At 31.6% G+C, this 50,501-nt stretch overlaps 3 protein-coding genes across 3 annotated transcripts; 1 reads left to right on the forward strand and 2 right to left on the reverse strand.

The window, feature by feature from the left end:
* The first annotated feature begins 2,493 nt into the window (after nucleotides 1-2,493).
* Nucleotides 2,494-4,544, forward strand: LOC132754420 (uncharacterized protein K02A2.6-like). Its single transcript, XM_060745048.1, has 2 exons — nucleotides 2,494-2,902; nucleotides 3,160-4,544. The coding sequence occupies exons 1-2, from the start codon at nucleotides 2,494-2,496 to the stop codon at nucleotides 4,542-4,544; spliced, it is 1,794 nt and encodes a 597-aa protein (XP_060601031.1).
* Nucleotides 4,545-17,544: 13,000 nt separating this feature from the next.
* LOC132754417 (protein HGH1 homolog) lies at nucleotides 17,545-28,252 on the reverse strand. The gene is made up of 5 exons (XM_060745044.1): nucleotides 28,133-28,252; nucleotides 22,972-23,649; nucleotides 22,057-22,247; nucleotides 19,894-20,032; nucleotides 17,545-18,554 (listed from the first exon to the last, which is right to left on the reverse strand). Exons 2-5 carry the CDS (start codon nucleotides 23,624-23,626, stop codon nucleotides 18,403-18,405), a joined length of 1,137 nt encoding a protein of 378 aa, XP_060601027.1. The 5' UTR covers nucleotides 23,627-23,649; nucleotides 28,133-28,252; the 3' UTR covers nucleotides 17,545-18,402.
* A 991-nt stretch (nucleotides 28,253-29,243) lies between these two features.
* Nucleotides 29,244-45,417, reverse strand: LOC132754418 (corepressor interacting with RBPJ 1-like). The gene is made up of 10 exons (XM_060745045.1): nucleotides 45,246-45,417; nucleotides 42,476-42,570; nucleotides 41,621-41,705; nucleotides 40,832-40,896; nucleotides 40,239-40,390; nucleotides 37,741-37,844; nucleotides 37,245-37,330; nucleotides 35,857-35,978; nucleotides 33,888-33,965; nucleotides 29,244-30,201 (listed from the first exon to the last, which is right to left on the reverse strand). The coding sequence occupies exons 1-10, from the start codon at nucleotides 45,315-45,317 to the stop codon at nucleotides 29,384-29,386; spliced, it is 1,677 nt and encodes a 558-aa protein (XP_060601028.1). The 5' UTR covers nucleotides 45,318-45,417; the 3' UTR covers nucleotides 29,244-29,383.
* Between the last annotated feature and the right edge of the window lie 5,084 nt (nucleotides 45,418-50,501).

Genomic DNA, 50,501 nt, shown 5'->3' on the forward strand with positions numbered 1-50,501 from the left:
TTAAACCAGCAACGACAGAAAACTGAACCAATTAACACAATGTCCGAAATTTTAATTGTTCATTGAGAAAATAACGCATGGCTGACATGATTGATTCAGATGTTGAAAACAACATTACAAAATATTGCCTATGAATAATTATGTGTTGAGGTACATGCTAAATGCTGGTTGAATCACACAATTATTCGATTTAATTGCATGTTGCACTTTCAATTATAATCATATAATCATGTTTTACTTAAAAACACCGATTCGGAAGATTTTTAAGACGATATGGTCGTACTTGATAAAAATCGATATGCAAAAATTGAGTCTTTATCAATCTTGAGATAACCTAGTTTTAAATGATAATCCCATGATTACAGATGAACATGATTTGATTTTTGACGACAATGGTATTTGATTTTGAATTGAAGGACACAATACTTATATTTTAAAGTATTAGAGAAAACAATGATGAGATAAACACGAAATAATGTGGCAAAACTACAAAGTTTATGAGTTTTACATTAAAAAAATTAATTCATCGCCATGAGAGTAATGTAAAGTAAAGACCGAATGCGATATCTTATAATAATCTTACACTGGCTGCCTGTACATACCGGAATACATGTATCAAGCTTGATGCTAACTGTTTACGGCGGTAACGAGGCTGTGCCGAGTTTCCGCTAAACAGTTTCACGAGAGCTAGATATTTCCGTCTGTACCGACAACCAGTATTTGATTCTTTTTTCTTGCATATAACATATCAATTATTTTCAGAACAGAAATTACGAAAACTGATATTCGTTCCTAACGTGTTATCTTGACTTCATCCAACGAGTATGAATTATACTCCTCATTATGGGTTTTGGGTTGATATTTTGTAGAAACTAAACAAAGGTGCTGCCTAACTTTATACTTTCATAAATATCAAGCATTCATTAAAGATCACAAAATGCGGTATTATTTATCTATGAGTGTAATAATATGATATTGATATATGTCATTTGTAGCGAATTGTAGAGTCATTTTATAAATAGGGAAAAAGAAGGAAATGTAAATGATCGTCATTGACCAGCGATAACATAAATACAACTTTAAAAAAATCCTGACATTTTGTCAGGAATAACGAGAGATACATAACAAATTTAATATTTGTAATGGGGTTGGAAATGCATAAAGCAAGGAAATAAATAAAGAATATGTCAATAAAGATAAAACAAGGGAAAGCAACATCCATGGCACGCTGTCACCAACCACAAAACAAATTAGTTAATTAATAAAAATCTAGCAGTATTTAAGAAATGTAAATCGCGGAATTTACTTTCATATGAAATAGTATCATCCGAAAGAGATCAACTCTCAATTAGAACAAAATGTCAGTGTAAACGGTTCAAACTTGAAGAGAGTTAGCCAAATAGACCAATACCTTAAGTAGCCCAGTGTGGGGACAACAATTAACATAAGAACTCAAGGTGAAGGGTACTTTGTAGGAAACTAAAAGTTTCCACTTCATTAACAGAAATTACAAGGAAAAATGAAAACTGATTATCATATTAATTCTTAAATGATTATATGAAGAAAATCAATGATAATAAATTGAACTAAAATGATTTTTTTCATGGCATTATTTCGCTTATCTACATGGCTCATTTTACTAATATCTGACATTATATTGTGTATAACAATCTTTTCCGTTTCCTGTAAATACATATGTAGTTTCCTAATGCACACAATTATTCTGCTTTTGAAGGATTTTTTCTAGCTCGCTAGAAGAAACAATATGGTGACCGATAAGTTATAACAATAAGAAGACCATGGACGCAGAAAGCAAACGTGTTTACTTTATATCCAATACTAACACATGTAAATTTTTCTAAAGCAACGAATTCTGGGGCTTGGAGAGAGGCTTGTCCTGTCTTCAACCTGTTTAAACTCTACACAGTCTCTGTCCTTTAAAATGTTTCACGTGTTTGTCTTGATTATTGTTACATTGTTTGTGTGTTGTATATACAATGTATGCCCTATCCAGTAAAGCGCTGTTAGCTGTTAATCCCCTCCCCCCGCACCTCATTTCCAATTTTGTGTCAAACCCGGGGAAACGGTCATCCAAAGGAGTTACCAAACATGACCTAATAGAAAAGTGGTCTTTTTTTGACGGACAGTTTATTCCATTTAATCAATGAGGCAAAAACTTCTTTTACGTATAAAGAATGCTTAGATCCCTAAATGGCAATTATTTGTCTAATTCTAAAACTTTATGGTTCACAATAATAATTTCTCCACAAAGTTGGTTGTAGTGTCATTGTAGATGACATTCTTGTTTATGGTTCAACTCGAGAAGAGCATGACATAAACCTAAGAAACTTACTTGATAGGTGCCGCCAAAAGGGCATTAGGTTAAACGAAGACAAACTTGTTGTTTGTGTCTCGGAGGTTAAGTATTTTGGTCACATCCTCTCAGCTGATGGATTGAAACCAGACCCCGAAAAATGTAGGGCTATCCAAGAGATGGAAGCGCCTAAAGACAAGTCTGAGCTTAAGACAATACTTGGCATGATAGCTTATCTATCTAGATATGCCCCAAACTTGTCCGAGATCATTCATCCACTCTTTGAAATATTGAAGAAAGATGTCATTTTTCACTGGGATGCTCCACAAGTTCAAGCATTTCAGAAAGTCAAAGACATACTTACTGAGTGTCCAGGCCCAGTGTTATCTTATTTTGATCCAAATAAGGCAGTAGTACTTCAGTCTGACAGTTCTCAGCATGGCTGTGCTTCTACTTTAATGCAAGATGGAAAACCTATAGCCTTTGCAAGCAAATCCTTGACCAACTCAGAAAGGTCATGGGCCATGATTGAGAAAGAACTTCTTGCCATAGTATTTGGCATGACAAAGTTCAGACAATATATTTACGGTAGGCACATAACTGTAGAAACAGATCATTTACCCTTGATCAGTTTTGTTAAGAAATCCCTATACAGTGCCCCGGCAAGATTACAAAGGCTCTTATTAGCGTTACATGGTTATGATTTTGAGTTGCAGCACAAGCAGGCACTCAAATACCCGTTGCTGACACATTGTCTCGGAAATATTTGCCAGATACTTATCCAGAAATTTCCGAAAATACCAATATGCATGTTCACTTCATAACAAAAAACTTGCCATACACAGATCAAAAACTTAGTGAAGTAAGGTCAAAAACTGAGTCAGATCCAACACTCATGACCTTGAAACAAATCATTCTTCAAGGCTGGCCTGAAAAACGCAAAGATTGCAATTCTCAAGTTCTAGAATACTGGAATTATAGAGATGAACTCACTGTTGTAGATAATATCATCTACAAAGGTCAAAGATTGATTATTCCTAAGTGTCTAAGATCTGAAATGTTAAATTTGCTACATAAAGGTCACCCAGGTCAGGAACGTAGCTTCCGCAGGGCACAAATGTTTATGTTTTGGCCTAACATTAGCAAAGACATAGTGCAGAAAGTGCAACAGTGTTCTGTATGTGCAGAGCATCAAAGGTCAAATTCAAAGGAACCCTTGGTTTCACATGAAATCCCTAAGTACCCATGGCAGGTAATAGGTACTGATGTATTTACATTAGATAACCAAGACTACTTGTTAGTATGCGACTACATGAGCAACTATTTTGAAGTTGACATGATTAAAAATACAAACAGTGGCACTATCATTAAGTTAATGAGAACATGGTTTTCAAAACATGGTATTCCCCAGAAAATAGTTTCAGATGGTGCTAGTTATTACACATCACAAGAATTTAAAGAATTCACAACTAAATGGGACATAAAGCATGTAAAGTCATCACCTCAATATCCCCAAAGTAATGGCCTTAGTGAATCATGCGTGAAGAAAGTAAAAACATTGCTTAAAAAATGCAAGCAAGATGGGACAGACCCTTTGATAGCAATTTTAGAATTACGTGCTACCCCGCTAAGCATAGGTTATTCTCCCACTGAAATCGTAATGGGAAGGAAAATAAGGACATTTATACCTATGTCTGAAAAGAACTTAACACCCAAAACAACAGATTTAAAGAGAATAAGGTCACTTCTTGAAAAACAAAAGTGCATTCAAAAGAAAAATTATGATAAACATTCAAGGCCCCTTAAACCATTTAACATAGGAGAAAATGTTAGAATTCAGCAGGGAAAATCTTGGAATCTCGCTGTCATTCAAGAAAAATTAGACAATCGCTCCTATTCCGTAGAAACACCTGATGGTGGTCAATATATCAGAAACAGGCAACATCTAATGAAGGATTATACCTGCCAAGATAATTACCCTCCATTAAACACTGATAACAATCAAATTACACAGGCCATTTGTAGTAATCAAGACACAGCAGATTCCCATGATAAACTTTCACACCAGTTAACCTCACAGCATGCCAGTGTCAAGAGTGATAATCTGACCTTAAATCACTCAAAGTCGCCTGCATCAACAAATACTCTCAAACTGCCAAACATTTATCCAGAAGCTTATGTAACTCGTTCTGGGAGGCAGGTTAAACCAAAGATAATTCAGTCGGTGTAAAATAAGTGTATATATAAACATTGAACAAATAGGCATAAATTGCAGTAGTGTTTATTGTGCTTTAAACAGAAAAAGTACAAAGTTTATATTGACAGTATGAAAGCATTTTCTAGGACAAATTTATCATAATAATTAAATGTGTTTACCTCAAATTCATTAATTGATGTCAGTCTTGACATGGACATTATTTTATTGCTTAATGCTTTCTCAGAATAAATTGACATTTATAGCGGACAAATGTTTATGAGCTTCTCAATTTCAAACAAAGGGAGATGTTATGATATCAAGATTAGATAACTCTTTACATGTTTAGTTGTATAGTTAATGGGATTACTTCCCTTTACTTGATATTCATTAATGCTATGTTATATATATGATCATGCCTCTCTGATACCTGAGTCATTCTCACTTGAGCTCTGGTCTTAACAACATGTATTAAATGGTTATAATAAATTGTAGAATAGTTTGAATCTTGTTATCATCCATACAACATAACAATAATGTAAAAATTTACAGTGGTTAAGGATTAGATGCTTCCAAAAATCTTTTATAAAGCACATTTTTTATACTTTCAGATTTAAACGGTTTGATTTTACATTACAGATACCCCTGCCCTTTTTATTTTACTATTAAAAACCGTTATTTATCTTGTAAAATGCAGTTTAATCAGCCATTGTAAACATGATGGAACTTGTTTTATAAATTCCTGAATTCCTCTCTACCAGTAACACTAGAAAATTGCCTTTAAAGTTTAGGTGCGACGAAAACCCAACAAACCGAGCATCTTATTGATGTTATAGGTTTGTTATTGAATGTAAAAAAAAACAATTATTTAGAAAATTCAAGTTCAATTTTATCACTTGAATATTTTCATTATAATAGTATAACTATTTGACAGTTCAATAGTTCCTGTGGTTAACAAATTGTACCTAGGACGTTATTTGGAAAAACATCAAACATTGTGGAATCTACAACACTTATTAGGCGTTCACAATGTTAACTTCAATTAAATTTGACATAATATCAAAATTCTCTTCAAGTTAACATTTTGTTGCAAAATAGATCTTTCAGACGATTAACCAATAATGTACAAATGACCCTATGATATTGAAATAATGGAATGTAATTGCCGATTTCCTTGCAAATAACCGACTCCTATTCCAACATAATTTCTGAATAAACGGCGGGAGACAAATGACCATCAATCCCAATGTAAAAGATGTATTGTAACGGAGAAATATTGCCTCGTCTGAGGATTGAACAAGGACCCCTTGATAACCATTTCGAAACTCTCTTCTCCAAATAGCCAATATTTCTATTCATTAAGTTTAGCATTAGCTTCTGGGTCTCCTGTGTTTTTTTTAATTACAGAAAATTAAAAATAAATTTTGAAATTTAAAACTATTAAAGTAAACGTTTTTAACAATAGAAATTACCTTCAAGTATTTGTAATCCAAAGTACAAAATTTGACTTGATAATACACGTTTTCCCGGACAAAACACTCAATAAGGAAACCTAAAGTATGACAGAGAATAACATGTTGTACACAACTTAAAAGATAAACCTTTTTGAAAGACGGATTCCGGTTTATCTCTTTTTTGTATTGACAGTGTTACGTACATACACTGAGTAACTTTAAAAACGCATATAAAAATACAAAAAGAAACAACTAAAAAGTAAACGAAAACAGCAAAGTTTACTAGATGTTTCCTGACACTAAAATGAGTGCAGTTATCAATCACAATAACGGCTGTTTAAACTTGTCACGTTAAAGTATTTTGCACGACATTAAACACAAACAAATCTGCTTCATGCAATATAAATGTGATTCAGAGATATCATTTCCATTAGCATATTAGAAAAATCAATGAAGCTCATAAACATTTAACTGGTCTGTCGAATGTTGACGAACATTAACTCTCCGAGGATTCTTGCAAACTTAGAACCCTAACGTCGTATGTCAGTACTATTGTTTTTAACAAACTATTGCCTTTCTTTCATGAACGAGACCACGTGACAAATAATGTGAGGGTTTGTCCTTAGAAAATATGTCAAACAATAGTGTCACAGTGGTTATATTAAAACACGACTTCTATTAGGTTGTCTGGTTTATATTACATTGACGTTTGACGGCTCATCGCCACTTTTGTACCAAAACAAACTACAATGAGTTTTCAAAAACCTTTTTTTCTGACGTGGATCACAAATTTCTGAATTATTGCATATGAATTATTATTTGTTGAGATAAAAACATTGCTAAATGATGTGAAATCATATAATGCTTGATTTGTTTAATTTGAGTTTGTTGCACTTTCGTTCTTAATAATTGGCTGTCAGTAATATTGAAAATGTTTAAGAAAATAAGATTAGAATTGTTTTCTTGCTTTATATTTATCACGTCTGTTTCATCATTTCAATATCGATGCGTTTTTAAAGTGCTTCAGTGTACAATTCTGACGATCAAATTATTGGATTTGAAAATGAAACTACTACTTTGAAATCTGATCAAATATTTACGCAGAACTTTAGTCTCCATGAATAAGAATTCATAATTTATATAGTATTGCATTTCTGCATCGAAGCACTATTTAGATTGTATGCCATAATTATCACAAAGTAAAATAATGTTATCTTAACAAAAGGCCCATCATGCACAAAAGAAATGATTTAATATTACACAAAAGGTTTTGTCGTTGATGCCCTGTTTCCAAAAATAAACCAAATTAGCTAATACCTGAGCCAACACTTTGTTCTGTTGCCTTTTTACAAACTGTACAGTTACTTAGTATTCTATATGGAAGTCAGTGTACATTTTGCCTTTTTTATTTATGACAAATAATTTCAGATTTACGGTAAATTTATGACAAATAATTTCAGATTTACTGTAAATTCGTGAGATGACAAGTATCTTAACCGCTCTTAAATCATTATTAAACATTGTTAAAACCAAATTTGCCATTATTTCAAAATTAGAAAAAAATATTTCCCATTAAAAATGTTAATACGCATATAATTTACATATTTTTCTATTTTTTATTTTTTTTTTATTGTTTATTTATATTTTTAATAATCAAATAATAATGGTGAGGAACACAAGTACAACACCAGGTCAAGTTTCAAGATTTCATTTGCTACTAGTTTCGAGTAATACAATACTCTTTATCAGGCATAAATATATATGAAATTGTAACTACTTTATTTTTTTAATTGTTTATATCACAATTTTTGTTCATGTCACGATTTCCTTCTTTGTCATATTAAATGGGAGAATTTATTTTCTCCCAGTTTAAATATACGCTATATAACTTATCGGTCCTAATCGTTATGTGAATAATACATAAAAGTGCGAATACACATCATCTAACGTGAACTTTAATGGCAAGTGAAAATGGTTTGATGTTTATCTTCAATGGCATTGAATTTTAAATTTATGACATCATCATCTGTATAACCAATATCTCACGATAAAATATTGAGATAAACAACTTGAAGTCAAACACGTGATGAAATTAGAGTCTATAGTTTTTGTTATTCAAATAAAAAGTGTTTTCAAAGCCCTTGAAAAGATGCAAATGAAAGGATATTGATTTTGAACTTGGCTTTTCATAGAAAAGATGTTTTAATATTGGAATACAAACTGAAAGTATAGACCGACCTTTATAGATTTCACCTTGAATATCTCGTTACAATTGAGTTTGAAAATTCAGAAAATTTAATCTAAAATTTGCATATTATATTTTACATGAGAGATAGTGCAAAATCATCCACTAGATTTATCATCAAAAGAAAATACTAGTCCTTTTAGTCTGCAAAATTCTTATGTGCATCAAAATTTGTGTTTTATGGTACACTTGATCAATTGGCTTTTAAACATGGATAAAAAAAATGAAGCGCAATATAAGCTCAGATGTCAGGTTCACAAATTAAAACAATCATATATGTTTACTCTTATTGACATCAATGGATTAAATTTGTGTTTGGTTGGTCTAAATATTTTGATCTTATATAACTGTAACGTGTGCAACACAAACCAAGATGATATTCTGACTATACTTTTGGTTACATAATTTGCATAGTCTATTTTTCCTTTCAATGTTATAATATCTTTCTATTTCTAAAACCCTTTCATTTTAGACCGGATTCAAGTTGTCACCCTTTGATGACGCCATTTGGACACTAAGAACATTATTAAAGAGATATGAAAATCTAAATCATTCCTCTTATAGGATGGGCAGATTGAAATTGCCGAACTTTTGTATTATTTAATAAGATATTACATAAAAGGATGTAGGGGGCGTCCGTGGCTGAGTTGTTAAGGTCGTTGACTTCAAACCACTTGTCCCTCACCGCTGTGGGTTCGATTCCCGACAGGGACTAAGGATTCTTTCATGTGAGGAAGCTATCTTGACGTGGCTGAGTTGTTAAGGTCGTTGAATTCAACCACTTGTCCCTCACCAATGTGGGTTCGATTCCTGACAAGGACTAAGGATTCTTTCATGTGAGGAAGCTATCTTGCTAGCTTATGGAACGTCGGTGGTTCTATTCTGGTGCTTGAAATAATGCACGGAAGGGCACCTGAGGTCTTCCTCCACCAGTAAAGCTGGAAAGTCGTCATATGACCTAAACTGTGTCGGTGTGACGTAAAACCCAATAAAAACAAAAAGTAACATAAAAGGATGTTCCAATTAATAAAAGAGTCTACCACAATAAGTTTATAATGATATTTTCAATACTTAAACATATATGGGTAACTGTTCGTGGTTACCATTTTCGTTAAAATCTAACCTGGGACCAAAATAAAATGTCCATGATCTAAATAATGGAAACTATCACACTGTTTACCACACAGTTTAGTCGTATTTACTTGCTAATTTGCACGTACCCGATGTCTACTTATTATGCGTAGTTCCTAGGTTAGATGTTAATGCATTAATACAACAATGCTTTGGAATGTATACTTAATTTATTTGTGTCGGCAAAAGAGGCACTGTCATGAAATCATACGTCAATTTAATGCACCGCATGTTTTATTAAAGCTACAATTAAATATATAGTGTTACTTTTAACTTGATTTTTTACATTCATATTCTGCTTGATTAATATTTTAAAGAAAAAAGTTATTTCACTAAACGTACAAACATGGTGTGAAAAAACCGTTCACAGAAATAACTGAAATATAATTATACATGTATAAGTGACATTTATATTAATGTCGTTGGTAGTCATTCAAGGGTATCAAATCAGTAAGCCATGACCAATAAATTTAGCTGCTGGGATGATCCTTAACTAAATCAGGGTCTAACACGAAGACGTTATCTGATGTAATGTTATAACTCTTACATATGCACCCTGGTGATCTACGATATAACGGTCCAGTGCCCCTTGCTTATACAACATAATCAAACTGTTGATTCCTCATCTTATCTGTCTCGTATGTTATCTATTTTTTCATAAAAATATAAACGATAAAATATTGATTTTGTATCTTAAGACCTTTATTGAATATTATATGTTCTGTATTGCAAACTTAATGCGCATTTATTTACTTAAACAAAAGCAAATTTGATGAAAGGTTTGGTTTGTATTTATTCAGGGGAAAATATCATTTCCTATTGAACATCTTTAAAACACAGACATCTTATGAGGTGCTTGTTAATATTTACAACATCAAAAGGCTTTTTTCTATTATTTTCATCTTAATCAAACTGGTTCACCCTAACCATACTATGTTATATAGCTTTTATTACACCTTGGTAATTTCAAATAGAGTGTACATGCGTGAGAAATGATGGCCTCATGACAAATTATCAATTTGAATAAGAATTATATATTAAAAACCCTGCCACCTATAATCATAAGAATTATGTTGTTCTTTTCTTCTGGTAAATTGTTTCCCTGTATTACGTAGAATGTTTATTGGAAAACCTTTTAGAGCTTCATTTTCCATTACATTCGGGTCGGTAAAGATGAAAGCGAGCAGAAATTGAAAACCGTGAACCGATATTTTTTTCGTGTTTAGTTCGGTAGCTTCATTACAAAATGTTCGGTTTTTGTCCGGTAGATGTTCCGAATCCAGTAAAGATTTTCAAAGTTACCTTGTTAAACAGTTTTGTTACAATATCCTCTATTTGATTTGACAAATTTCCAGGAAGATATCAAAATTCATAAAATATACTTCTAAAGTTTAGAGTTTATTGTAAAATACTCACCCTAGTGGTGATTTATAGCATTTTAATTTCGAAATGAAAGAACATCTTAATAAATTTTTAAATTTCAGTCTTGATTTCACAGTCATATTCAATGAATAGTGTGGTTGGTAGTTTTTGTACGAAAAGTATGGAATAGATGTATTACTAATATATAATTACATTCATCTAGGTATATGTTTTGATTATACTTCAAAAAAGAATTGCATATTTAGGAAACGCCGCTAAATATCATTAGATTTATCATTAAAAATAAAGACCGGAACATGTGTTAGTTGGTATTTTGAATGTGAATAAACATGATAAATAAACCGCAAATAAGCTTCAGGCTGATGTTTATTACTAAATGTAAGTAAAACTGTACTAAGTGATGAAGTTTAGTGTGACTGAAGTAATATTATTTTCATCTGTTCTATTGCACCGGCATTTTAACAAAACAGATTCATTACTACCAAAATAAATTGTCCAATGTATAATAAGTATCTTTTAAAAGTCGTTTTTCTAGATTATAGAAAAACATATCAAAAATAAAGTTGAGTTATGTAAAATGCAACGTATAACAGGTTTAAATAGATACGAAGCAAAAGCTATCATAAGTCGTGCTTTTTAATGAATTAAATATTATTTCGTGTTAGGTTATATCTAAATGTGCTACATGTATATGAAAAAGTTCATATAAAATGTAATGTTTTAAACCGCGTATAAAATGTTTCCATTGCTCTATTACTTTAAACATAAATAATAATTTAACCTTTATTAACGTACACGATACTGAAAAGGGGTTAGGTCCGAAAGCTAAACTTATAAAGGCCTTCTCTTTGTAGATCCAAAATATGGCAGTATACGTCAATTTATAGAAATATAATTATATATTTGATTTTATGAACTGAACCGGAGTAAAGATTGTTTCTTACAATGAGTTTTAATCTAGTCCAATAATTATAACAAACGAGGAAAGTATGAAGAAGAATACGAAACCGAATCACTGTGTTCAAAAGAAATGTAATACTATGTGTATAGAGAAATAAAATGATTTTAAACAGAAAGTAATATAATAGTTAAAAAGAAACTTTCATAAATATAGACATGAAAGAACTAAATTAAATGTCGATTAATTCGTATAGTATGACAGTTTGGATAGGATTCCTGCTTGCTCGGGTGTAGACACGAACGGTTTCAAACAGTCTGTAATTAGCGCCATTGCTAAAATTTGGGTCTCCATCAAACAAAGTTTAGAGGGTTACTGACCAAATGGCAGATATAATGTTAAAGACATGCTCTACTGTCAACGTGGCGCTGGCACGCAAAGATGCAGTGGTGCCTTTCCACTGTGCCGTAATGACGAAAGGAATATGAATAACTATTTTACTTGGATATATGCTGAATTGAATTGAATTGCATTCAGTGTGGTTGTTCTGTCTCTTCAAATCACGTTCTGAGGAAAAGAGCTGTTACCTCTCAAATGATATTTGAAAGAGGGCAGTGATCGTAAATTTAAACTGAAACAGGAAGTGCGTTCTACTGTATCAGGGAAGATTACACGACAGTGTTTTATTATACAGATGTTCGTGTTTACATAGACTAGATATCCGTAATATTGTGTAGATTGTATCTCGAAGTTTCACTCCCAGTAGATAGAAGTAAATAAAAGTAGTATTGATCTAACTAGTAAGTCATTTTATGAAGTAAGATAGGCATATATAGAGGATATTGAATGGGTGTAGTTTAATACTAAACTTATTGAACGAGTTGAATAAAATCATAATTATGCGAGCCTCTGGCGAGCATAATATTGTTTTATTCAACGAGTTCAATAAATTTAGTATTGAATCTACACGAATATAATATTCTATTTATCACATATTAAAAATAAGAACAGTTAACTGTTAAAATGAGTAATTTTTCAATGACGCGCCCGTAGTGTAACCCTAACATTAGCGCGCTTTAACGCTATGTTTCTATATAGCGCAAATGACGTCACGTCAAAGTGTTATTACACTAGTGTAATATCGTTTTTATTAAATAGAGGATATTTGTTTATTATATACTTATAAATGAAATATTGAGAAATATTGATGAAATAAAATGCGTATTTTCATTTTCCGTATTTTCACTGTAAAAATTTATTTTTCACTGCAGTGAAACATATTTTCCGTATTTTCACTGGTGTCTTGCCGGACTACTTTCTTTTAAATTCTACCAGTACACAAAATTTAAGGGAAAGTTTTTCAAATTTTATCGCAAAAAAGAGAAAAATGTACATAATAAACAGAAAATTCAAGTTTTTTCTATAAATACATGATTTATTTTCATCTTGTGGCATGAAAATTACCATATTTCACTCGTGGCTACCGCCACTCATGAAATATTTATTTTCATACCACTCGATGAAAATAAATCATGTATTTATAGAAAAAACTTGAATATCCTCTATTTAGTTCAGTTTGCACCGAGTGAGCACCAAAAGGTATATTTCACGAGTGGCGCAGCCACGAGTGAAATATGAACTTTTGGTGTTCACAAGGTGAAATATATTTCGATCTTACACTAAACTAAACAAATTTTCTTTTGTGACGTCATTTACGACGTCACGTCATTAAGTTGCTACCCAGTACTGTGCACGCTGGTATTTCACTGGAACAACGTAAGGGGCTTAAATTCAAAACAGTGAAATAATCAAAGTGGTAATTTCACCGTTTCAAACAGTGAAATTACCAGTTTTATATCACTGATATATTTCTATAAACCACCGAAAAGCATGTAAGAAATGGCTTTATTACACTCCTGCGCCGCGGTTTATGTGAAAATGTTATATCAAGTATTATATATTTTTGCTGTATTAACAATGATAGCAAAGAACAACAATATACCGCTAGAGAAGATCATTGAAGATTATTTGAAAACGGTATACTACCAATTAAATGTATTGTCGAATGATACACATTTATAATTTGTGGTTACACGTAAAACATAGAAAATAAACGACAAGGAAAATACAATTAAAATCGTATTCAATAATGAATGAATAATAAAAGTAAGTTCTCAATATGCAAATTTGAAAAAAAAAAAAAGATAAACAGGGTACAAGTTAACCTATAGCTAGATAGGTTAATGTGTTTCGATGCAGAAGTGTAAATCATTTTGATGCTATTTATTTTGACCTAAAGTGCTTAATATGTGAACTGTTGCATGCAGGCCTATGCATGTATAAAGATTTTCTTCACAGTTATCATACACTTATATATATATAAAAAAAAGTTCGATTCCTTGTGTGGATCTTATGTATAAAAAAAGTATGTTTTGGGAAATGCAGAGTAAAAAGTTCGTTACTTTTTATACGTTTATTTCTGTTAGCGCTTTCAAATGTTTTCACATATCTTAAGACAGTAACGTATAATATAAACATAACAAACATAACAATGACGTAACGTTATAAAAGTGCGGGAAACGTAAAAATACGCAGCGCAACGTCGTATCTTAACTGATTTACTTTCGTACCTAACGAATGTAAACAAGAGAAAAGGGGTAGTCTGTCGAAGACACTTTTTTGTAATTAATATCAAGCATTGGCGAGGCCATTTTTGTTTTCAATACTGATGAGAATATTCATCATTACTTTCTTTTGGTAAATATTTTTCATTTGACATTTAAAAAGAGCTTGTATATCGGAATTTACACCGCGTAAAATCGAATCGTACGCGCATCGCCACAACGCATGTTGTATACAACGTGGGGTACCAAACGGGTATATTTAGTGCGTATATTACCCGTCTGGCTCGGTAATATCAATTTCTTTCGACGGATCAATATCCAATCAAAAAGGTGGAAAAAATCTGGAAGGGTAATAAATATATATATTTCAAAAACAATTCTATGTATTTTTTAAGAAAAATCGGCTACATTTAATTGATCCTACAAGTCTTAAAACTGGACTATTCAACTCTTTTAAAATAGTTACCCTATCGTACATTATTTTATACATGAAAATTGCAACTTGAAATAAGTTTGATTTCTAATACGCGTAACAATGTGTATGAAATCAAATAATTATCTTTCTACTATCCATACAATTTGATAACAGTTACTTTAGTTACTCTGAAAACAGTTCTAACATTCTACAAAAATGTATCACTGAACTTAGGACTTAAAGGAAAATAGAAAACTATAACTTTTCTGCTTCAAATAAACGTAAAAGAACTCTTCAAGTATATATTAAATAGAAACGTATGGATTACTTGATAAAACAATTTATGCACACTCTTTTTGAAATTTGGCAAGGGTCTAAACTGTAACCGAAATCTGGGTATACTAGTAAACTAATTAATTCTTACTTTGTGAAATTTACCCCGCTCTATACTGTAACATTGTTCATTTTTTTCAAAATCGTTTGACGAACAGGAAAATAGGCTTAAAGTTCTAGTCATTTTCTTTTATAAACGTTTCTAAACACAAAGGACTTATGTTTTGCATGTTTAAATTTTATAGGAATGCTTAAATAATGTCAGAACGGGAGAAAAAAGTGTTCGTCTCTCGATTCGAATTTTTAAACTGTGAAATCTGCACATTTATGAGCCAATATAGAGATAATACTGTGATGCAGGGTCTAAGGAAATAATGGACTAGATACCGGATATTGTTCTTTACAAGCGAAACACAAAAACATCTTTAAATCAAAGCACAGAAGGCGCTGAATTTGTTTGGATCTCAAAATGTCAGAAAGATGAAGGTTGTGAGATTATAAACCAATTTGTTTGTTTATAGTGCCACCAATTATGTTTCCAGTGTTATAAATGTAGTAAATTGGCTATAAGGCTAATTGCAACACTGATATTTAATTCAATGTTTATTTGGCTTAACAATTAAAAAAAATAATAATAAATAAAAAAAAAAACATGAGTCGCCTTATCTGGGATTGGAACTCCAGACCTCTCGCTTTCTAAACGAGCGTGTATCCCCTCGATCACGGGGAAGTTATAAGATAACAGCCTGAAGAAAACAACATTATTAACCATTATTAATTTTCAGATATTTTGTTCACGGTAAACCTGTTGTTTAACACTGATGTAAATAATCATGGAGCTTAATATAAGCATGTATATCTTATAAAGGATTACACAGTATTAGAAATCTACTACTTTTTCTTCCCCCGAGAAGGCTTGAAAATTAATGCGCCTGTCATTTGACAATCTTTACGCAGTGATTTCCCCTAATTTTTCAGCGTTAGTGTACTTATAAAGGGAAGTAACCGCTTCGAAAGTTCGGACAATTTTCGGTCTTTGCAAATAATCATATCAGAGTCTGAAATTTCGCTACCATTTATTGTTTGGTCTGATGACCCAAACAAACAAGAGCACGGTTCACCGAGTTATGCTCCCCGAATAGGTTTTTTGACACAGGAAAGTTCACCTCTTGTAGTTTCAGAGTTATGTCCCTGGACAATGTTCAAAGTGCAATAATTCCAGAATAAGGCAAGGCAGAGTAACTGTTCTTGGCACTGGACTTGTAATAAATGACATCTAACAACCCACAAAGTTTCTTGTTGATACCTGTTATGGTTTTCGAGTTGTGTCCCTGACAAAGTTTAAAATTTTAAAAATGAACAAAGGGCAATAACTCCAAAATAAGGCATGGCAGAGTTACGTTTCTTGTGCAATGCACATCTACCTATTGAGACCTATCTACCTACAATGTTTCATGTTGAAATCTCTTATAATTATAGAGTTAAGTCTCGGACAAGATTTTTCTAAAAGAGGAGATAATTCAATTACAGGGCTAACCAGAGTAATGGTTCTTTTGCAATGCACTTTTACCCAATGAGATCTATCGACCTACAAAGTTTCATGTTGATATCTCTGATAATTTTAGAGTAATATCCTGGAAAAAGTTAAAAGTGTAATAATAATTAAAGGGCAATAACTCCAAAATTAGGCATGGCAGAGTTACGGTTCTTGTGCACTGCACAGCTACTTATTGAGATCTATCTACCTACAAAGTGTCATGTTGAAATCTCTTATTATTATACAGTTATGTCTCGGACAAGATTTTCTAAAAGAGGATATAATTCAATTACTAAAAACTGGTTCTTTTCTAAAATGTAAAAAAACATGATGCAAAACAAGCTACAAGAGCCATGTATAGTCTCATAAAAGTCTCATCAAAATCTAATCGTCTCAATCTCCCAACAGATTTTCAAAATTGAGTTATTTAACAGAACAATTAAGCTGATTTTACAGTATAGTGTTGAAATTTGGGAATTTGGTAATCTTAATATTATTAAGCTAGTACAATTAAGGTTTTTAAAACTTATTCTAAAGTTAAAGAAGTCAACACCAAATTATTTTGTATATGGAGAAACTGGTTGTATGCCTCTATCTTGACATCGAAGAAAGGATAACATCATTCCAGTCAAAATAATGTTATAACGATGGTGTTAACATTACTAATAATCTGTCAATTCTTGTCTGTAATAACAAACTACAACACCTAGTTTAAGTGATAATTTGCTTAAAAAGAAATGTCCATGGTTTTTAAAGTCAAATCAATTTTAATCAAATGTGGTCAATTGCAAGTGTGGCTTGACAACACATTTACAAACTCTGAGTGGCTCAAACTTTCTGTTAAAACAAATTAAAAGAGCTTTCCTTAAGCAAGTGGTATTCTTTAATTGAAAATTCAAATGGCATTTGGATTCAAATTGTACTTGGAAAATTTATATAATTCACGATTGCACTTTCTTTATTAAACTCAATAGAAAAAAATCATTAATTTCCAATAGAAACGGGTAATTGGTCTAGTACTCCAATTAACAATAGATTTAGTGCTATAATATAGTGCTTATTGTCAAAATAAAATTGAATTTGAATATTGTCAATTTAATGAAGAAAGAAAACGCTTTTTGAAAAACGTTTATCATCAACAACCAACCTGTTTTAAACTAAAAAAATATTATGTGTATAAAAACAAGTCTGAATTTCTCAAGTTGCATAAATATATATTGTAAATTCCTCATATATGAATGCTTACATGTATTGAGAGAAATAAAGATTGTTATGTTACTGGATAAATGTCTCCCTGAATATAATTTTCCAAGAAAAGCCAGCACCTGGGTAAAACCACTTGCCTTTTACTTCTTTATAATTACCTACATATACTGTAGCTTACTCACTCAAACCTGTAAGGGGCAAGTTACTCAAATCAATCAATGACTATAGCTATTTGGTCACTGATTCTTTAAATTCGGTAAAATTATATTTTTTACTAGAATTGACAAAATAGCCACATGTAAGTTAAGGACAAACTAATAATCTATATTCCTTGCAATGATATTAAATATACAAAATAAGATGAAGGAATTGCTGAATGTAGCATGGGACTCCGTATTATTGGCATCTTTTACTTTTTCCTATATGTCTGCATTGAATTTCAATAATGAATTTAATAATCAATATTATGTGTGAAGCAGTACAAATAATGAAATTAAATAATAATTACATTTTTAATGAATGTGGTCAAATATTTCTCACCGTATGCATGATGGCATATGACAAAATACTGAGAGCATGTCGGTATTAGAGTTGTGATGATAATACAGAGTTAAAAATATAAATAAAAGATAGTTAGATTGTCCAAATTCTTGAAACAATAAGGAATTTCACGTTGCCGGATTCTCAACTAATTGTTCTAATCTTTCCTTTTCTGCAAGTTCAATATCTTTCTCGTCTTGTTTTATAAAGTCCTCTTTGATATCCTCTGGTATATCTACTTCCTTAAGATTCTCTCCAAAGTCTCCCGTTGGCTCATCACCTATTTGTGTATACAATATCATTTATTTTACATATCTTATCCATGAAACTACTTGAAAAATTATTGAAATATACAATAGTCTCGGGCCAGTTCTCTAACTTGTGTTCTGACCCGGGCCTTTTGCTTTTTGTGAACAAGTACATCATCCATGTAAATACTGTAAATTTATTCCATATTTTCTTGGTCTTATACTTGCATGTGAAATTGTATCGATTTTGTATAGACAAAAAATAAAGCAATTGAATATGATCAAACTAGAAGTATATTAGAACAAGTGTACCTGGAATAAGGTGACTAAAAATCTACACTTAAAAGTACAGGATGTGCCAAAGATTATATATTTTATCATGATTGTAAAAGATTTTAATACTTACATGTGAAGATGGTTAATATCAAATTCACTGACTTAGTTCAATGAATCTGTATGAAACTTTTTTTTTCATTGAAGAATGAATTTTGCTTAAGCAAGTGTTATGGGACATGAGAGACGTTGCACTTTTTATTGCATTTTATTCACAGACTTAGTCTACCATTTATATATGTGTCACAGTTCAGAACTGTTCACTATTTAGGCGAGATGGTTATAAGTGGCCCGACACATCAGTTGGTAGAACTGCGGAAGGGTATTCCAAGGAAACCCGGGTTCGAGTCCTGGTCAGGCTGCACATTTTTCTCACCCTGTGACATATATTGTCTTTGTTTTCATTGGTCTTAATTGATCATTCTTTTTAAGCATTTCTTTTTTAAACAGGTTCTTCGTTCCAGCTATTTCACACAATATATATATATTTGATAAACTTTATACAAAACAAGAGTGCCAATGACAAACTATGCCAGTCACAGATGCCCAGTATCATAATATTGAATATTTACATTAAAATCCCACAGTTTATGATAACTAAATAATCAAAACGTATTCATTTTCTTATTTGACCTTAGATCTCTGCATGTGATCTTGACCTTAGTCATAGGGGCCTGATTTTTTTGCCTGACACTTTGCCTCATTGTGTAATGTTACATTAAAATTATTAAATGCCTGTAGAAGTTCTGCACTTGACACACATTTTCCTCTGACCTCTTGACATACAAGCTAGAAAACTAAGTGAGGTAACTCCAGTCTCACGACTAAGAATATTTTACATACAATGACTATCCATACACACATATATTTTTATTGTATCATTATAGCCAAAGTAGAACCACCATCCCTTCCCTTTAAGAAGTTAGTTGGTGAACTTTCTTACTTATATTTCTGACATCCTTGTCAGCATTTCAACTCACAGCTGCAGCAGTACAAACTAGGCTGATAACAAATATAGATTATACAGTGTAAATTTACCTATTAATATATCAATCAAATTCATTGCAGCTATTTCATTTAATGGGTCTATTTTCCTCTCCCAGGCATAGTACTCCCTCATAATCACATACGTGTTTTTGTCCTTCACAAACTTCTTCCCATTTTTTGTAGCACACAACTGTAATTATTTACAAAGACATGGTTTGAGATATATGCCTTATGGTAACATGTATTGTTCAGTAATTATCAAATATTTTCATTTAGTATTTACTTTGCTTCATTCATGAAACAGGGCAATCCAAACTGGGCGATTTAGGTAATAGATTTATCCTACAATGCATTTTGATCCCTAATCTACCCATTACTTCTCCCCTAACCTGTTATAACTGAAAATGATTGCTGTCTTACCAGGCTCTATACTATCTGCTGCCCATCTTCAATTTTCATCTTGATATCAACATATTTGATAATGAACAATTTAAAACAAGAGGGCCATGATGGCCCTGAGGTCGCTCACCTGTATATAGCCCCCCCCCCCCCCGGGCCAATTTTTACCCAAGGGCTTTTATTTGTTTATTTGAACAGACTTGGTAGACACCCATAAGAAAATGTTTCATGCTAAACATCTAAGTTCTAGCTCATTGGGTTTTTTAAAAGAAGATTTTTTAAGTTTTTACTATACACATATAGTTAAAAACAATGACACCCCTGGGGCAGGGCCAGTTTTGACCCCGGGCTTTTATTTTGAACAAACTTTGTAGAAATTTACTAAAAGATGTTTCATGCTTAATATCTAAACTCTAGCTATATGGGTTTTTTCAAAGAAGATTTTTAAGTTTTTGCTATACACAAAAAAGGAAAATCAATGACCCCCCGGGCAGGGCCAATTTTGACCCCGGGGCTTTTATTTGAACAAACTTTGTAGACACTGATTAGAAGATGTTTCATGCTTAATATCTAAACTCTAGCTATATGGGTTTTTTCAAACAAGATTTTTAAGTTTTTGCCATACACATATAAGGAAAATCAATGACCTCTGGGGCGGGGCCAATTTTGACCCCAGGGCTTTTATTTGAACAAATTTGGTAGACACCCATTAGAACATGTTTCATGCTAAATATCTTAGCTCTAGCTCTTTGTGTTCTTTAAAAGAAGATTTTTTAAAGTTTTTACTATATGCATATAGGGAAAATCAATGACCCCCTGGGGCGGGGCCAATTTTGACCCCAGGGCTTTTATTTGAACAAACTTGGTAGACACTCACTAGAAGATGTTTCATGCCAAATATCTTAGAACTAGCTCTTTGTGTTCTTTAAAAGAAGATTTTTTAAGTTTTTACTATATGCATATAGGGAAAATCAATGACCCCCTGGGGCGGGGCCAATTTTGACCCCAGGGCTTTTATTTGAACAAACTTGGTAGACACTCACTAGAAGATGTTTCATGCCAAAAATCTAAGCTCTAGCTCTTAGGGTTGTTTAAAAGAAGATATTTAAAGATTTTTCTTTCGGTTGCCATGGCAACCAGAGTTCTGCATGGAATTAAATTCTTTGAACAATTTTTAAAGGTGACCACCAAAGGAACATTCCTGTGAAGTTTGGATGAAATTGGCTCAGTGGTTTATGAGGAGATGTCATTTAAAGCAAAAGTTTACGGACGGACGGACGGACGACGGACGGACGGACGGACGGACGCCGGACGAAAAGCGATAACAAAAGCTCACCCTGTCACTTTGTGACAGGTGAGCTAAAAATGCTGGACAAGCCCATTTAAGTAATTCAGCAGATTAAAGGTTAAGAATTCCAATTTCAATAGTCGGCAGTATAGGTCTGCCCACTTAGGACAGATTAACAGGTTGTCCTCGCTTTAAACAGTTATCATTAGTCATCATAATCTAACATCTACAGAAGAAATCATTACTAAATAATAAAATTGTCAAAATTACACAGCTCACTGCTGTTAACAAATGAATGCTTTATATTTCTGTTGTATTATCATAACAGAGTATAGTATAGTACAAAATATTGGTAGATGAACAAACCCAATGTAGCTCTCTTGCTTATTTACTGATATATTGTTTACTGAAGAAATTTGGAGCATAAGAAAACAATATACATCCATTTTTGTTAAAAATCTGTCAAAGCAGCATGTGAAACTCTAATTGTAAGAGAAATATCATTATGAACAAAATTATGAAATTACTTGTAAAATGGCCTCTGACAACATTTTCCGGATATGAGCTTCTGGTTCCCTTGTTTTATCTGACGGTAAATACTGGAGCTCGTCTGGTAACCGGTCCATATCATCATCATCAAATTCCTCTGGTCCAGCCAGGGGCAACAACAACCGTGGCAATATATCTACTTGGTCACCTAGCAACCATTCATGGCACTCTGTAAAAAATAATTATGTTAAATCTAAATCAGCTTTTTAGACGAATAAAATTTATATTTAAAGTTTGATACCTGATGGTTAATCTTAAATGAAGGAGCATTTTTCAAAGATATTACAAAGAAACAATTAATTTAGAAACACTACATTAAAAGGTTTAAAAATGCAATTACCTATTAGTAACATATATTTCATTGACATTCAGTTAAAAGCAAAATGCCTCCAGATTCATGCTAATTTTCATGAAAATTTTAAAAACAATTTTAATAAGTTAACAAAGAAAGCTATAAACACATTGCAAACGGCACTTACAATCTACTAGGTCAGTAGAAATATGGTGATAAATACTGCAAAATCAGTTATTTATCATAGATAACATGAAAATTATCTATTGAAAACTTTTCTTAAAATCTTAGCACTAAATTATTTTTCTCAAGTTTGATTTTCTTGAAATATTTTCGCTCATCTAATTCATAATCAGATTGTTTTTTTTACTTGTAGTGTGTGAAAAACAGTGAATGTATATAAACAAATAAGATCGCAATCCACGATCTCTGGACTGACGAATATTCATACTCGATTTTTCTTTTTGAATCGTGATTATCTGAGTACTCGGATACTCGCCACAGCCCTAGTACTTTGACATATTTTTTGAACGATAGGAAAAAAGACCTGTAAATGTTAATAGTCAGAATTAGCACATAGACACATTAAATAAACATTTACCTGTATCAAAGCAGCAATTTTTTAAAGTTCCAATTACACCTCCTCTTCTAATAGAAGACTGTTTGAATTCTGTAAAGGGCAGTAACCTCTGTATAATACATTGCTCTTTATCCATTATTTTAGTTCTTACCTCCCTTACCTGGGATAAATTTGACAAGACAGCACCCAAATAGTGCAAATCTGCGTTGTCATTATGAACTATATTACACAAAACTCGCACAATCTTTTCAATTCCAATGTCTTCATTCTCTAGAACCTGTTTTGATACAAAATTTGCACATTTCTCTGGCCGTGTCAAATTTGATAACAACTTACAAATATTATCCGCATATTTACAAGAAGGGTTTAAAGCACTTTTTATCCACTCAATAACCTTATTTTCATACTTTTCTAAATTCAGAATCTTCAAACATGTGGATTCCTCACTAGCTAGATTTATTAATGCCTTAAACACACTTTCCCGAATGTCTGTTCTTTTGTCCTCTGTCAATGACACAAGTCCTTCAAGAAGTCTCTCGCTACCCTTCAAAAATTCACGCCCCTCATCTGTTCCAGTTAAACCAACCACATTCTCTACAGCTATTGTCTTTAGCTCCTCTTTCGTATTTGGACTTAGAAAAGGGGCAAGTTCTTTTTCTAAAAGTTCTTTATCCATTGTATAATTCAAAGCTTTAATCTCTGCAAAAAAAATTACTTGTTATAATATATATAATTTTTTTTATAGATCTCTAAATTCTATCATTTCCAGATGTGATATAAACCCACATGAGCACTACCTGAAACAGAAAACAAGAGCGATCAGTAGTACAGTGTGCTCTACAATTCTCAGTGCTTGATAGTAAAACATGAGCTAGGATAATGTAGAATTTTCTAAGTTTAAAAAAGGCCATAACTCTGTCAGTCAATGTTATAGATATGTGCCTTGAAAAAATAACCTTCTAAAATGCTCTCAAATAAGTGTGTGAAGTTTCAACCCATTCCCTAAAGTAGTTTTTGAAATACCAACTTGCTAGTAAAACATAAAGTGTGATGCTGATACCTCTGTGAGTATATTCAGTCGGCCCTGACGTTTAGGAGCTACGCAAAACCTGATATGATGTAATTTGCAGGAACAGATTAGACTCGTGTACTATATTTAGAACATCTTTGTTGACATGATTTCAATACTTATAATTCAAGATAATGTTTTTATTTATTTTCTTAAATTTTTCAGTACTTAAACAAAATTTTATTGAATATATATGTTGGTAAATCATCTTTTTCAATATCTTTACAAAAAAGTTATTCATAAAAAGGTTTGGCGCACATGGGTTCTGTTTTCTTAATTGTCAGCGCAAATTAACCTGTAAACGTCAATCTCGTAATCACATAGTCAAACATTTTGGCAATATCGGCCGCCAAGTGCTGAATTTTCTACCTGTCGGAAACTGTAATGTTTGTATAAATGAGTTTTTTGTATGTCCATCCTAAGGGCTTACATTGAATATAGCAATATTGATATATCATCGATATTCATCATTGAATACAATATAGATACACACTTCCAAATATCAATACAAGCTAAAATTTATTTATGTAAGTGAATATACCTCTATATTTTGTCTTAAAGAGAAGTCATTTTTTCCAGTTTTTTTGGCTAACTTTAAACTCTGTTTTCAAATGTCAGTGAGAAAAATAACAAATTTTCTTTTAGTTTATACTATTTGTAATGTCTTATACAAGCATGCATAACACCATGATCCCAATTAATGACACATTTTTAAATGCTTTTCACTGTATCTACTGTCAAAAGTCGATATAGATATTTGTCTCTTGATATATCAATACAAAATTTTTCATCAATGACAACCCTAGTCCATCCTTGGCTAATCAACTGATTATACGTAGTTTTATCGGGGTAATGCTTCACTTTACTTCATGGCTGTATCGGTCACTAGCTGGAAATCATCACAGAAACGTATGCTTACGGGCAAAGTGTGTGTGGACACACTCGTGTAAATGAACTTCATTTTGGACAATTTTGGGAAAGGTAAACATTTATAAAACACTACCGGTTTGCATGAATTATTTGAAGTTGTATTTATAATGATCAGCATGGTATTACATTGTGATAAGCAGAGAAATGAAAATGTTACAGTGATATTTGCTTAAATTGTGGACTGTTTTCCACAGACTGTCAGTGATAGGGTAATGTTAGAGTTAAATCCCTTGTCTCTATATAAAATACTTGTCCCAATATTTTTTTCTCAAATTGCTTGTGTAAGTTAATACACCCATAAACACTTTTCATATGAACTACGTAAATAACCGAGGTATATCAAGTGAAAAAATACGAGTTGTTTCCCTTATCTTCGAGTAAAATCGATATCTCTTATGCTAAAACAATACAAATTAAGCCATTTTTAAACTGCTAGTTTGTTGTAAAAATTACATCTACATTATACTGCTTAACAATCAATTCTGATTATGACTAGCAGGCGCGTTGTCAGGGAACTGTTAATAAAAGAAATTATTTATATGCAAATTAAAAAGTTAAAAGAAGACTAGAACTCCGCGAGTCGGATGTGTCGCCTTGTGAACAATATAGTTTAGGAGAAATGGCCAGGACAAAAATGAAATATGAAAACTAACAAAGGGTAATAACTAAAAAAAAAATAAGTGCAGAGCAGCAGTTTCTATGCAATGCACTTCTTATCAATAAGATCTATCATTCTATGAAGTTTCAAGTCCATATCTTTTATAATTTATGAGAAATAGCCTGGACAAAAATAAAGTATGAAAATTAATAAAGGGTAATAACTCAAAAACAAGAAATGCAGAGTACTGGTTCTTGTACACTGCACTTTTTCTTAATGAGATTTATCATCCTATGAAGTTTCATGTCTAAAGCTTTCATACTTGAGGAGAAATGACCTGGACAAAAATAAAGTATGAAAATTAACAAAGGGCAATAACTCAAAAAATAAGAAATGCAGAGTACCTGTTCTTGTGCACTGCACTTCTTCTTAATGAGATCTATCATCCTATGAAGTTTCAAGTCCATAGCTTTTATACATTAGGAGAAATGGCCCGGACAAAAAGTTAAGTATGAAAATAACAAAGGGAAAAACTCAAAAATTAGGAAGTGCAAAGTACTGATTCTTGTGAACTGCACTTCTTCTTAATGAGATCTATCATCCTATGAAGTTTCAAGTCCATAGCTTTTATAGATAATAGTTGAAGAGAAATGGCCCGGACAAAAAGTTAAGTATGAAAATTTACAAAGCAGGGTTCCCGCTGTCGCTCGCCAATGGCGCCAAATGCGACAATATATTAATTCTGGCGCATAAAATCTTAAATTGGCGAATTTAACTGGCGCCAACGTAAGATAAAAAGCATCCGACAACTAGTACACTTAAATGTCATAAGCGGCCGCGTCAATTACATAAGCGGCCCAAATGTGAAATGTCACGCGCTGTTAGTTTGTTTATCAAACTGTATAATCGGGTACCGTATAATCAATTATGTCATCAATTATGTGACACTTCGGGAACATGTGAAGATGAAAGTGTCAATGTGTTAAATGGAACAATTTACGTCTTTCAATTATTGACATGTGTGGTCAACAGGTGTTAGTAGCGAACAGAGAAATTGAACTTTCGGTAAGTTGACTCGTCAACTGATTAAAAATAATTACATTTTGAATATTAAATCGGATGACAATTAAAAGAATAATTTCACCAATGATTGATCTAAAGTCACTGTACTGCAATGTTAATATTTTCATATCTGAATGTAAAGTGCTGAAGTGTCTATTCATATGCAAACCCTATTAAAATAAACAATATTTTTCATTGTTAAAAATACTTAGTATCTATTTCATTTTTTGTTCTTGATTTTTAGATGAAGTCAATTTATAGTAATGTTGTTTTTTTAAATTTTGTATCTGTAGATCACCAGATTGTTGGGTAGAGGCTGGGAAAGATCTTGGCTCAGTCCAGCCTGTGAGAAGAACTGCTATACTGGCAAAATGGTGGAAAACAGGACCTCCAATGACTAACTTAACATGATGTTTTTGATTACATTTATGCCGTCATGTGTATTTATTTAAATGGAATTTGAAAACCACATAATAGTATGTCTATATTTTAGATAATAAACATGTGCAGCTGTAATTAAATGAAATATTATAAATATGTGTTTGTAATCATAATGATATATAACTGCTAGCATATCTTAGCAAAGATAGGCATGTCTCCCTTGCAGAATTATTGGCTCCAACTTTGGAGCCATTGGCTCCAACTTTTTCTGATTGGCGAATTTGGTGGCGCAAACTAATTTTGACCCAGAGGGAACCCTGCAAAGGGCAATAACTCAAAAATTAAGAAGTACAGAGTACCGGTCCTTGAGCACTGCACTTCGTGTTATTGAAAGAAGCATGCATACCAAGTTTGAAGTCAATCCGACTTATAGTGACTGAGTTATGCTCCAGACAAGCTTTAGGGGACGCCGACAACGACACCACCGACTCTGACAAAAGTATAACCCCTATATGTAGCCTTTTAATTATTACATCAATGGAAAGCTTGGGATCTTAGCTTTGCCACAGTATATAATTTTACATATTTTTTGTCACCAAAGTATTTAAATTAACTGTTAAACTTACCATATGTCAGATCATTTTACATACTATGTCATACCATTTTACATACAATTTATACAATGAGATACGCAACCAGTTATCTTTACTCGAAAACCTACTGATAAGAATAGCCTGTCGTCTGCTAGTTGGGGAAAGTGTTTATTGGTGTATTACACTATATATGACCCCTTTGGCATGCGCATGTACAAAAGCAATCAGTTCCTCATGAAAGTGAAGGCTGCTAATACTGGTAAACTGTTTGACATCCTGCTAAGGAACGATACGGTGGATGAACTGTACTCTGGTAAATTCAATGTGGCTGAATGCCGTGATCCGGAGTGAAAACTACCAACACCAAAGCTACGTAAGCTTACGTATGGCTAGCGCCTGACCTGCCTCTCTATCTGATATTGTATCTTTTTACGTTGTGTCACGGGTCAACTCCCCCATATTTTGTCAGTTTACCGTGTTTTCTCGTAATATAATGTGTAACTGTAAAACTGGCAGTCTTTGAAAGCACACCATAGTATAAATACTTACAAAATTATGTAGCACAACGTGTTTTTGTGTTGTTGTTGTTGTTTTTATTAAATTATATCCAAAGAAATTTAACGACCAGAAACATAAGAAACCACAGTAAAGTTTCCTTATAGATTGAACACCACTAAATTATTGTGCCAGTACCAGTACCAGTTTAAAAGTATTGTTGTTATTTTAGATTGTATGTATATAGATTTAAGTTTTATTTTACCATATTTTAATGTATTGAATTCTGCTATATAAATAACGTGTTTAGTTGTTTGCATTAATCACTGCAATCAGATAACAGACACCATCATACTATGCCTCTACAACAAATTTTTACAGTTTTTTGTCTGCCCCTTTTAACTACTTTCAAGTATCATGTTTTCTAGAAACCAACATTATATATACCAAACTAACATTGGAAATGTGGACAAATCTACATCAGAACCTAAGCTTGTATGCAACATTTTCCATAAACATTCTGCTAAAAAATTTAATGGTTATCAGTTATGAAAATTAAGTCTTTCACTGCCTGAAATATTGAAAAATATACGTCAACCTTGGTAAATGAGTTTTATTTACTGGTTGCCATTACCAAGGGTGTTGCTACTAAGTTACTTGTACCTCTTTGTCAAATACTTTATATGAACCAGTCAGGGATATAACCCCACAAATGAAATAGACATCCCGACAGCTTGCCTGAATCGTATATTTCAAAAAATGTATTAACAGTGAACCTTTAAATGTAAGATGGAAAATAAGACAACAAAAAATTTTTCCCTCTAAATTCTACCTGGTTTAGACTATTGTACGATCACTTTCTGAATATTTTGACAAACTGTCTTATATGTAGTTTATGTGGACGCTAGGCTTTCACTTACCTTGTACACTTGTAACTGAAGGCATGCTGCTCTAAGTAAGAATATTAAAATGTACGACTATTTAGGAGTTAGGGTTCATTACCTACAAATAAACTTTTCTGACCTATACTTTCTACTAAGATGGGTGTTAAATTTTTTTACCAGTAAACAAACTGGTTCTTAGAATCTGTAGCAGTGAATACCTTTTATATAAGCTATGAGAAAGAAGTAGTAGATGAGTAATGTAGATGATAATAAAGAATACATGTAATTAAATAATGACTTTAATGACAATATATCAGTGTCAAACAAATTTTATTATTTAAAAAACTATTTACACATATTTTTTTTTAAAGAGATAATTCATTCTATTTGGAACATTTTTTTATTCTTTTAACTGTAATTATCAATCTGAACTGTAGTTTCCAGATTCAGAACTGCTACGATTTCTTCTCCTTTCTGAGGAGTGTCGACGTCTGTCCTTTTTGTATTTTTCAGATTTTCCTTGTGACCGGTTCTTCTCAAATTCCTTGTCATTACGCTGATTATTTTCTTTCTTTACTACCCTCTGTTTAGGTGAGTCTGACCTTTTATTATGGCGTTTAGACTTTCTTTCAACAGAACTGTCACTTTCAGAAGATTGAGAGGAACTCTCATTTCTCCTTGACCTAGATTTAACTTCTTTTTGGTTTTCTCTATCATATTGATTTATTCTTCTTCCATCTGATGAATCTGATCTGTCTCTATATCTATGCTTATCTTCATCTTTTTTTCTACCATCTCTGTTTCTCCTTTCTCTAGATCTACTTCTTTCTCTAGATCCATTTTGCCTTCTTTCATCCAACTCTGCTTTTTCTCTTTTAATTTTTCTATTTCTACTATCATATTCTGACCTTTCTCTTTTTATATGTCTGTTACTTTCTGGACTTTCCCCTCTTCTATACCTATTTCTATCAGGACTTTCCCCCCTTCTATGTCTATTTCTATCAGGACTTTCCCCCCTTCTATTTCTATCAGGACTTTCCCCCCTTCTGTCTCTCTGTCTGCCATTAAAATGATCTCTACTTTGCTGCTTTTCCATATAATAGTCTCTTTCTCTACTGTCAGCTCGTTGCTTTTGTCTACCACTATTTCTATGCAGGTGTTCTGGTGAAGGTAAATTTCTCATAGTGGATGTATGATTTCCATTATTGCTGTGCTTTTTCTTTCTGGTCCTTTCATCATCTAAAATGACATAGTACATATGGTTATTAAATTTGTTGAAATTTCATTAAGATGGCCAAATAATTTAATTTTCTTCCACATAAGAAGTACAGATCTAATCAAATACCTTTATGAGTTCAACTCAATTGGTGAAGAATAAAAATAGGATTGTCATGATATGCCACAATTGTACCATGATTTACTGCGATATTCTAGTACCATAATGCAATTCAGACCACAATACATGTATATACCTTCAAGAACAAAAGATATGGCTGCATTTTATGTCTAACTTCAAACATTTAAATTTCATTTTGCTGAAGGGCAGAAATCTAAATACAAGAAATGGAAAATGGATACAATTATTAGTAGATTAATTTAATATCTGCAAGCCAATACTGTTTGGTTGTATATTGCTACAACTAGTTATAAAGTTTTTTGACAGGTTATATGGTCCTATATAAATGGTTCTTTGCATATATAACCCAAATCACAGTCACATCTTTATAATGAATTGGTTATACAGCAAACCTCTTTTGAGAAAAAAAAGTCCTTCATAAATGGACAGCAGCCGTGTATATGGTTTATAAAAAGTCATGATTATCCAATGAAACAGTGTTACAAATAAAATCAATATGCACTATTTGAAATATCAGGTTATCATGACCCCTGTAGGATAAAGCAAAATCAACAGTTCAACATATTTCTTGTCTTCCTTTATTCAGCTAAGTGGATTAAAGGGAGACACAGGCAAAATTTTAATTTCTTAGTTTTGAATTTTTCATTCATTATTCTGTAAATGTCTTCAAAATGAATACACTAAACAGTCAAAGGAACAAATCTTTTCTCCATATAAAGAATAAAATGGTGTTTTCCTAACTTGACCCGCATGGGTCAGGTTAGAGTGCTAAGAATTCACAAAAGTTGTCACTGTTTACTCTGGAAACATTAAAAAGCATGTCAAATCCATTACTTAGACTTGTTTCAATCATACAATATCCACAATACTTGTTATTGTAACTTCCAGGGTTTGTTCAAATCACAGGACTTGTTTTTAAACTATTCGGTGATTCTGTTGGCGTCTAAATTTCGTTCAACATATATAGATATATTTAAGCTGCAAACCCAAAATATATAGAATTTATACAGAAATTCATGCTGGGACTTAAAGAAATGTCATTTTAGGGTGAGTACAGAAGATCATTTTTATATTTTTGTCATTATTTTGCCTGAGTATCCCTTTAAAACAATTATAATAACCCTTAGATTAAGTGTAGTTTTGAAGTGCCATAAACATAATTTAGGTCGCATTGCAAACTTCAATTCTGCTTATAAATGGAATACACTTCATACATGCATCATTTCAAGAAAATGCATAACTTAACTGAATTTTCAAGCTGTGTATCTGCTTGATATGTCTATAATTTCCATTCCTTAAACTCAAAGAAATAACTCAGCTAAAGAGGTATAAGCATTTTTGTTTTCCAAGTGTAAGTTTAGTTTGAAACAATTTACAATTTAACTAAAATTGGTTATTTTCCTGTTAGATAATAACATAGTGGTCAGTGACCATTAACCAGAATGTTTTTCCAAACAGATTTCACAATCAATATAAAAGCTATATTCACAGTACAGCTAGGTTCTTTTCACAACATCTGAAGAGCTAGCTTTTCTTTTTTTATTTCCCTTTATGCTGACACTTGTGTTTACAGTCTGTACATGGGGGTATCAATATTGCCAAAATTCACCTTACTACAGTACCAGGTGTCCAGACAGGTATGTGTGACATAAATTTAATTTAGGTAATAACTTGTGTTTTAAATTATTATCCTTCAATTTTAACATAAAACACAATATTCTAACAGTATGTGCAGCATATGCATACTCAAATTTTGAGTGTTCTTTTGTTTACTCTGCAAATGATTATAGCTAGAGAAAGAGGTCAGTGCATTTGTTACATCAGAATTTTCAACAGCAATGTTCTTGTAATACACAAAAGTATTAACATTTAAGAAATTCCAGATTTGGTGTTCCCCAACCAGTACATTTCTATTAAAAAATATGTTAAACTGAAATATTTCTATTTTCCAGCATGTTACAAATGATATTTCTCTAGTAAGTACAGTACGCTCACCGCAGGTTTTGCTTTTTCCGCGATACCACCGTGGACGATTTTTTTTTATCGCGGACAAACGCGGGGGTTCGTCCGCGATGAGAAGCCTAATTTCCCCGCGATCCCCGGTGTTCAGTTGTTTCCACCGCGGACAAAATTCTGACGATCGTTCTTCATTTATCGATAAAATCAGTCACCCGTTTCCCGCGGGGGAACGCCATGGTCAGTTGGTCAGTATAAATTAACCTCCAAAAATAATAGACGTTTTATTATTTTTAACGTCATCTTTTTTACACAATGACTTGAAAAATTGACCACAATTGTCTCCTTAAATGTTATTATATGTTAAATTATTTGAACGGAATTTGAAATAAAAACAATTACAGCTGTACCTGTTTTTGTTGTTGTTTTTGATATTTTTGTTATAAACGTCCACAAAACTATTCATCCACATACCAATATTTTTACAACTGAAATCGTCATTTATAACTGTCATCTTTACTTGTTCATTCCTTGTGGTTCTATAAGTATTATTGCTGTTAAACTATATGGGAGCCATAAATATGATACTTAGTAAAAAAAGGACATTTGTGCTGATTACTCAATGATGACTGACGCTACAGTACATGTCCTGTAAGAGGTCGATGAGTGTGAATACAAGTTTAACAAAATTCTGCAAAAAATATCTATAAAAAAATAAAAAAGAACAAGCAAACAAACTACTAAAACAAAAATGAAAATAAACTTCAACAGTTGATACAAACTTCAAAACATATACATTACGCTCACACCTGTAATTAGATAAATCAAGAATATCATTTAATGTATATTTTGGTGAAATAAACGCTTTCTTTTAATGTTCCAAATAAAATATAAGACTTTATGATCAACATGCAAATAAAAAGAAACAGTAAAACGCATCTAACAATTGAAAGAGACGTCCTGGAATATTGCCTGAATAAAATTGTTGAGGGTCACGTTTTCAAAGTTTTTAAATAAGAAACAAAAGCTGGCATATAAATTGTTGTAGTATCTTTTTCATAAATGTCATATGCCGAATTTTTCATTATTTGACTTCAAGTTTCTCACTACCATGAAGTTGCGACGACAATGATTTATCTTGATGTCGAAGACATATTATACATTACCCAACACGAACAAGAAAAACACTGCATTTGTACATGTACTTTTATTACAACAAAAAAGAAAGAAAACAAACACATTTTACATATAGTTACATATATATGTACAGTACATGTTACAGTACATGTACGTACTTACATGTATACTGATGTTTAAATACAGTAATTAATTTTTAAAATTTAAGGTTTCCACCGTGTTGACCGGTGTTTGACCGCCGCGTTCCTCCGCAATTTACCACTGCGTTCCGCGGGGGAAACGGTTTCAGCCGCCGATTAATGTCCGCGGTGGTGAAAATTTTCTGTCCGCGGGGTCACGCGGACAATATCTGAGCAAATTTTCGTCCGCGGTAAACCTCATCCGCGGTGTCACGCGGGTTTTGAAAAAGCCGCGCTGAGCGTACTGTAGTTTGTCTAATATTTACACAATACTTAATGATAAATTAACTAATAACCTGTATCTGAATCACTTGAACCTGAGGACTGTTTTGTAACTTTCTTTGATTTCTTCCTGTGTCCATCTTCTGACTCTTCTATAAGATAAAACATTCATTAAAGTTATCCAATTATGAAAGTTAATTTAGTAGCAAAATAACATAATGTATGGAGCATTAAAAATACACCTGATTTATTTCATGCTTTCCAGTGTTTTACTGTAATCTATCAGATGATTATGTTCTGATTGACCACTAGTACAATTTATAAAATATAATTTTTTACTGTAGCCAGAATATATCTAAATGCGGATGAAAAGAATGTCATAAGTAAATGGAATAACAGGCAAAAAAAAAAAAATGCTGTCATACATAAATTTTGCTCTTTAGGAAAAGAATGTTGATGTTATCATACATCATGTTAAAAATGCAACAAAATTAGAGAAATTTAACAGAACTATATTTCAAAGTTGATGATGTGACCTCATGATGTGATGACATCATAAAGGAGAATGCAAGACGTTACGCTGCAAAATAAGTCAAATATACTTAAAATTACTTAAAAAGCATGATATAAAAAGAAAATTTATTTGTTTTACATATGAGATTGAAATACCGTATAAGTACTTATTTCTGCAGGCTTAATATTCTGCGATTTTTGTTAAAATAAAGGGTTTTAAATTTCTGCATATCTTACTTCTGCGATGTCATCATTCTCGCATTGATGTTTTTTATTTCTGCGTTTAAATTAATATATTTTTACAAAATAAACCAACACAATCAGACAACATTTCAAGATTTGTTGATTTAACATATACAATACTTCCAGTTATTGGTATATATATGTTACTAAACGTGCAATGACAAAATTTTATTACTGTACGTGTAAGTAATATAAAGAGTGAATAATAAACAATGGCAAAATTGCACATAGACACAAGATATTGTACAAATACAAAAGGGTATGTTTATTGCACAACTAGCTAAGTGTGAGCGAAAATCATACAAACTTAATAATTATTTAAACAAAGCGAACAAGCAAAGAAACATTTATTTCTAACGGTACATGGTAATGTACTTATATAATACCGGTAGTTGACATATTCCGACATAAACATACGGAAAGGCTTAATTTTCTGCGTTTTTTAAATCTGCAGTGTCGTTATGAACCGCAGAAATAAAGTTCCCGCAGAAAATAGTACTTATACGGTATATTTCATTCGTGAACACAAGCTATTCTATTTTCACTTGTGGCTATGCCACTCGTGAAAATATTGCATCTGGTGTTCACTCAGTGAAATATATTTCAATCTTACATGCAAAACAAACAAATATCCTCTATGTAACCAAAAGTGATTAGCCTTTGCCACAAGTAGAGTCAGACCAACATTGCGCATCTGCGCAGCCTGACCAGGTTCTATCCTGTTGGCTGACCAACTTCCAGGTTTTGATCTTGATATTGTTAAATTACTAATGGATGGAATATGGAAGGTGAACAAGTTCAATTAAGACAATACGCAGGTTAAGGACTAACAAAAGCTGATGGTAGGACAGTGTACCAGACCATTCTCAGTGCTTGATTGTAAAACAAGAGCCTGGATAATGTAGGCCTGTCAACATTATAACGGGGCCATAATTTTTATCAGAATCCACATCTTTTTTTGAAAGTGACCTCCTTAGTCCTATCATGCTCTTAAACAAGTGTTCTCCCTATTCTTTGAATACTCAAGCTAAAACTTACTTTTAAGTATTATATTAATGTGGCTAAGTGATAAGTCAATATAGGATAAAGCTTTAGCCCACCATTATCTTAAACTACCCGTTGTAATATTATTCATTTATCATCATTGAATGGATCTTCCTATCCTGTTTTAAATAATACTTGTATCTAAAAACTTAATTGTTTTATTATTTATAATTTGCCTTCAGATTTAAGCACACAGCACAATTTGGTCACAACCAGAACACTTATAATCATTTACAAACTAACCTGAGCTGTCCTCCTCCTTCCTTTTCTTCCCTGATTTGTGTTTATGTTCTTTCTTTCTCTTCTTTTTTTTCTTTTTCTCAACTTTACCACTAGATTGCCCTTGTTGAAGTCTGTTTAGTTTCCTACAACACATTATCACAGCATATTCAAACCAGTATTTTACACATACATTATAACAAAGTTTCTGAAATAATACAAAACACACAAAATAATGCAATGTAACTGTAATCAAAACAAAGTTGTTTTTTTTAATTACCATGTCTTAAAGCCTTGCATTTAATTTTCATCCAAAAATAACTATAATGTTATATACTAAACTAAAGAGCTTAGTACTCCAATGATATTTTTCTCTTTCAAACAGTATATGGATTATAAACTGGAAATTTTATCAATCATATGAGACAGTATTTCCTGTTTGCTTCATGATATCTACACCAGAAATATACACTTTATTCTAAGAAATAATGACATTTTCTAAGGAAAGGGTGACAACTGAAATTCACAAACACTTTGAGGTTTGTATTTTAAAGGTAAGTGTTCATGACTGGCAGCAAAGTTCTGTTACGTTACAGAAACAATTTATATTCTAATTTAGCCTCACTCTAACAGAGAGTTTCACCCCTTTATTGTAATAAAATTATGATCTGGAAAACAGAATAATGCAGGTGTTATAACAAACATCTTACACTCTTGCTTGGTAATGCAACTAATCAATATTAAACAATTAGTCCACATAGTCCACATGCCAGAATGAAGTAAAATATTCACATACTATATTTATTGGCCCTCGCAGGCTTAATAAGTTAACATGCATCTAACAACATATCATGAAATTGAATAAATGTCCTAAAATCATGTATCAGATTTGTTTGTGGGCTGTGATCTTGTGAGCAAATTGACAAAAGCTAAACCTTTTTTGTAACAGTTATACAAGAAAAAATTTGCCGGTTTTTCTTTTTAAATGTCTACTCATCTAACAACACATGTTCCATTCTGTATAAATAATCTATGAAAAACATGTATTGCAAAAAAAACTATTTAAAGAGGTCATGCTCTGGGATGCAATACACCCCATGTTTCATTATTTAACACTGCAACAATAAAGACTATGGCAATTTGACTTTGTGTACAAAATAACATGCAATTTCAAGTTTTGAAATTACACATTTAAAATAGGAGTATTTAAAACATTTGTTAAGTGCATACATATAAATCACTAAATAACTACTGGTAGCTCTGCCCCAAAATTCACCGGAGTCAATTTTATTTGTCGGTGATGAATTATTAAAAATAGATATGACCCACTCAAATACTACTACACACAACTTTAATCCATAGGGAATTGCCCACAACATGACAGCAAGGGTAAGTTATATTGGTATTCTTACTTGAGCAATTTCTTCTTTTGTTTAGCAGACAGAGACTTTAGAAACTTCACTTCTGGATCCTCCTCATCCTCACTTGGTAACATTTGCTGAAATAAATATTAAACAGCTTTTATTTAATTTGAATTTTAAGGGAAAAGTGCTTTAGAATACCAAACCTATGTCACTAATATACTAATAGTTCCTTTAACCTTTTTAACAGTATTGTTGAAAATCTGATCTAATATAATACAGAAATGAACAATGAGCCTAAAGGTAGATTTTCTCATGCAAACAGAAATTGTACTATCAATTTCTCCACAAAGAGGTTGCAAACATTTATACTTATAAAACTCATTTAGGTTGTCTGGACACTAAAATAAAGAAATAAAGCTGATAGGAAACCCATTTCACTAATAAAATGCAGCTTTAATTAGCAATATATTCTGAATGATATAGTGCTAAGCTGAACATGCTGAATATTCAATATGAGTTATAACTAGAATTTAGTGTCTAATACCTCATTATCTGCCATTGGATCAGACATTTTTCCCAACAATGATTGCTTAAGTGTAAAACCATCCTCTCTCATGGAATCTAATAAAGATGAGGCACTTGTTTTTGCTGAAATATAAATTATTGGCAGACGTTAAAGATGTGCTGTAATAGAGATATAACTCCCGAGTTTCTGAAATTGTATAGTAAAGAAAAGCACATTAATTCCATTATAATAAAGATTAATTTTGTTTGGCTTTACGGTGCACCAACACAATTTAGGTCATATGGCACCGAAACAGGAAAGATGATTTCAGCTAACTTAGGGTGTCACAAACTTAAAGAAACACCAGCACCTGCTGAAACAGGGTTGCATAAACTTCATTAACTTGAACTTATTAAGTCACCTCTTATGATCATGCAGGGTTAAACAGTGGCTGTATTTCAGATGCCTCAACAATAAAAGGCAATTCCTCAGCCACAACAGAGAATAAAGACTACTAGATGGATATGTAAAAGAGATCATACAGCAAACAAAGGACATGTTACTGAATGTTTGAAATATATCTTTTAGGTTCATATAACTTCGAGATATTTACTTATCATTTATAATAAAGTTAATGATGAGATTCACCTATTTATGTATTAAGTAAATAACTTAGGCAATGGAATAAAAATTTAGCAAATTTTAACAAATGTTAACTTAAATTGTACTTTTACATCTACTCCTAACTTTGCTGCTCCTGTCAAAACATTTTATATTAAGATCATGTTACTCAATTTTGTTATGGTTTTATATCCTAAATATAATGCTCAAATGAAGATTTATCAATATTGTAAAGCATTATTAAAAAAGCATTATTTGTAAAAATATAACCGAATTTAACATTTCATGTAAATAAAGTTAGGTAATGAGAAATTTATTTTCTATAAAGTTTAAGTCAAATTTTTTTTATAACAAATGAATGCATTTAGTTTAATGATTACATATAATGAGGACAAATATTTGCAGTACATATTTTACAAATTCTTCGATGTTTAAAAATTGTTTTAGAAGCATATTTATAATATTTATATATAAAATTTCACTTAACCCATTACTTCATATACACGCCTTTTAACGCCTTTTTCACCCCCCCCCCCTTTTTTGTTGTCTCAAATGGTGAAAAAATGCCTTATTTAGGCCCCCAACACTTGTTTTTGTTTGAGAAATGTTGTTTAAAAAAGTGACCACTTTTTCGGCGCGGCCCCCCAACCAAAAGATACATCAGGGGGTTGCCAGAAGGGGGGCGGAGTCCCCCTCATCGCCAAGAAAATTTTGGACTTGAGAGAGGCTATAAATGACCTCAGATTGATCATAAGGTAACGTGTAACCAACGCTGAAAAGCATTTGACTCTATCTCAATCCATTGAGAAGTTGCAGCACTTTGAAATCAATTATGATGGAAAAAATCAACGCAAAATAGTGATTTTTGGCAATTTTGAGATGTCCCCTCGTTGCCATGGTAACAGAAAATTTAAGCCTGAGCATGTTGTTGCAAGGGCATTGGTCCAGTCAACATTTGTGCCAAGTTTGATTAGTGTTGAAGCAGTTTTTATAGTATTATACCAATTTGAACTTGTAACGAGAGACTTTTCAATGAAAACAGCCATTTTTCACAAAATGCTCATGAAGTAATGGGTTAATGAAAAAAATAAAAAAATCTACAAAACAACAATTTTTCTTCAAATTTATATGACAGGCCATGTTTAAACATGGAAAAAATGCGATTTAGGGTAATTTCAAGTATTTTCATCATTTTCTGTTAACCCATTACTTCATATACACCCCTTTTAACGCCTTTTTCACCCCCCCCCCTTTTTTGTTGTCTCAAATGGTGAAAAAATGCCTTATTTAGGCCCCCAACACTTGTTTTTGTTTGAGAAATGTTGTTAAAAAAAGTGACCCCTTCGGCGTTTGGGGGGTTTGAAGGGGGGCGGAGTCCCCCTCATCGCCAAGAAAATTTTGGACTTGTGAGAGGCTATAAATGACCTCAGATTGATCATAAGGTAACGTGTAACCAACGCTGAAAAGCATTTGACTCTATCTCAATCCATTGAGAAGTTGCAGCACTTTGAAATCAATTATGATGGAAAAAATCAACGCAAAATAGTGATTTTTGACAATTTTGAGATGTCCCCTCGTTGCCATGGTAACAGAAAATTTAAGCCTGAGCATGTTGTTGCAAGGGCATTGGTCCAGTCAACATTTGTGCCAAGTTTGATTAGTGTTGAAGCAGTTTTTATAGTATTATACCAATTTGAACTTGTAACGAGAGACTTTTCAATGAAAACAGCCATTTTTCACAAAATGCTCATGAAATAATGGGTTAAGTGTGGTTACAACCTAAATTACAACATTCAAGATCTTTAATTGATGAAAATCAGAAACTGACATAAACACTGAATTAAGTAAGTATATTATTTATAGTGTATCACACAGTTATAGTACCATATTTCATTTAACAGACAAAATTTACTAACGTTGTTCAGGCTCTGCAGCAAGATCTTTTCCAAATAATGGACATATTCTGTCTGTGTTAACATGGCCCCACTGGCGACATTTAATACATCTGACATTGCGTACTTCTATACCAAATGGCTGGTCACGAATTGTTTCATCATTCTTGGCATATCTTTAAATAGAATTTATAAATAGAATTAATATACCAATTACTTTGTATATGAATAAATAGAGATCAAGTTCTTTAGATACAAGTATAAAATGCTTATTTATATCATAATTTATATCACAATCGGTTCACAAAAAAAATGTTGATGTTTGGTGTCTTTTTTCATGCATTCCAGTCAAACTTATGAAAAAATGAAAAACACTCTTATATGTATGTGCTTGAAAAGTTTCATGTCAGTACTTACAAGTTAAAATGCATTACATGAAAGTTTCAAATCAATATTTACTCATCCTACCCCCTAAAAACCCAAGATGAGTCTGTATTCTAGTGCCTTAAATGGACAGATAACTTGTCATTGAGCCTAGAAATGATGACAGAAACCAAAAGACAAGAAAAACAACAAAACTCTAGATTTTAAACAAAAGTAAATTTTTGTTAGCTTACTGTTCTCTTGGAGCATTGAATTTTCTCTGCCATTCAAACTTGTATTCTGGTTCGCCTTCTTCTTTCTGAAAAGGAATATTTCAGGCATGAATTTTAATAAATTAGTTCATGAATTATTGTTCAGAACTATTTCTATTGTCACCTCTTACTGCATCTTAAAAGTTATGCACATCAAATCAAATTTATTAGTGAAAACTACAGAGAATCATTTAGTGATGATCCATTTATTTGTTAAATGTTTTGGAAGTTAGAGTCTATGAGAAACATTTTGTTGAAACATGTATCTAATAAAACTAGAATTATCATTCTTATCTATGTAGCTTCAAAAGACAGGTTTAAATTTTAATCGAACAGAACCTGATTGATTAATTACAGTTTTTTGTTTGATTGTAAAACATACTAACCAATTTAGCATGTCTTCAACAGGTGGCATTATTTTCTGACTCAAAAATTACACAATGAGCCTAAACATGAATTTTCCTACATTTAGTATAGGATTTTGTTCTGTTAAGTCAGCATTTATTAAATAAAACATGTCTGGCACAACCTAGTCGTAAGACAGATTAAATGGAATTAATACTGACATGTCTGATTTCATTGATGAGGATGTTTTTGTAAAATACTTTATGGTAATGGATGATTTGATTGCTTGGCTTAAAAAAGCTTTATTGGAAAATCAAAAGCTGCTAGAAGGCAAAACATAGTCACTGTTGATCAGATCTATATATAAACATAAATCGATCTAAACTTCAGTCAGTTATGCAGTATAAATATTGAAGTATTAATTACCTCTTTTTCTGCTTTCTTCAAACCAGGTGGGGCATCATACATAAAACTTAATCCAAGTTTAGCTTTCTCATCTCCCAGTAAAGCCCTGTATAAACATACAATAACATTCTTAGTTTAAACATTATTTATCTAAGCTGGATTATGAAGAGAGCTTTCAGCATACTTGAATCACCACTGATGCCTGAAACTAACCATTGCATGTGTCATACATGTATATGAAGAAACATGGCTGTGACCTAAGAAAAGCTTGAACCCATGAGTCCTTGGTTGAGTGGTAGATACCTTGAAGACGCAAAAGACATAATATATAAGATTCTTATCATTAGTAGTAAGAAATGTAATTTGAAAAAATTGTCATAAATGTAGGAAAATGTAAACTCAGTTGTCTCCTGTAATTAAATCACTATAATTGTACAATATTTAAATAGTAAAAGTAGCAAATGATGGTTCAGCTCTATTGCCAATGACTACTTTTTCCAAACTTGTAACAAATTTACCATTGTTATCATGTTAAACACCATGCTGATATAGTGATAAGAATTTTCCAATCTTCTTAGGTTACAACAATTATTTTGATTGATTTTTTTTGGGACATTATCATAGTACCGTAGGTCATTTTTGGGAAGACATATGAAATATCACAACTTTTATTTTGTCAGCTAGTCATTGCATGAAAAAAATCATTAAAGCTAAATCTTTCATAATTTTTCTAATTCTATCAGATATTTAAATGACAATTTTTCATTTTCACAAAGCTTTTGTAACCGGAAATCAAAAAACTTCTTATTTGCTAATTTTGAAGAATATTACAGAATCAATTTTAACTTTTGGAAAGTAAAACAAATTTAGTCATACCTGTTTTCATACATATCTTGTTCCTTTCTATACTGAGCAACCATATCTTCTTCTTTCTTTTTCTCAAATTCTGTTTTTTGCTGTGCCATCCATACCTAGAAACAATTATATGATTATGATACAAAATATCAATGAAAGGAAGTCGTAATATAATGTAAAAATAATATACATGTTTACCAATATGGAGTCTGCTTTCAAATGAAATCTCACGGGACTTCAAGTTTTGGGAATTCTAGCATCTATTTTTAGTAATGGACCATACACTATTTTTAGTAAGTGTACGATTTTAAATAAAAACAAACAAATAATTCATGAATCATCACTCAAAACAATATAAATCCAACATGTTTTTGGTACAATGTCTGTTATTGAATAAATATACCGTTATTCATTTATATAATGGCAAAGCCATGTTTTCAATTAAAAATAGCATTTAGGTCACCAAATGTCATGCAAAGGTATCCAAACCTAAATTCTCGCTAGTCACATGATAATTAGGGCAGCAATGGTGGAGAATTTTATGTAATGTGAACCCACCAATAAACTTTGAGGCATTATTTCATCAATCTAACATTCTGTGTTCAAAAATATAGACTGAAGTGTCCCAAATATATCTATAAACCTGTATTAAAATAGCTTTTGTCCAGATCACGCAAATGTATTGAATTACAGCATGACATAAATATGTAACGGTTCTGGTTGACTTTTGACATGGGATTGGCTACAGCGAATAATCTAGCAGTACTATAAAACCTGTTCGCTGAAGTCTCTTTAGCTACATTTTTTCTGATGAATCTAAGACTTAGCGAGTTATTTACCTGTAGGATTTGCTTTAGATGTGATATTGTGTTTGTTCTGTAGTAGTTTGCCTCTTAAATGCGTATTTAAATTAAATTCCTTTTGTTTTTACTTACGCTACTCTTAATTATTGTTGTTTCGTGGGCGCAGCCATTTTGTCGTTTATGCCGAAGTTAATCTGGTACGGCTTTATTCATTGGTTATATCTTTCCATTTTTATCCAATGTTTAATTGTTTACTTGGTCACGTGATTTTTTGCACTTGTATTCACTATATAAACTCGTGCATTTCTTTAATTTGCTAGCTAGGTGTATCGGCCTACCGATACTCCTTCGAAGCCTTAGTGCTTCAATTTTAATTTGAGAATCTATTTCTCTTCATTTTATTTATGCTAATTGCAAAATAAATATTAGAAATCTAGTTATTTTTTAAATATCTTAGGGCAATTCTTTCTATAAACTTATAAATTTAACGTAAACTTAATTAGAAAACATAGGTTCTATATATTTATATATACATAATTGATTCATTCACACATTCAATTAAATTTATAGTTTGAATTTAAAAACTTGTTGTTGTTCGTTTGACTTGTATCATCACTTCCCCTTATTTCACGACTACCGTAGATCCGCGGCCATCTTTGTTTCTATGATAGTCTCGGACTAACTGGTTTCTGCGCATGCGTGACCGTTTTTTTTTTTTATAAATTAATGTTGATAAATGTTCTGTAGTGTGGGACATGTCAGTCTCTAACCACCAGAAACATTTTATTGACCTTTTCGAAAACCTAGCTAAACACCGTTTTCCGGTACGTTACCGTTTTAGCTCTGGGGAATTACACCAAATGAAGTACATAACACAGTTACGAGATATGTCTATTTTTCTATCATTATTTAACCGTTTAAGGTGAAAAAAATTGATGTTTTTGAAAATTATCAATATTCGTTTAATATCTATTGCAAATTATTCAAAAAAATAAATTGTTTATAATGAAAATCAATAAAATTCAAACCGACGTAGTGGAATCTTACATAATAAATAAGGTTATTTTCTGCGTAAACTTGTGTATTTACTTTATTTTTTGTATGGAATTATTCATACAATGATATTTAATAATTTTCTTATAAAGAAATAAGTGTTTTATTTCAGTTTAATTTAAAAAAGGCCGAAAACTTTGAGTTCGCTATTACACTCCATTAGGTGAATTCCCCAGAGCTATGTACAGAAAGTACCGGAAAACGGCGTTTAGCTAGGTTTTCGAATTCGTGAATTTTAAAAAAAGTATTATTCAATTTTCAATGTTTAGGTAGCACATAATTTCATATAAGAAAATCTACTGTTAAATATATGTTGAAACAATAATTTTTAATTAAATGTTCACTTTGGACCAAGTAGTCACCAAAACCAAATATTCAAACTTAGATGTGGCCGTATTGTACTTTTTTTGCAAAGAAATATGGGATTACGTCACATCCGCGGATGGCGGGAAGTGAAACAAAATGGCCGCCTTCCATTGATAAATATAAACAAAAATGTCATTGACACTTGTTGAGGATTATTCGTATGAAATATTTGTGAGGATAAAGAGGAAATAAATTTTTTTAAGTAAGTGAGGTATATTTTCTACTTGTTCACCTTTTATTGTTTGTTACGCCGGAGAATCCTTAGCGTCGCGAATTTACGGTAGTCGAGGATATATTATTCCCAATCCCACTATACGGCCAAAATTATTTAGAAAATATTCTATGTGATAAATCATCACGTACGAAATATACAAAGTAGAGCCTGGTACAGTTCCATTAAACTTCAATATTATACATGTAATTCAGTTTTATTTCCATGTTTTAAAAATGCATTGGTGAATTAGTAATGATTAGTAGGATTGTAAAAGTGCGAGCACTGGGACCTATCCGAACTTTGTTACAGTTCAGTTATTCTACAGAATAAATAGAAACTCAATTAAGCAACTTACCCGTTTGATATTTTCTTTACTTGACGGATGGAAAAACTTCTTGGTCATGTAATTATTAAAACCCTTCCCCATTTTGACGGTTTAATTTGTCTTTTACAAACAATTTAAAGAAAATCAAAAATAAAAATCGTTTATTAAACGACGCACACTTGAACTTGCGACGTTTATTTTAGGTTGAACTACTCTAAATACGGGATGGTATACTTTGCAGACGACTTTGCAGACAAGTTAAACATAGAGGGATTTTGCAGACAAGTTAAATAAAGAAGGATTTTAGACTTTGCAGACAATATAGATTATATAGGGGATGTTTAATCCCTTGTCAACTGGTCAAAAGGTGTGAATGGGCAATTACATTGAAGTAATGCCATTTAGAAAGTATAATTAATTTGCAAAACTTTATTTAATTTAAAAAAAATATAGTTTTAATTTGATGTTTTTATTTTATTTTATGCTTTCATAAAAAAAAATAAGAAAATAATTAAAAAAATAATAATTCATGAGACAGTATATAATGCTTATAACAAACAATTTTGCAGACAAGTTAGATATAGAACAAAATATGAAATTTGAGGTGACTATTAGAAAAATCTGTATTTTGCAGACACAATTAATGTTGAATTTTGCAGACAAGTTAGATATAGAACAAAATATAAAATGATAGGGGATTATAAGGTAAAATCTGTATTTTGCAGACAGAATTAAGGTTGAATTTTGCAGACAAGTTAAAATAAGAAGGATTTTGCAGACAAGTTAGATATAGAACAAAATATAAAATGATAGGGGATTATAAGGTAAAATCTGTATTTTGCAGACACAATTTATAATAATGTTGAATTTTGCAGACAAGTTAGATATAGAACAAATATAAAATGATAGAGGATTATAAGGTAAAATCTGTATTTTGCAGACAGAATTAAGGTTGAATTTTGCAGACAAGTTAAAATAAGAAGGATTTTGCAGACAAGTTAGATATAGAACAAAATATGAAGTGATAGGGGATTATAAGGTAAAATCTGTATTTTGCAGACAGAATTAATGTTGAATTTTGCAGACAAGTTAAAATAAGAAGGATTTTGCAGACAAGTTAGATATAGAACAAACATGAAATGATAGGGGATTATAAGGTAAAATCTGTATTTTGCAGACAGAATTAAGGTTGAATTTTGCAGACAAGTTAGATATAGAACAAAATATAAAATGATAGAGGATTATAAGATAAAATCTGTATTTTGCAGACAGAATTAATGTTGAATTTTGCAGACAAGTTAAAATAAATAGGATTTTGCAGACAAGTTAGATATAGAACAAAATATGAAATTTGAGGTGACTATTGGAAAAATCTGTATTTTGCAGACAGAATTAAGGTTGATTTTTGCAGACAAGTTAAAATAAGAAGGATTTTGCAGACAAGTTAGATATAGAACAAAATATGAAATGATAGGGGATTATAAGGTAAAATCTGTATTTTGCAGACAGAATTAATGTTGAATTTTGCTGACAAGTTAAAATAAGAAGGATTTTGCAGACAAGTTAAATAAAGAACAAAATATGAAATTTGAGGTGACTTTTAGAAAAATCTGTATTTTGCAGACAGAAAAAAAATGTTGAATTTATTATTAATCAATAAAATTATTTTCTTTACTTTAATTTTTTCAAAGCTTTTTTTTCAATCTTAACTTTATTTATTAGCAATAGTTTTTCACATAATTATTAAAAACATAAAAAAAATCTAATATAGTCTGAGATGTATAAGAACATAACATAAGTAATAAATGAATAATACTGGGTAATATTACTTCAAATATCATTGACATTCAAGTTTTTTTTAACCAAAATATCACATAGATAAACAAATTGAATATACAACATGTATTGACACTTTGAAATAACAATAAACACTGGTACAGATCATTTATTACTAATTGGTTCACACCTTTTAATCATTGAATGTCATTAACAATACACAGGACAAAAGGTCATACAAAGAACTGAAAAGGCTATAAATGGATAAAGAATATTAATAGTAGATATACAGAACCAACAATTAATTTAAAGTAAAGAAAATAATTATTGAATAATAATAAATTCAACATTAATTCTGTCTGCAAAATACAGATTTTTCTAATATTCCCCTATCATTTTATATTCTGTTTTATATCTAAATTGTCTGCAAATTCCTTCTTATTTTAACTTGTCTGCAAAATTCAACATTAATTCTGTCTGCGAAATACAGATTTTTCTAATATTCCCCCATCATTTTATATTTTGTTCTTAATCTAACTTGTCTGCAAAATCCTTCTTATTTTAACTTGTCTGCAACATTCAACATTATTTCTGTCTGCAAAATACTGATTTTTCTAATATTCCCCCATCATTTTATATTCTGTTTTATATCTAAATTGTCTGCAAATTCCTTCTTATTCTAACTTGTCTGCAACATTCAACATTAATTCTGTCTTGAAAATACAGGTTTTCCTAATATTCCCCTGTCATGTTATATTTTGTTCTTAATCTAACTTGTCTGCATAATCCTTCTTATTTTAACTTGTCTGCAAAATTCAACATTATTTCTGTCTGCCTGCGAAAAATTGATTTTTCAAATAATTCCCTTTCATTTTATATTCTGTTCTATATCTAACTTGTCTGCAAAATCCTTCTTATTTTAACTTGTCTGCAAAATTCAACATTAATTCTGTCTGCGAAATACAGATTTTTCTAATATTCCCCCATCATTTTATATTCTGTTCTATATCTAACTTGTCTGCACAATCCTTCTTATTTTAACTTGTCTGCAAAATCCTTCTTAGTTTAACTTGTCTGCAAAATTCAACCTCTATTCTGTCTATACTTTATGTATTAACTTAAAAAAAGTTATTTAATATTTTTTGTTTGTTATAATAATTATATTCTGTCTCATGCAATTACTTAGTGTTTTTTTTAAATTATATTCTTATATTTTTTTATAAAAGCACAAATTATTGTTAAAAAAAATCATCATTAAAACTATTTTTCAAATAATAAATAAAGTTTTGCAAATAATTATAGATCTTTCTAGATGGTATTAAATCAATATAATTGCCCATTCACACCTTTTGACAAGGGATTAAACACCCCCTATATAATCTATATTGTCTGCAAAATCTAAATTCCTTCTTTATTTAACTTGTCTGCAAAATCCCTCTATGTTTAACTTGTCTGCAAAGTCGTCTGCAAAGTATACCGTCCCTCTAAATACAAGTACAATTAATGTAAAAACCCTCGCGGGGATCGATGTAGACTTGACTTTAGATTAGTCACTCAAAAGAAAAATATGAGAAACAAGGGAATCCGGAACCAGTCCCTAGCTCTTATTGAAAAGCCCCTTGGTTCTTTTACATGCTCAGTGTATAGCACTGATGCATGCGAGGATTACCTGGTTTTCTTATCAGTACACCCCTGGTTAAGTGGGAAACACTGAAAGTGTCTCTGAAAAAAATCCCAAGGGTGTTACCCAGGATCGAGCCCGGGACCTCAGGAGTGACAGTCAGTGGTCTAACCAACTGAGCTATTGCGCCACCCAATCATATATCTTGATCATTATTTACATTATTTCTTGAAACTAGAAAATGTTAATAAAGAAATAGTGAAAAAGTAGTTTTAAAATTAACAATAGCAAAATGTTTCGATCTGTTCTTCTGTTGTGGGACTATATAAATAGTCACGGTTTTCAGAAGGGCTGTTGTGGACAACTCTTTGTAGCGGTACATTTGAAAAAAGAAAGCACTCAGAGTGAGTCATAAAATATTTTCAAAGTTACTAGTTTTTTTTAAATACAATATTACATTTTTCCTCGTTATTGCTAGTAAAGTAACCGTACCACCATAGATATAAGTTAAAGCATTAATTATGCATTTAGGAAAATATATTTTCGAATTTACATATAAAGCCATTAAATAGACCAGACAACAATCGAAATTGTAAAAAATATAAGTACCTCAGCATATATATATTTTAATAGAATTGTTTGTTGTTTTTTTGCTAAAACTAAGACACATCATGCAGAACAATTTTAGCTACAAGATCGATGTACAGCCTAATAAGAAATTCAAATAGATTAAATTTACCAATTAACTTAAATGTACAAAATGAACTTTTAATAAAACTGTTAAACCAATTTACTTTATGGTTCTGAAATTTGGGGATACACTAATCTTGACGTTATTGAACGCGCCCAGTTCAAAATTTTAAAACATGTCCTTAAACGCGCACAGTTCAAAATTTTAAAACATGTCCTTAAACGCTCGGTGGCCAGTTATTTCTCATACGGCGAAACGGGATGTATGCCATTGTCTGCAGATATCGGGGAAAGAATAGTTTCATATTGGGCGCGTCATACTGTCATAATAATTTATTGTCACACTTTGTATATATTTATATGGTAAGAAACGCATTAAATATCAATGATAATGATTTTGAACGTAATCACCCGTGGATTTATAATTTAAAATCAATACTGATAAAATGCGCGTTCAACAATGTTTGGAATGACCATAATTTTCCCGGAACCAAATGGTTAGAATTAACAGTAAGACAAAAGCTAAAAGATACTTTCTAAATGAATGGTATTCAAAGATAAATGAATCAAGCAATAGTTCTTTTTACAAAATTTTCAAAAAGTCTTTTGGAATTGAACCTCATCTCCCGTACTCCCAAAATGCAATTATTTTTAATTTTTATCAAATTCAGACAAGAATCAATAGATTACCAGTTGATATTGGAAATTGAACAAATGTACCTCTTGAGTTAGAACACACCTAATGGGAACTATAAGGAACTGTAAATTGACAAGATTCAAGATTCAAATGATTTTATTTGGTAACACAAACATGACGTTTCTTGCTACTCAAACACATATATACAATGCATAAAATGATACAATATAACTTGTTAACATGACACAACATATGACAGTTATATGCCTAATGAACACCTACTTGCAAAATTTAAACAAAATCTACCGTATGGTTTATGAGTTATGGACATTTAACTGAACTAAAACTTTGCTATTAGAAGGGCTCTTTTTCAGAAATGTGGAAACTCTGAATAATCTATAATATAGTCCTTAAGAAGATTGTTTTCCTATTGATCATTGTTTAGAAACAAATAAAAGCATTCAGGTAACAAATTACGCGAGCAAAATGATTGTTTCACACAAGATATGTATAAAAATTTAATCCTACCCTACCCATTTTAAACACTTATTTGACCATTTTC

This window comes from Ruditapes philippinarum, unplaced genomic scaffold, assembly GCF_026571515.1.
Source record: "Ruditapes philippinarum isolate M1 unplaced genomic scaffold, ASM2657151v2 ctg2057_1_1_1_1, whole genome shotgun sequence".
NCBI classification, from domain to species: Eukaryota; Metazoa; Mollusca; class Bivalvia; order Venerida; family Veneridae; genus Ruditapes; species Ruditapes philippinarum.

What these genes read in the sequence shown, in the direction of transcription:
- LOC132754417 (XM_060745044.1), bottom strand. Translation starts at nt 23,626, where the DNA reads ATGGATAAAGAACTTTTAGAAAAAGAACTTGCCCCTTTTCTAAGTCCA. An exon ending in AAATTGCTGCTTTGATACAG is followed by an intron (nt 22,248 to 22,971) that starts GTAAATGTTTAT and finishes TATTTTTTACAG; the next exon opens with AGTGCCATGAATGGTTGCTA. An exon ending in TTTGATTGATATATTAATAG is followed by an intron (nt 18,555 to 19,893) that starts GTAAATTTACAC and finishes ATACACAAATAG; the next exon opens with GTGATGAGCCAACGGGAGAC.
- LOC132754418 (XM_060745045.1), bottom strand. Translation starts at nt 45,317, where the DNA reads ATGGGGAAGGGTTTTAATAATTACATGACCAAGAAGTTTTTCCATCCG. An exon ending in TGAAGAAAGCAGAAAAAGAG is followed by an intron (nt 40,897 to 41,620) that starts GTAATTAATACT and finishes ATTCCTTTTCAG; the next exon opens with AAAGAAGAAGGCGAACCAGA. An exon ending in TTCAAGTGATTCAGATACAG is followed by an intron (nt 30,202 to 33,887) that starts GTTATTAGTTAA and finishes ATGTCATTTTAG; the next exon opens with ATGATGAAAGGACCAGAAAG.
- LOC132754420 (XM_060745048.1), top strand. Translation starts at nt 2,494, where the DNA reads ATGGAAGCGCCTAAAGACAAGTCTGAGCTTAAGACAATACTTGGCATG. An exon ending in GTTCAGACAATATATTTACG is followed by an intron (nt 2,903 to 3,159) that starts GTAGGCACATAA and finishes TGCCATACACAG; the next exon opens with ATCAAAAACTTAGTGAAGTA.